The sequence below is a fragment of the Amborella trichopoda genome, chromosome 12 (assembly GCF_054954075.1).
Source record: "Amborella trichopoda isolate Santa Cruz 75 chromosome 12, AtrichopodaSantaCruz75HAP2 v2.0, whole genome shotgun sequence".
In the NCBI taxonomy this organism is placed as follows: Eukaryota; Viridiplantae; Streptophyta; class Magnoliopsida; order Amborellales; family Amborellaceae; genus Amborella; species Amborella trichopoda.
Window position 1 is genome coordinate 38009363 of NC_142347.1, and position 72089 is coordinate 38081451.

At 33.7% G+C, this 72089-nt stretch overlaps 2 protein-coding genes and 1 non-coding gene across 3 annotated transcripts; all 3 read right to left on the reverse strand.

Moving 5' to 3' along the window:
* Positions 1 to 2021: 2021 nt before the first annotated feature.
* LOC18421796 (shikimate O-hydroxycinnamoyltransferase) lies at positions 2022 to 16415 on the reverse strand. The gene is made up of 3 exons (XM_088853669.1): positions 16311 to 16415; positions 11230 to 11670; positions 2022 to 3222 (listed from the first exon to the last, which is right to left on the reverse strand). Exons 2-3 carry the CDS (start codon positions 11635 to 11637, stop codon positions 2335 to 2337), a joined length of 1296 nt encoding a protein of 431 aa, XP_088709795.1. The 5' UTR covers positions 11638 to 11670; positions 16311 to 16415; the 3' UTR covers positions 2022 to 2334.
* A 29858-nt stretch (positions 16416 to 46273) lies between these two features.
* SKIP1 (SKP1 interacting partner 1) lies at positions 46274 to 56560 on the reverse strand. The gene is made up of 3 exons (XM_020662449.2): positions 56160 to 56560; positions 46815 to 47434; positions 46274 to 46490 (listed from the first exon to the last, which is right to left on the reverse strand). The coding sequence occupies exons 1-2, from the start codon at positions 56498 to 56500 to the stop codon at positions 46861 to 46863; spliced, it is 915 nt and encodes a 304-aa protein (XP_020518108.1). The 5' UTR covers positions 56501 to 56560; the 3' UTR covers positions 46274 to 46490; positions 46815 to 46860.
* A 10308-nt stretch (positions 56561 to 66868) lies between these two features.
* TRNAQ-UUG (transfer RNA glutamine (anticodon UUG)) lies at positions 66869 to 66940 on the reverse strand. The gene has a single exon. It is a non-coding gene; the product is annotated as a tRNA-Gln (tRNA).
* Positions 66941 to 72089: the final 5149 nt, after the last annotated feature.

Sequence of the window (72089 nt, forward strand, 5' to 3'; positions counted from 1 at the left end):
GATAAGCAACACTACAAAGAATCAAAACCCTATAAATTTAATACATGATTTGTAAAATATTGACTCGATTTGATCGCATGGCGGAAAAAAAAAAAAACAGAGTTTTTACCTGTTCTTCGTGTATCTGTGCCTTCAAACTCAAAATTGATATGTATTCCTCCAAGATAATCACAAATTATGAACACAAAATTCTGACCAACACTCTTACAATCACTCAGCCTGAAATTTTACAAAAAATGAAGCTTTATTTCAATTGAAACCACTGAAATGGCGGAAACCCTAAAACTCACTCTTCGATCCAAATTTGTTGATAAAAAACGGTGGTTTTAATTCGTTTTATTTAGTAAAAATGATTCGAAATTTGAATTAAAGTCTGTAAGCGTCGTTCATAAGGCTGAAAACGTTGAAAATCGATCACAAAATGACAAAAAAAATCGAAATATCGTGAAAAATACTGTGCAACCCGTATTCTTCCTCGTGACTCGGACGGAATCGCGAGTCTACTATTGGGAATAGCCCGGTTCTCTCTAGACACCGGCGATTCTCGTTTTATGTGCAGAACCGGTACGTCTTCGAACAATTATCGAGTCGAACCGGACTAGTCCAGTTCAACTTGGCGTTTTTTAAAACCCTGATCCTAACCATATTACATGCCCATATAAAAAAAAGGGGAAGAAGAATTTCCACCGGCTTTTAAGATCTGCACGATAATCGAGAGAATTTAAAGCCTTCTCTACAACACTATTTAGTGTAGGAAATGCCAACATAATTAGCAAAAGAAAGGGAGGGTAAATCAGCTTGTTTGATTTTTTGGGACAACTTCAAGGATTGAACCTTTGACCTCCCTCATCTTCCCAATTGAATCCCCTTTTTCATCTCATAAATCCCATTGTCATCTCAAGTTGGGCAAGGGCTTGATGTGGATTTTTTACTACCCTAGGTAATTAAGACTATATTGGGCCAGGCTTTGCCTAAGCCGGGCCATTATGAAGTTTTTTTCTGTCTCTTTTTTTATATCCATCTTCAAACCTTTTTTTGGTTGTAAACAAGAAAATATATATATGCTAATATATTTTTTAGAGAGAAAAAGAGAGATTGGGTTTCTAGAGAGAGGGTTTTAGAGAGACAGATAAGGTTTTCAAAGAGAGAGAGATTGCGGTTTTAGAGAGAGAATAAGATATTGGGTTTCTAGAGAGATAGAGCACGAGTTTTTGGAGAGAGAATGTATTCTTAGAAAGAGAATGTGTTTTTAGAGATAGTAATGGAGAGCAGGTTTTTAGAGAGAGATTGAGTTTTTAAAGAGAATGAATTTTTAGAGAGAGAAAGAGAGATTGGATTCTAGAGAGAGAAAGGGAGATTGGGTTTCTAGAGAGAGAATAGGTTTTTAGAAATACAAAGAGAGATTGAGTTTTTAAAGAGAGAATAGATTTGTAGAGAGCAAAAGATATTGACTTTCTATAAGAGAATGGGTTTTTAGAAAGAGAGAGATTGGATTTCTAGAGTGAGAATAGGTTTTTAGACATAAAAAAAAATTGGGTTTTTTGAAAGAAAAAGATATTGTGCTTTTAGAGAGAGCATTAGTTTTTAGAGAGAGAGAGAGAGAGAGAGATTGGGTTTTTAAATAAAGAGAAAATGTTTTTTGAGAGAAAAAGGCAGATTGGGTTTAGAGAGAGAATAGATTTTAAATTTTCTAAAAAATATTTTAGCATCTATTTATTTTCTATATTTATTACTTACTAAAAATGAAAAAAGTGTGAAGATTTAAAAAAAAAAAAAAAAAAAGATCTTAAATATAGGCTGGGCTGGGATTTTATTTAGGCTGGGTCTTAATACGTTTTGAGCTTGCCGGGCTTGGCCTCGCAAACCCAAAGCCCGGAACAGGCCTGAAATCAGTCCTGGCCCATGCCGGACCGTTAACAGACCTAACTGTAACCAGTACTCTATTGTCTCTCTGTCACTAGTATTCTTCTTCACCCTTAGTTTGGAAAACAATAATAGTGAGCATTGGAAGAGAAAACATGGACATGCAAAAGAGTGGAGACAGTATTATTAACAAAAATTTCTTTTATGCTTGCCTTGAGCAAATGGCAACAAGATTTCTTCCTTGAGCAAATGGCAACAAGATTTCTTACAAATTCAGCAACCCAATGGCAACCCTTCAGCCTCAAAACTCTCCCAATACTCAACAATCTTAAACATTCATATGAACCAGTTTCCCTCAAACCTCTCCCAATACTCAACAATCTTAAAACATTCATATGACCCAGTTTCCATGTATATGTAGTACACAATAACCAAGTTCAAAATAATTTCATGGAAAAGGAAAAAATTTGTTCATATATCATAGAAATACTTCTTGAAAAGCACCATATGATCAGCCTGCAATGAAATTGCCAAAGATAGACTCCCATCACCACTAGGGCTGGGCAACACAAAGGCCAACCCCTCATAAGCAATTCCCCCAGGCCCCATGAACACAGGCCTCCCCCACCCAAAATCAGCATCATGTATTGGCAACCTTGCCCAACTAGTGATCCCAATGTTGGGGCACCTAAATGTGTGGGCTCCTCTTACCAGGGCCCCCAAATCAGGCTGGATTTCGAGATAATCCAATGCCGATCGGAGATAATCATCATCCATCCTCGCCAATGCCTGACGTATGCAGCCGGCAGCTACGTAAGCCGGCCTTGACATCAAGTCGCCGGCGACGGCGATCGGTGTTGCAGTGAAAATCACATTCCCAAAGTATCCTGCAGGCAGAAGCGGCCTCAATCTGGAGCGACCATCGGTGGCAATGTACATCTTTGTAAGCTGATCATCAGGGAGGTTTCGCGCCTTGCATGAGCACCGCCACACGTGGCCTGCTAACATCTCATATGAGCTGTATGTGGAAGGGCTGCCGGAGTCCCTGGCACGAGACTTCAATGTATCAAGCTGTGCACGGGTGAGGGTGAAGATGGCGACAGATGGGGAAGAAGGGGGTTCGGAGGGGGGTCTTTTCATTGGAGGTGGGGGTTGGTATTCAATGTGGGAGAAAAGGGGAGTTGGGGGGTCGCGGGCACGGAGGAGGGTGCGATCGATGAAAGGGTGAGGTTCGGAGAGGGGTAGGCCACGGGTGAGGTCTGACCACGCATTGATAAAATGGAGGCCAGAGGCTCCATCAGCCACGTGATGCTGCATGCCCACACCGAGGGAGACTCCGCCACACTTGAAGAAGGTCACCTGTGGAAGGGGACGAGCATTCGCAGGGTTAGCGAACTTGCAGCAGGTATAAGTCGGAGAGAGAGGAGAGAAACTGGCTTTTTGAGTTCAAGATTGAGATTTCGGTAGCTTGAAATAGCATCAACCATAGAGGACACCTTTGGCGAGTTATGTGTGACTCGCTATAGAAAGTGATGAAGAGAGCTCCAGTCTCTTCATGACACACAAACATGCACATACAGCGGTAATGTCTCTCTTTTTTTTCTTTTTTTTTTGTGTGCATGTCAATTACACATTTTTTATTAAATAAAAATGGAGAAAATACAAATCATATTTTAACAACATAGGACAATTGTGCCAAATCAATAAATAAAGACAAAAATAAAATCAGGAGATCTAAAATGCTAAACTGTAGCGTTAGAAAGAGACATTTCCTTCTTGGCAAGTGTACTTGCTACCATGTTAGATTTGTGATAAATGTGATCCATCTACGATCGGAAAGTCTATAAGTCTGTGTTGACAATTGGCTGCTAATGTGCGGAAAGTGGCAATGTGTCCTAATATGAGGATGGGTGTATTTGTATGGGTGTGTGCGTGCGGGCGTGCATTTGTGTTTATGTATATGAGAGAGAGAGGCTTGCCATTTTATGGTGTGTCTCGACTCTGGACAGCCTACTAATCATGAGTAAAAGCATTTTTTAAGTACACTGACGCAGCACATTTATGCTCCATTTTTTGGTGGAATCAAATAAAAAAATTTAACCAAATATCACTAAAGTCGCAAAAACAAGATTTCCCTTCATTCTTGATATGAAAAAATGTTTTACATGGTGGATCTAGGAAGTAGATTACACCTATCGATCCCGATCTGGGTTTTGCCAGCTATCCGGCAAAGAGACAAAAAGCAAAATACACAAAAAAGTTTTATGTTTAATATCATTTACGTTTTTAAATAGCGATTGGCGGGACAAGAGAGTCTTCTTGTTTCCCGAGTGGTGGAGGTTCGAATCCTCCTACAACAATTACCTTTTGTTTAACGTTAATAGAAAACCTTAATATTAATAACGTTTCATCTTATGATTTTTTTCTATGCTTTTTGCCCTTTTTATTTTTTGACCATTTTCCTTTTTTTTTTCTTTTTTTTTCTTTTCTTTTTTTGGTTTTTTGTTACCCAAGTCCAAAGTGTTGACTCGCCATGTTGGATCTTCTGACGCGGACGAGCCAGATGCTCAGTTCGGTATCCCCGGTTTTTAAACATTGGTCCATTGTGGCCCCATATTTTGTCTTGGAGTTGTATTTATTTCAAACATAAAACTCGGCCATGTCCCCTCAATTTCCGCTTCTTGCTGAGCATACTCGTTGCACCTCAAGTTAACTAAACAAATAAACACAAAATTACAAAATACATATTTAATGGTGGAATCAGTAAATACATTTTATATATGTAATTTGAATTTTTGAACTTTTCTTATTTTTTATATTGTCATTTTCTTTAGATTTTTCTAAATGTCTACCCAACTGCAAATCATTTTTTTCTAGATCCATATTTCATATTTTTTTCAGCTTATTTGGACTTTTTATGTGATTTTATTATATTTATTATATTTTTTAACTTTTTTTTTATATATTGAAAAATATGTCATAAGTTGGGTGGGCAAAGTGGAAATGTGCAACTGGAATTTTATGTGATCGCCACATACTAATGAAGTTGAAGGGCAAGTTTTATAAGATAGATGTGAGACCAACTTTACTTTATGAGACGAAATATTAGGCGGTCAAGAAATAGTAGGATGAGTGTAGATATGAAAGAGTAGCAAGTCAAAAAGGAATATAATTCAAAATGAATAAATTTGCGAGAACTTAAGTGTGTCTTCAATAGACGCTAAAATGAGAGAAACTATACTTAGGTGGGCCGGCTATTGTGAAGAGTCTCATGTTTTTCTGAAGAGACTAGGTGTCTATTAATTGATATGAATATACAGACTTATCTTTTATAAACAAATTAAACACTAATAGAAACTAAATTATAGACACTTAAACTATACTCAGACTTACCATAAAATACAAGACACAATATCCTATCCTTTCCACATTTACTGATTACAATATACACTTTCTATATTAATCGGATATACAGTATATACTTTCATTTCACATTCCTCCTCAAACTCAAGATGTTATGAAAGAGAGCAGCTGGAGTTTGAACACCAAGTCGTGGAAACAAGCAGTTGAATCTTCAGACGCATACTCAGATTGTTTGATCAACAAGCACAAAAAGCAGTGGCGAATCAACAAACCTCGAGAACATATGGCTTCAAGAACTCTCGAAAAAGATCAAACAGATCAAAGAGTCAAAACACGACTCAGCAGAGAGATAGATCAGAGAGTCAAAATACGACTCGACAGGGAAGACAGATCAAAAAGTAAAAAACGACTCATTAGAGAGTCGAAAACGACTCAACAAAAGTTGCACAGACTGGGTGAGCAAGAGACTCATCTTGAAAATCGGCTTCAATACTTCAGGGACGAGGAATGGACATGAAGAATATGAATCTGACTCTGATACCATGTGAAAAAGTCTCAGGTTTCTCAGAAGAGACTCGGTGTCCATTAATTGATATGAATAAACAGATTTGTCTTTATAGACAAATTACAAATGACACTAATAGAAACTAAATCATAAACATCTAAACTATACTCAGACTTCCCATAAAATAGAAGCCACAATATCCAACCCTTCCCATATTTACTGATTACAATATAACCTTATATTAATCGGATATACAATATAAACTTTCATTTCACAGCTATGAGGACCATAGTACGGCACCTGTTCGGAGTTGTGAGTTGATTCAAATGGAAAGCAGGATATGGTTAGAAGTAGTGAGAAAAAATATGTGAACTTATAGCCTTATTGAGAGAATGACACTTGAAAGAGCAAAATTGCATACCTGAATTTGTGTAATCGACTCTAAATAGTTATGAAAAGGCTTTGATGATGATGATGATGAAGAGGGTTTTTTGTTTTTTTACTTACACACTATTCGGCCGATTCCACTCGCCGAGTTACTCGGCCCGATCTAGGGCCGAGTCAAGACCCACGCCGGAGATGGATTTCAAATGCTACTTATTATCCCAAAAATTTTGTTGAAGATTTCAAACAAACTTGGGAGTGCTCAACCACAATTTTTTTACTCTTGCGCTATAAAAATTGTTCTTTCGCACTAAAAGATCCTTTATCTTTCCTTGTGAGTGAAAATTAAATAGTAAAGGATGGGTTATACGTGGACTTTTAAAATCCATATTAGTGAGATTTACTTAATCTTCTCAACTATTTTTTGGGTACTTATACACTCTTGTGTTGCATATAATTTTTTGAAATAAGGGTATTTTTTGTAATTAAAAGGAGTAGGATATATATTTTTATAAAAAATTAATGGCATTTATTAGTGGTTAAAAAACAATCATAACTTCATGATGTCATCATCCACTATAAATAATAAATACTCTTTGTTCTATAAAAAATTTCAATTTTATCCCTAGGAAAAAATATTATTACATAGTGGACGTATTGAGTATCCAAAAACGTTGAGTACATTAAGTATGTATAAATACTCTAACATAATCCAAATTTAAAAAGAGATCACAACCATTCCAACTCATTAGATGTCATATTGGATGTCTTAGGGTGAGTGACAAAGTCCGATAATTTTTTTTCAACTATGTGTCTATTTAGGGACACTTTTACATGCACCTATTTTGAAATTTAAGGGACAAGTGTGATCGTGACCTTTTTATACAAAAGATAAAGGGTGCAGTTTGTACAAAGGCAAGGCTCTAAATAATCAAATTAAAATGCACCTTCAAATAGTATAAAAAAATGTGGTTTCAATACTAGAAAACTTTTTGATAGCCGTAAAATATATTTTCATCTCTAATTATAAAATTTAAAGCTTCAAAAATAGTGTAGATCGAGTCGATCTATGAAAACTTGAAAATCTTGAAAATTGACGGTCCAAATATGCACTACAAGATACACTATTTTCAAAACTTGAAATCCATTTTTTTCTCAAGTCCATGCATCTTAAAGTGATCAATTTAAGCATCAAAACAACCTCTTCTAGTGGAAATTTTGAGATATGCCCTAATTTTAAACCTTTCTCAAAGATAAATGGTCTCTTTCTATATTCCAATTTGAAATCCATCTTAGCGATTAACTTTGAATCAACAACGATAAAACAAATTCTAGTGTTCAAGGGCTCCGTCAAGTCCGAGTAGAGGACTTGGTCCCTTGCTAACCCAAGTATTGAGGTAAAACTCCGGCTCTTTTAAAAAAAAAAAATGGAAAAATTTGTAAAAAAACTGGAATTAGTGTATAACAATTATTCATGCAATTTGGGGGTTTTTTTTTTTTATTTGTGAGTTTTTCTTGTGACATGTTCCAATTTAATAGTTTTCTCTTTTTTATTATTTTTTAAATATCTCAAATCACGAATTAATATTTTTTAAATCTATATTTTATTATTTTTTAAAAAAATTATTTTAAGCTAGTCTTGTTTTTTATTTTATTTCACTTTAAAAATTTTTATTTCATTATTTTAAAAAAATTAAATTTTTATCTTGACTTTTTTTTGGTCACTCTGCCAGTTTACTCAGAACCCAATGCCTGTCTAAAATCATTGATATGAACCAAAGACACTCACACTAATACCACTCCAATGATCTATTTTTGCATCTCCTATCATCTCTTTGCATCTCTTATCATGTCTTGGAAGATGGGTGGGATTGAGAACGTTGGGGGACACTTGCGCTGAACAGGTACCTTATATTTTATTATTTTTAATTATTAATATATTTTAAATCTAAATAAATTTAAAGGTCTCTTCAATTTTGATTAAACCAAACCTCGTCCGGACCAATCTTGAACACAGGTTCAATCACAAACTTTGAAAAAAAGAAGCTCTGAGGGTACCATTAACCACATTTAACGGCTGATAAAATTTATGATGCACCCCACCACATGTGGTTCTACAGTTTTTTAATATTGCACCTAAAAAGTTGATTCTAGTCAATGACACTTTTCTAATAATTTAAATTTGATGGACAAGTATGATTATAACCTATAACCACCTTGTACTAAAACTAAATGATGCTTTTTTTACACTTTTCGTTTATAAAATACTACCATGGGCTATTTGAAAATTAATAGAAAAGAGAAATTTATCATAATATACCACCTCACTTTTTAAGTATTCAAAATTGTATCCTCTGTTTACTGTTCCAACTCAAAATCTCATGTAATTTGAATTAAATCAAAAGACGTTAAATATTTAATGGGCATGGTTTGTGTAGAGCCTCGGCTCCAAAGAATCAAATTAGAGCCTACCTTCAAATAGTATCAAGAAATGTGGTTTCAATACTGGAAATCTTTGTGATAGCCTTAAAATATATTTTCATCTTTATTTATAAAGTTTAAAACTTCAAAAATAGTGTAGATCGTCAGATCTATGAAAACTTGAAAATCTTGAAAAGTGACAGCCCAAAAATGCGTTACAAAAAATACCATTTATAAAATTTGAAATCCATTTTTTTCTGATGTCCATACATTTTTAATGTCGAGATGGTCAATTTGAGCATCAAAACAACTTCTTCTAGTGAAATTTTTGATGTAGGCTCTTATTTTATTATTTAGAACCTCGGCTCTATATAAACTTTTCCCATATTTAATTTTGACAAATCCCCCCCCCCCCCCCCCCCCCCCCCCCCCCCCCACATTTAATTTTGACAAATCCCCACCCCCCCCCACAAAACAATAACTACTTGAAATAATTAGATTAGAAGATAAAAAGTTAAATAGGCTCTATATAAACTTTTCGCATATTTAATTTTGACAAATTCCCCCCCAAAACAATACCTACTTGAAATAATTAGATTAGAAGACAAAAAGTTAAATAGTACAACTCTTAAGTGTGATTGATAAGTTTCTTTTTCTTTTTTTTTTTTTTTTTTTTTTTTGTTTTTTCTTCTTTTATGGGCGACCACACCTGCACATTTTGTTAGAAAATGTAGTATTAGTGTAACTGTGTAAGAAGCTTCATGATGCCTTGAAAAATCTATGTTCAATGTTAATTATGAAACTTCAAATTTCCAAAATGGTACAAATCATGAACACTTGAGTCCAGATAACTTGTTACGAGATGCACTATTTTTATTTTTAATAATTGAATTTCTTTTATCCTTTATAGAAGTAAAATGTTTTCCGATTTGGGATATTATTTTATATTACATTTTTTATGTTCACCTAACTTTAATAGTATAAGGCTGCAACAATATATAAACTTCTTCCGTTTTTTTTTTTTTTGTTTGTTATTGGATGTGTTTGTAACCCTTTTGTGAGGGAAGGTCACAGTCTCTTTCTATATAAGCATTTTTAAAAATTTCATTTCCTTTTCGCTAATAGCAGCTCCTCCATGTCCCAAATCTTTCCCCATAACCACTATTTTTATGGGTTATTTGGGGCTCTAGGATATGCAAATACAGGTTTTGTATATCTAGATTTTGATGGACTACGGTGGTTGAGAGTAGTTCTCAAGGTTGTAGTTTTCAATATCATATCTTAGATATCCACATCCTCAAAACCACTCATTTCCAAGATTTGCTCATTCAAAAAAAAACATAGAATGAGTAAAAAAAACTTAGAATAAACAAATACAAGGTTTTAAAAAAGCTAGCTTTTGCAGTGGGGCATGTGCTTCCTCTCCTTTTTGGCTCTCTCTCCTCACAATAATGATATTATTTTATATTTATAATTTGTTATATTTAATATTTGCTATTATTGTTATTTCATTACAATTATTATTATTATTATTTCAAATATTTATCGTAAAATATCATCAATATTATTAATATTAGTATTAATATAATAATGTTATATTGTAATCATAACGTATAACATTAGTTTATATTTTTAATTAATATTATGTTATTAGCATAATATATTAATATCATATTATTTGAATATTAAAATAATGTATATTTTATTATAATATTTATTAATATCATTATATTAATATAATGTATTACAATATTATGTTATTATCATAATATATTAATCTCATATTATGTGAATATTAAAATATTGTATATTTTATTATTCTTATTAGTGTTATTATTGTTATTATTATCTTTATCATCATTATTATGGTTATTTTAAATATTTATTATTGAACTAATAATTATTTAAATATATTGAGACTATCATGATCTTTATGGCTTTGTGCAAGTCCATTTCTTTTGCTTAATATCTTTTAAGAAAAAGCAGATATGTCAAGCATTGGTTCAGAGGGCAGGAGACTATATTAGGTTGAAGGATGGGGTCGAGCCTAGAGATATTATGAAAGTGTAATAAGAGTATAATATAATTGTTATACTAATAAAATGATATTTTATTATTATACTATTATTATAATTAGGATGTTGATGATAATGATTATTGTTATTGTTGTATAATAATAGTATAATGTAATTATTATACTAATAAAAAGATATTTCGTTATTATAATTAGGATGACGATGACGATGGTTATTGTTATTATTGTTGATATTATCATTATTATTTTCTATAAAAGAATGTCAATACCATTAATATTAATATTATTATATTTTAGTATAATAATATTATATTGTCATGATTTTACAGTTAGATGAACCAAACAAAGAATTTGTTACAGGGTGTTCCAGGTTAATTCAGAAAAGTACTCAAACAACATTAATTTTTAAACCACGTTTTACAGGAAATTTATATACCCACCATTTGATGCATAACGACATTGATTCTTAAATCATGTTTTACAGGAAATTTATATACCCACAACTTGATACATAACCAGGTTTTGCAAATACCAGGCCCCAAACGGCCGATTTCAGAGAGAGACCAACCAAACATGCAAGAATAAAAAAAGACAACACATGGAGAGAAAAAAAGGATAAGCCACTAGAGAGGGAAACAAAAACCAGACAAGAAATTACCTGAAGAACAAGCAAGGGATAAGCCGAGATATCCTCTGTGTAATTAACCTTTGGTAGAAGCTGCTTAAGCTCCATAGTTGGAGCAAAATCCCCAAAATCATCAACAACTGAGTCTGTGTAGGCCTCCACAAAGAGCACTCCTTGACCATCACAGTCTATTTCGATGCGCCCATCTTCATCTCTCCTCAAACGCCCAGCCATTGGATAGAAGGGAACAAGAGCCCTGCTCAAGGCTTCTTTCAACACTTGCGTATCAAAGAAATTGGGTGCACCATTTGGTCTGTAGAAATACACACTTGGTGTATGCATTCTCGGAACCACCAAGTCCACATTGGAGTTCCACAGTGCAATCCTCGGCGTTTGCTGAGCCGGGCGCACCATTGTCGACCCCTTCACTGTGATAATCATCTTTTCCTTCACTATCTCCTTGCCTTTCCTCTACTGTTAAGTCAGAGACAATGAGAGGGGTGAGAAACAAGGAAATACTAATTATATAAAGGATGCAGTTTGTATAGAGCCTAGGCTGTAAACAATCAACTTTGAGCCTACCTTCAAATAGTATGGAGAAATATGGTTTCAATACAGAAAATCTTTGTGATAGCCTTAAAATATACTTTTATTTTTATTTATAAAGTTTAAAGCTTCAAAATAGTATAGATCGACAGATCTATGAAAACTTGAAAATCTTAAAATTTGACGATCCAAAAATACGTTACAAAATGCACTATTTTCATAACTTAAAATCCATTTTTTTCTCCTGTCCATACATCTTGATGTCGAGATGTTCAATTTGAGTATCAAAAAAACCTCTTCTAGTGCAAATTTTGAGATAGACTCAAAATTGATTGTTTAGAGCCTCGGCTCTATATAAACTTTTCCCTTATATAAAAATACACATATATTTTGTGATGCTCTTTCTTGTGGAGAAAGTTGGAGGTGGGTGTAACAAATTAACATGTCCTTTCCGTGGGGATGGTTGGCTTTTAAGGTATGAGAGGCGGGTGGTCCTGTGGGGGTTGGTGGACTGAGTGGGCATGAATGTTTTTTCTTTTTCGTTTCTCTCATTTTAGGGAAAGAAAATTAATGTTTTGGTTAAGAAGGGAGAGTGCCCTTTGTGACTCTAGGGGGACTGCACCCTGTCTTTATCTAATTTAAGGATTTTTTTCCATAGAAGCCATCACCTAACTGCTTCCTCACTATTTTTTTTATTTCCCCCTTTTTTTTCTGTTTTTTTTGGATTTTTTTTATGGCTATGAGTTCGACCTCTCACAATTTTCTTAAAGATTTCTCTTTTGCTCACATGCTTCTTGAGCATGTCAACACACTCACAAATTTCCTTACATTCTCTCCAGTATTTCCTTTTTTGATAAAAAGTTCCATATATAGAAAATTAGGGCCGGTAATGGGCTGGGCCAGCCATAACCCTAGCCCCGCCCAGTGCCCATGGGGCTGGCTTAGGCTCGGCCCTAGCTTTGTGTGGCTCGGGGTCAGCCAAATAAAAGCAAAATTAACAAGAAACGCTAAAAGAATAGGGCTGAACCAGGCCACGCCCTTAGACCCCATTATGTGGTATAGGGCTAGCCTTGGCCCTGTTACAGCCACGCTGGACCGAACCAAGCAAAAAAAATAAATGAAAAAAATAAAAAAAAATTAAAAAAACAAAAAAAAAAGTTTGGCCAAATCGGGCCAACACTAACCCTAGCCAAGCACTTGGGCTAGGGTTTGTGGCCGAAGCCCTACTTTTTCTAGGCCGGCCGGGTGGCCCGATGCCGACCCAACAATTATTTAATGTCTAATAAAAAACAAAAGACATGTGCTGCTCACCGTCCAATAAATTGAAATCCAACTTTTAATCGATAATGTAATGAGTGGCCGTATTTTTCTTTTGACAATATTAAATATTTTTATTGAATGGTTGGAGTGACCCCAAGTTACTATGCAGGTCGACCGACATAATAACCGTATCCAAAAATAAAATAAAGAGCTATCATTCAAAATGCCTGTACCTCTCACTCCCCACCATCTAAACAAATCTCTCTTAGGAGGGAAAGAGGTCCAATTGGGTTGGAGAGAGTGACCGAGAGAAAGAGATCAAAAAAGATAGAGAAAGAGGTATGAGTTTTATTCTTTTAATCCTCAAATGGGGGTATCAAACTCAAAGTACCATATACTTCACCTATTTCTAGCATATGCTATATGATGAAAGAACCATGGACTTCACCTCTTTCTAGCCTATTCTATATAGATACATATAAGCGCTTGTGAGTCCAGACTCTGAGTAATGCAGTGACGTTGCCCTAATAAATGTTAACGTATATTTGGTATTGAGCTCTCATGTGATTAGGTGTCGAAGTTTTGGACAAACTTTTTGTGTATTTTCTACAGCATAAAACTTATATGCTTTTTCTTTTCTAACCGCCCATTCTGAATGGAAAGCTAAGATTGCCCCAATCACAATGTCACGTCTTTATACTAATTTTTTTTTAAAGCTTTTTCTATAAACTATTTTAACAACAAATTTTGGACGTCCAACCCTCTATTAAACTTGCACTAACGAAAAATATAAAAAACAAATATACGCAATAAAATAAAATGACCAAAGTACCCTTAAAAGATTCAAAAAGTATTTTGGTCATTATATTTTATTGAAAAATTATTTTTAATATTTTTTATAGGCACACCTCAATAAGAAGATGACACGTACCAAATTTTATATTTATACAATTTGTATAAAAAAAACTAAAAAGAAACTATTTTGAGATGTCGGATCTAAGATCAAATAGTAGTGACTCTCTTGATCAAAATTGGACGGCTGGATGGTCGAAGAAGCATAGATCTCCTATACTGTAGGGGAAGTATAGAAACCTTTCGCAGTAGTTTTTTCACACCAATTACTAGTAGCTCATATCTTCACACCAATTGGTAACCAAATGACGTAAAAAAAAGTATCATACTTGCTCAACCAAGAGACTTATTTCACGGGAAAATATTTTCACAGAAGTATTGTCGCATGTACCAAACAAGCCCTAATTTCCGAGGCAATACATGGTTACGGTTTGTATAAGGCCGAGGCTCTAAGCAATCAAAGTAAGACACACCTTTAAATAGTATCGAGAAATGTATTTTAGATGCTACAAATCTTTGTGATAGCCTCAAAAAAAAAATTCATATCTAATTATAAAATTTAAAGCTTAAAAAATGGTGTAGATCCAGCCGATCTTTGAAAACTTGAAAGTCTTGAAAATTGACGGTCCAAAAATGCATTACAAGATGCACTATTTCCTAAACTTAAAATCTATTTTTTCTCATGTTCATGCATCTTGAGGCCGAGATGATCAATTTCAAGATTTTTGGGCATCAAAATAACCTCTTCTAGTGAAATTTTTGAGGTACACCTTAATTTGATTGTTTAGACTTTAGAGCCTCACACTTACATAAACTTTTGCTTCAAAGATATAGAAGTGGTTAGCCTATAGTTCAATGTTATGTGATATGGATTAAAATTAGGTTACATATGACTATGAGGAACATGAGATATCATAATTTTATTCTCAGTTTTCTTGACAAGCTAGGTCAAACATAATAGTAATAAAATGAGAGAAATAAAGAGAGAAACTTTAACCCAAAAAAAATATTGAAGAAAAAGGGTGGGGAGTATTAGTTCGATCAATTCATCATTATCATTCAAACTTTATCTCAATGATTTGGGATCTACTAGATGAATCATTTTCTCCTATTCTTCTCTTTCAAGATTTACGATAAGATGGGATAAAAAATTTATGCTGAGATCTACTTTACAACACCCAACTCTTTTACCCGCGCTTGGTGCGGGTCAAAGAAAGTGGGTGGCCATTTTATTCTTAAATATTGACTTTTTTTTTTTTGCCAAGTCTAGTGACAAGTCACAATCATAATTTGATACAAGTAGGGGGCATTTTATTCTTAATTTGATACAAGTAGGGGGCATTTTATTCTTAAATATTGCCCTTTTTTTTTTGCCAAGTCCAGTCACAAATCACAATCATAATTTGATACACGCAACAAGCTCCAACCATTCACAAAATCCACGTACGTACCCCAACGTTCAAAGCCACAGCTAGAAATTAATTGAAAAAAATTCCTTTTTAAAATTTAAAAATAATCTCAAGTATTTTACATTTAATATACAAGTCCCACTCTCTCTAGTAAATATCGTATTTAGTTTTATCTTTTATATATTGGATTAAACTCAAAAGGAGTCTATATTTCTTATCATCATCTCACATTAGTAAAAAAAATGCTAAAATAGTTTTTAAAATAAATAAAAATTAACCAAAATTTTCTACAATTTTAAAACTTCATGAGGGTATTTTGGTTATTTTTATGTAAATTATTTGTATTTTTACTTTTTGCTAATGAGTGAGCGACAAGCATAGATATCCCGGCAGAAATGTAAAATTAAGATTCTAAATTCACCATAGAAAGTGTAGAATATAAAAATATGAAAATATTTTTAAAACCCCAAAATAAAAGAGATTTTTCTTAATATTCCAAAAAAACTTTATTGCCTATCCAAACCTTGGTTGCCTGTCCCAAACGAGTTGGTTGAACCAACATTTAATTGGAAAAGTAAGTAAAGCCTGCTCATAACTTATTGAAAATTACGAATCAAGTACTGCAAAATCTTTACATTGATCTTCCCGGCTTGAACATTAGGATTACAAAAAAAAAAAAAGGATTTCAAACCTTAAAAAGAATATATATTGTAATAAATTATTTAGACCGTCCATTTCACACTAAAAATACATGCTCATAGATCCACAAGATCTGTACAATTTTTTTGTTTTCAAAATTTCACAGTTACAGTTCAAAATTGATTTTTGAGACATAATGGAGATTACTATTGCTTAGAGTGGTGAGGCTTTATTTTGTTTTCATAAAGCCTAAGCCTTATAGAAACTCCATCCCATTTAATTTTAAAAAAAACTTCCAAATTCAAACCTAAGGCCACCCAAATAAAAGAAAAAATCCCCAAAAGGAAGAGAAACAATTCATAATCGCCCGAACCAAAACAAAAACCAGAGTCAAATTCAAGAGATTACCTTTTGATTATATGAAGCCCGAGGATTTCGCAATCACTTCGACAGTAGTAATCCGACGAAAAAATCAGTTTTCCAGCTCTGATCCGATCGTCCGTCTTTCGATTTACGGTTTCAGAAAGTTGGGTCTCAATTTATAGCCGAGATCTATGGGTATTTGGCTGAAAAAAATGGAAGAAGATCAGTAAAAGCAGTCCGGGAAGAGGCCGTGTTTTCCAAAATAGAGGGACAACGAAAAGATGGGGTGGGTGGGAACAAAAGTTGAAATATGAGTAGAGAGAGAGAGAGAGAGAGAGAGAGAGAGTGAATGGATATGAGAAGCTTGATCGTGTTGGTGGGAGGATACAAAACTCCCAATGAATTAAAAAGCCCCCACTGCTTAAATAACACTCAAAGACACAGGAACTTTCCTCGACATTTTTGCGTCGAGAAACAGAGCTCGTGGCCTTGACCTTTATGTGACAATGTTTTTTGTGTTTCTTCTTTAGCCTTTCTTTTTCTTTTTTAACTTTTGTCCGTTCTTTTTGTAGAAGTGTTTGGTGTCTGTTATTCTCTCTGTACAAATTATATTTCAAAGATGTATTTTGGATCCAAAATTTAAGAATTCAATGATGTTATTCATGAAAATGATCTAAACTTAGAATTTTTTTTCAAAAAATATAAATATTATTTTAGGAATTCCTTTCTTCACCGAAAATTTCAACTTTTAGTGAATGCAACATTTTTTTTATACATCCTTGGCATTGGCTGACTCACCGAAACCATGTCCATTTGTTTTTCTGGGGTTATGGCCAAAAGGAGGTGGCTCATGTGGGTGGTAATAGGCATGCCATTTCATGTAATTACGAAGACATCCTATTTTGAGGGTTCCCGCTTGCTTGTATTTTTCGCTAGGGAAAGTATTAAAAAAAACCATTCATCTTATGGACGAGGAGGTTATAATTACTTTTGTCCTTTGAATTTCAAATTAAAAAATGGTAAGAGTATTATTGAATAGATAATTTTTTTTTAAAAAAAACATTTTTCAGACTTGGTGTTTCATCTCAAGCCATCCAATTTATCGGGTGGAAGATCCAATTTATCGGGTGGAACGCTTTCCACCTCTTCCTAAGACGAGAGATAAATGGTATCACAATCTCATATAAAAATAGCTAAAAGATATTGTACTCCTATAGGAGTATACTGTCTATTTACTCTCTCAAGTAACACCCTAACTAAGGTGCATTTTAGGATCTCAATTTTCTGTGATACAACCTCTTCAACCCTTAGATTAACCTCAACAAAAATAAAACAAAATTTGATTGCATCCTTGGTGGATTTGAGAAAAATAATGTAGCAAGATTGAATAGAGACCATATAATTTTTAGAAGGTGAGATCAAGGGTTAGGAAACTCAAATTTCAAAATTTTTTTCTTTTAAGAATATGATCATCTAGTAATTTTTAGGTGGTTTCCAACGTAAAATTTTTTGAGTGGTTTCTAATAATCATCTAGAAATTTTGAGAATAACCATTTATCTTTGGTGCAATGAGGCCATAACTACTCCTAGCAATAGGATGTCATATTGGATGATATGGGATATTTAATCAAATTTGAAAAAAAAAATTTGTCTACTCATTTGCACTCTTACAATCACCCAATTTAAAATCTGATAGACAAGAGTGATTGCGATTTCATTGTACCAAAAGTAAATGATTTCCTTCAATACTTTTTCAAATCCAAATGGTGAACCTTTTTAGTCTTTCACCAATTTGGATCGTGTCAACCAATTCAATTTGAGATTGCGTACAATGAGACAATTTACCTTTCATATATAGAGGTCACAATTTCTTACAACCATCCGATGTGAAATCTGATAGCTTAAATGTGTCACAAAGTTCGAAAAAATTCTTTTGAACTTTGAACTTGGTCAATAAAATAATAGCAGCCACCCAATATCACATCCAGTTATCAAGATCAATTCAACACCTTCTACCAAAGGTATATGGTCTCAATATATAACTTTCCCATTAAATTTTATTGTAATTTAGCTCAAAATTAAAAGGCATGCTATGCCCTTATGATTTTGGTGTAGAAGTCAAAATTAATAGCCTAAAGAAGAAATTAAACGCCTCAAAGTTGGGAAGATCTTTAGTGTTGATCTAAATGATGCCATTCTCTTCACATAAATGTGGTAGAGGAAAAAGAAAAAATTTGCCATGATTTCAAGTTCTATTGTTTAATTTCTAGTTAATTTGCTCACAAAAGTGTCATGCGAAGACCACTAAAATCTGTCAAATTCCTTGATGTTTATTCTACAAGCTATTTTGCTCACACAAACCGCATATAAAATATAACCAATGATGCCTTGGGGATTACTTGAATCGTGGGGGCTAACTAATCATACTGTATATTACAGGAAAATGGTTTGATAGGGCTGCAGCACTATCAAAATAAGTAAAGCTTCATTTTATAGCTCATCAAAAATTGCAATTCCAGTATTAGAAAACCTAGATCATCTTGATTTGAACATTATAGTTGTGAAAACCAAAAAATAATTCAAGCTCCAAAATATGGTTATTATAATAAATTATCAAGACTGCCCATTCCGTCCTAAAATCATTTTCTAAGTTTCGAATTCCATTATCGGTGTTGAAAATAGATTTTAGAAGCATGTTAAAGATTTCCGTTGCCAAAAGTACTCCTTAGATGAGGATTTGAGGTGAGGGTCTATTTTGTTTTATAGAAACCTCATCTTATACTATAACTGAGAGCAAATGAATAATTTATCCAAGGTTGGTGGGAGGGTGATACGTCATGCACTGTAAACAAGGTTACAATAGTAATTCTCTCCAAAAGTAAGGTTATTGTATTTTCTCCAGGTTGGTGATGAGGGGCAACACGAAGGCTAGTCCAGATATTTAGTGAAGGCACTATCTCATCCGTTGCCACGTATATATTTTACATGTGAACACGTGGACGAACGGTACCAAAGTCTCCACGTGTCAGAAGCGTGCCGCGTCAACTGCGTGAGGGTTGGTGTACTAGATCGACGACCGGCTGAGACGGTGTCCCACCTAACCTTATCCAGTGAACCGGTCAACCCCAACTTAACGGGGTGTAAGGCGCGTGGACCCACTTTGCCAACCCTTGGAGAAAAGTTAACCCATCAATGTGGTTTACCAACCATCTTCAGTGGTTTGTGGCCATTGACGTCCTCACCTTGGTGTTTCCGCAACAAGGGGGAATTTCTTTTGAAGTTTGAGTTTGATCAATGAAAAAATTGTTAGAGCTATTTGTTGTAGAGATTTTGTATAGAAAAATATATAAAAAGACCATTTAATTTTAGTACTAGGATGTCAAAGTCATTTTTGTCCATCAAGTTTCAAATCAGATACAAAAAATTATTTGAATTTCATGACATATCCTTAGCCATCTAATTGGACATCAAATGAGTATGATTAATTGCGACCTCCTTACACTAAAGATAGATGGTCTCATACTATACAATTTCATTTTATATTATGAGACATTTATCATTATTACAACGAAGTCGCATTCACTTTTAGCCCTAAGATGTCAAATTGAATGGATTGGGGTGTATTATAAAGTTTGATAATTTCTTTTTTTGGAACATTGAGTCTAGTCAATGATATACTTATAACTATTCAATTTAAAATCTGACAGATAAGAGTAATTGTAACCGCTTTGTACTAAAAGTCTCTTTTTGTCCTTTGTTTTATCTCAAATTTTAAGTATAGACTATTTTCATTCTGATGACAATTATAAAATAAATAAAATTTGAAAACACATTCTAGAAAGTATTTGTTTAGCTTAATGAATATAGGCTGTTTAGGGTTGAGAACTTACTTGATTTGGATTCGAAGCTCGAATTTCGAATCCTATATGGATTCGGGTATGGATTTAATATTTGGATTCAAATAGTAATTCGGTTTGGAACCGGGTACAGGGGGATCCGATCTGGATCCAACCCAATTATTCAAATATTATATAAAAGTTTATATATATATATATATATATATATATATATATTAGAAGTTAATATCTTAAAACTTTATTTATAGAGTGCCCTTGTCTTTTAGTTAAAATTTCAATTTTACCCTTTATAGAGATGACAAAACTACCCTTTGTCTTGTAGTATTATTTACAAATTTACCCCATAAAAGTAACTTTTTTTAAAAAAATAGACAATAAAATTAATAAATCCACCATTCACAACTTTCTCTATCTTGAACCTTTGTAATTTGAAGGGTTGTGAAGTTTAGAATATATATATAGTATTTTTTGTTATATATTGTTTTGTATATACAAAAAAATTTGAATTAGAGATATTTATTTTATTATCATATTGCATTTAAAATTTTATTGTGACTATAAAATTATTTTAATAGACAACAAAATATTCAACATAAGACAAGTTCTTAGTATTTACATATTTTTTATACAATAATGAAAATATATAATGCAATTGTCACTATTTCTTTTAGATACCTAAAAAATTAGATTTTTGAGAAATTATAGTGATTTTTTTTAAAAAAAATTATGTCAAGACCGATCGAATCGACCGATTTTTCAATCCGAATCGTTGATCCAATGATCCGACATGGTTTTTGGAGTGGCTACTCCAGGTCACCCATTGATTTTTTTAAACATCGGTTAAAACCACATCAAGGAGCATCCTTAGGACCCCAAAATTTGGGGTGTGACCTCCACTATCTCACAACGAGCTAAAATAATTGGAAACAAATAAAGAAATTCGTCATGTAGTCCTATATGTGTGTGAAATACATAACGTCCTAATTTTGAACAAACAAGGTCTAAAATCATTATATGTAAGTAGTGTTTTAAAGCCTGGGTCGGATGGGTGAACCAACCATCTAGGAAACGTGTCCAGATCAATCCGAACGATTATCCTAACCTGCTGGCTGAGAATATGTAAATAAAAATTTAAAAATAACGAAAATTTGAAATATGTGGGGAAAAGGCGGATCCAGCCGATCCAAATCATCTGGTTCCTTGATAGAACTGCCTCCTTTAGATCGGCCGGTTTTGTGGAACTAGACCAATTCTCGGTTCTAACCTAGAACTAGGTCCCTACCATGTTTTCAATGTTGATTAAGCTATTCCGATCTGGATTGGTGGTTTCTAAAACCCTGGATTTTTTGTTTCTAAACATACTCCTCGGTTCTAAAGTGAATGATGATGATGATGATGACGATGGTTCTAAAATGAATGATGATGATGATGATGATGATGATGATAATGAATGATGATGACGATGATGACGATGACAATGACGATGACGATGATGATGATGATGAAATCCTTGCAAGCTCTTCTGTTACATTCTATGACCCATATGATCATAGAAAATTCTAGTTCACGAGACAAATGGAATTTGTGAATTGTGAGTACTGAGAGTGCGAGTTTCCTACTTAGTTAGGTCATATTGTGTGCGTCTCTCACTCCACATTGATGGCATGGTGATGACATTTGTGAATCTTGTTAATATCTCAAAGAGAGTTTTAAAAGAATTATGATACTTTATATTTTGTTTTGCTTAAATGAGGGCATGATTCTTGATAGAATAGAATGGTGGACCATGACTCGAGTAGCCTATTTCAAATAGTTAGAAAAAACGGTCTGACAATAATGACAAAGAACCTATGATTAAGATTAAAAGGTAATTTTGAGTTTCGCATTGTCCTAAAGCATGACTTTTTGTGCACTCAAAAGTAGCAATCTTTACCGACCATGCTGGCTTAAAAGAGTTTGAGAAGGACTTGGGGCATTTATCCCCTACTCGTTTTATTGCTAAACAATGAAAAATATTACAAGTACAACCATCAAACATCCTTTTCTAATGGTACATTGGAAATATCTGTTTTTCTTCTACCTCATCTTGGTTCTTCTTCTTAGCCTTTTTATTTGGTTGTGAGTTTTGGGCTAGTGTGACATTGTTACACTATTTAAGAAGCGGATTGTTCTGATATTGTGACATATGTTTTCTCTACAGATAATCTATAGTCCTTTCTAATTATAAATTTTTAAGCTAAAAAAATTGTAACAATCTTAAAATTTAAAATAAATAAATAAATAAATAAATAATTCTTTATGGTGTGATGGTACATAAGTATTATGGTCCTTAGGGACCATCACCACTTTTGTTAACTTTTTCCTTTCATATACCACGTCCCTTAGTTGACATGGGTCTTAAAAGTTTCACGTATAATATTATCGTTACACCTCATGTATGCGGTGGAGCTTAACAAAATTATATAATAATGTGTCTTAAGAATTTAAATTCGAAGATGTGAGGACTCCCATCCTAAAAAACTTTTGTGTAAGCTCTCCCAACACACTGAGATCTTTCTCTCTCTAATCGAAACGTAGTGAGCTCTTTTTTTCTCTAGCCAAATTTTACCGAAAGTCCCACTCAGACACTCAAATATTATAGGTAAGTGACATCATCCTCTTGAAAAATAGTATGTTTTTAATGAATAGTGATATTTCTGTCCAGCATCTTTATTTTATAAATTTTATGCGCAAGCGACCTCATTATTTTGAAAAATAATCTTTTAAATAAAATTGTGATATTTTCTCTATGTTAGAGATTTTAAATGCTGTAAATTCTTAGAAATAAATTTATTTATTTTTCTTGTCTATTGTTAGAAAATTTTAGATACTGTAAAATTATTAGAAATAAATGTGATATTTCTGCTTTTAATAAAAAATTGAGATTTCTTTCTACTGTTTTTTAATATTTAGACATTGTAAATTTCATGTGCAAATGACTGCCTTATTATTTGAAAACGGATATTTTTGCAATTGATTATAGCATTGTCTGTGAAATGTTTATTTGTGAATTGACATCCCATAAATTGTGATAATTCCGTATTATTGAATTTTTATAAGAGTTTTTCTATACATATTAGATTGGCAATTATGCTAGAATGTCTTTACGAACTGCTACCTTTCTAAATTTGAGCGCAAAATATGACTGGTTATTTTTGAAATGTTATTGAAAGTGACTGTTATTAATGGTTTCAGTGAAATTCATATTAATAATTTCAGTGATATGTTAAGTACATGATATTGCTGCTTTTGAATGTTTAAAGAGATTTAAAATACTCTAAGTATACAAGTGGACTCATCTGGTTTGCCGGTGAGGTATAAGTGGACCTATCCGGTACGCCGGTAGGGATTAAGTGGACTCATCCGGTACGCCGATGAGGTATAAGTGGACCTACAGGGATTAAGTGGACCTATCTGAGACGCCGATAGGAATTAAGTGGACCCATCAGGATTCTGATGGGGTCTATAGGTGACCTACTTGAGACACCAATAGGGTAATTTGTGAAATCCTTTGAGTTATGCACCGCCTTTAAAATGTTATATGTATTTCAATTATTTGGAGTATACTTAATTATGCATTTTTGAAAGTGAAACTGTTAATGCATTTCTGTTAATAGATCTCCTTTTTGAAAATATTGATATCTTTCAACCATGATTATTTTTAGGATTATGAAGATCACTTACTAAGTAGCCAAACTCATCAAATTATGGTAAACATTTTTTTTCAGGATAACTGCGGTTTCATTTTAAGTGCTCGTCAAGATCAACTCTGGAAGATATTGTAGTTGTGCTTAAACTTTCTTTTGTTACTTTGTAAGAATTCACCATTGTAAATTTATCCTAAAAAGAGATGTATATATGTTTTGACTGTCACATCTCAGGAATATCAGTATTGTAAATTCTTAGGGTGTGACAATTATGGTGTCAGAGCAATAGGCTTAAGATTCTTAGGAAATTTAAAAAGAATGTACTTAAAATCACATTTATTGCATGTATAGACCGGGACGAAGTCAAGTTCCAGAATAGCTGAAGCTAATATGGAAGGAATTCACAAAGCCTTGAAAAATATGGTTGCTTTAATACAACATCAGATGGAAAACAACAATTCACCCAGGCAGTCAGTTATGGGAAATGGCGGAAGTAATATCGAACAATTTAAGAAATTGAACCCACCTTCTTTTAAGGGTGCTGTAAACCTACTGAAAGCTGAGGGATGGATTATGCAATTGAAGAAATATTCGAGGTAATGGAATGTTCTGATTATAGGAAGGTGGCCTTGGCAGTTTTTATGTTAGAAGGAGAAGTACAACATTGGTGGCGAATGGCAAAAGGAGTATTGGTCAAAGAAAATAAACCCTTGACTTGAGAAGTATTTCTAGAGGCATTTAATGAAAAGTATTTCCCAGATTTATTCGAGACCAAAAAGAAATGGAATTTCTGGAATTAATCTAAGGAAATCGGACAGTAGCACATTACGTGGCCAAGTTTACTGAATTGGCCAGGTTTGTACCATATATGATTAACAATAAGGCAAGAAAGGTGAAAAATTTGAAAGGGGTCTCAGACCAGCTATTAGAAGCAGAATATCAGTCTTGAAATTGAGAACTTCTGCTGAAATAGTGGATCGAGCCCAAATTGTTGAAAAAGATTTCGAAGATTATCAAAAGATGAAAAATCAGAAAAGATAGATTAGACTTACACCATCTAATCGACAACAGTTTGAAAGGGCAAACAAGAAGCCAAGGCCCTTGCCATTTCAAAGCCCAATAGAACCATGTAAAAAATATGGGAAAAAGCATGGATCGAGCCCTTATTATTGGCATACTGGAAAATTGGGGCTCCAGATTAGAGAATGTCCTAGCTTACAGATGCATCAGCTTCCAAAGCAGGGAGAGATAACTTAAAAGCCTCAGATAAAGGGAAGAGTATTTACGATTACCCAGCAAGATGCTTAGGCCTCAAAATCAGTGATCCAAGGTACTCTTACTATCTTCCAAAAAGTAGCTCATATTTTGATTGATCCTGGATCTACTCATTCATTTGTATCACCACACTTTGCATGCCACTTAAAGGTAGAACCAGAACAATTAGAATACACTCTAGCGGTAGCCAAACCGATGAGAAATTTAAGTGACACCAATATAGTGTACAAATCGTGTGTAATAAAGATAGAAGAAAATGAACTGTTGGTTAATACTTCTAGAAATTCAAGATTTTGATGTAATCTTAAGCACGAATTGGATTTCTGCATACCATGCAAGTATTGATTATTACAAGAAAATGGTTACCTTTAGTATTCCGGATCAACTAGTATTTTACTTCAATAGTATCAAAGAAGACTCCCCATCATATTTAATCTCCTTTATTCGAGCTAATCGTCTCTTTCGAAAACGGTGTCAAGGCTTTCTTTCCTATATCAAAGAAGATAGGAAGGAAGAGATAAATTTGGATACCACTCCGGCTATTCGAGAATTTCCTGATGTTTTCCCTAAAGAATTGCTAGGATTATCGCTTGATAGGGAAATTGAATTCTCTATTGAATTATTGTCAGGGGTAGCCCCAATTTCTAAGGCACCTTACAGAATGACACCTGCAGAACTTAAAGAACTTAAACAACAATTGGAAGAATTATTAGATAAAGGTTTTATCAGGCCCAGTGTGTCACCTTGTGGTGCTCCGGTATTGTTTGTTAAAAAGAAAGATGGGACCATGAGATTGTATATCAATTATAGACAGTTGAACCAAGTGAGTGAAAAATAAGTATCCATTACCTAGAATTGATGATTTATTTGATCAATTACAAGGATCACAAGTGTTTTAAAAAATTGATTTTAGATCTGGATACCATCAACTTAAGATTCAAAGTGAAGATGTTCCCAAGACAGCTTTCAAAATAAGGTATAACCATTATGAATTTTTAGTCATGCCTTTTGGATTAACCAATCATCGGCTGCATTTATGGATTTGATGAATCAGATCTTTAAGCCATTTTTTGATAAATTTATTGTGGTATTCATCGATGATATTTTAATTTATTCCAAGAATCAGAAAGAACATGAGCAACATGTAAGAATGGCATTGCAAATATTAAGAGAAAAGAAATTGTATGTCAAACTTAGTAAATGTGAATTTTGGCTTGAACAAGTGACATTTTTAAGACATGTCATATAAAAGGAAAGTCTATCAGTTGATCCTTCAAAGGTTGAAGCCGTTGTTAATTGGAAACGACCAAGTAATGTGACTGAAGTTCGAAGCTTTTTGGGTTTGGCAAGATATTACGGAAAATTTGTAGAAGGATTTTCTCGAATTGCAACCCCATTGACTCGATTGACACAGAAAAATGTCAAATTTGAGTGGACAAGTGAATATAAGGAGAGTTTTGAAGAACTAAAAGTTCGATTAACTTCAGCACCTATTTTAACTATTCCTGAGGGGAGCGGGGGATTTGTGATTTATAGCGATGCTTCACATAAAGGTTTGGGTTGTGTATTAATGCAATATGGGAAAGTAGTGGCATATGCATCCAAATAGTTGAAAGAATATGAGAAAAATATCCAATTCATGACTTGGAGCTGGTTGCAATAGTATTCGCTTTGAAAATGTGGAGGCATTATCTATATGGTAAGCAATTCGAAATATACACGGATCATAAGAGCTTGAAATACCTATTCTCTCAGAAGGATTTAAATATGCGATAGATAAGATGGATGGATTTCTTAAAAGATTATGATTGTACAATCTATTATCATTCAGGAAAAGCTAACGTTGTGGTTGACGCTCTAAGTAGAAAATCTACGGGAGTCTTAACTCATCTAATGATCCAAGAAATGAGATTGTTAGAGGAAACAGTAGATTGGCATCCGACTCCGTCCATGAATGGTGTGGTAAGTATGATTGCCAACATTAAGGCAGAACCCCAATTAATCCAACGGATTCGATTGGCATAAACGAAAGACCCTCAGCTTATAACAATTGTAGAAGAGGTGAAGCTGGGAAAGGGAGAAGAATTCTCTATATGTAGTGAGGATTTGCTAAGATTCAAAGGTCGGGTTTGTGTCCCGAATGATGAGAGTGTGAAGAAAGCTATCTTGGAAGAAGCACATCACTTTCGTTATACAATACATCCCGGAAGTATTAAAATATATCAGGACCTGAAGAAAACCTTTTGGTGGAATAATATGAAAAAAGATGTAGTACTATTTGTGTCCAAGTGCCTAACATGCCAGCAAGTAAAAGCTGAGCATCAAAGGCCCTCTAGGTTGTTGCAGCCTTTACCCGTGCCAGAGTGGAAGTGGGAGCACATCTCTATGGATTTTGTCTCTAGCTTGCCTAGAACAAATTCAGGACATGATAACATTTGGGTCATTGTGGACCGGCTGACCAAAGTTACCCATTTTTTGCTGATTCACACGATGTACACTTTGGATCGACTGGCCCAGTTATACATTAAGAAAATAGTGCGATTGCATGAGTTTCGATCAGTATTGTATCGGACAGGGATGCTCGGTTTACTTCTAAATTTTGGGTTAGGCTACAGTCAGCCATGGGGACGAGACTCACCTTTAGCACTGCCTTTCACCCCCAAACTGATGAACAATCGGAGATGACCATCCAAACCTTGGAAGATATGCTGAAGGCCAGCGTCATTGACTTTACAGGAAGTTGGGATGATCATTTACCCCTGATTGAGTTTGCTTATAATAATAGCTTCCAAGCCAATATTCAAATGACACCATATGAAGCCCTGTATGGAAGGAAATGCAGGTCACCCATCTGTTGGGACGAAGCTGGTGAAAGAAAGCTTTTGGAGGCAGAAATTGTCCAGGTAACCACATATCAGATAACATTAATTCGAGAAAGGCTCAGGACAGCTCAGAGTCGGCAAAAGAGTTATGCCGATAACCAACGGAGAGATCTTGAATTAGAGGAAGGTGCTCGAGTTTTTCTAAAGATCTCACAAATAAAAGGCATTATGAGATTCGGCAAGAAAGGAAAACTGAGCCCACGTTACATCGGACTATTTAAAATCCTAAAAAGAATCGGAGGTGTCGTTTATAGACTTGTCTTGCCACCCGAATTGGCACACGTCCATAATGTCTTCCATGTATCATCACTATGAAAATATCAGCCCGACCCATCCCATATCTTGAAATATGACCCTTTACCGATCAGGAATGACAAATCCTTCATTGAGCAGCCAATTTTAATATTGGATAGAAGGGTACAAGTGTTGTGCAACAAGGAGATTCCTTTGGTCCGTATATTATGGCAGTACCATTCAAGAGAGGAGTCGACTTGGGAACGAGAAGACGATATCAGAGAAAAATATCCTTATCTTTTTCAGTAATCAGGTACACAAATTTAGAGGACTAAATTTTTTTAAGGGGAGAAGAATGTAACAATCATAAACTTTAAAAAATAAAATAAAATAAATATAAATAAACAAATAATTATTTATAGTGTGATGGTCCATATAAGTATTATGGTCCTTAGGGACCATCACCACTTTTGTTAAATTTTTCCTTTCATATACCACGTCCCTTAGTTGACGTAGGCCTTAAAGGTTTCACGTATAATATTATCGTCACACCTCATGTATGAGGTGGAGCTTAACAAAATTATATAATAATGTGTCTTAAGAATTTAAATTCGGAGAGGTGATGACTCCCATCCTATAAAACTTTTGTGTAAACTCTCCCAACACATTGAGATCTTTCTCTCTCTAATCGAAACACAGTGAGCTCTTTTTCTCTCTAGCCAAATTTTACAGAAAGTCCCACTCAGACACTCAAATATTATAGGTAAGTGACATCATCCTCCTGAAAAATAGTATGGTTTTAATGAATAGTGATATTTTCGTCCAGCATCTTTATTTTATAAATTTTATGCGCAAGCGACCTCATTATTTTGGAAAATAATATTTTAATAAAATTGTGATATTTTATCTATGTTAGAAATTTTAAATGCTGTAAATTCTTATAAATAAATTTATTTATTTTTCTTGTCTATTGTTAGAAAATTTTAGATACTGTAAAATTATTAGAAATAAATGTGATATTTCTGCTTTTAGTAAAATTGTGAGATTTCTTTCTACTGTTTTTGAATATTTAGACATTGTAAATTTTATGTGCAAATGACTGCCTTATTATTTGAAAATGGATATTTTTGCAATTGATTACAGGATTGTCTGTGAAATGCTTATTTGCGAATTGGCATCCCATAAATTGTGATAATTCCGTATTCTTGAATTTTTATAAGAGTTTTTCTATACATATTAGATTGGCAATTATGCTAGAATGTCTTTATGAACTGCTACCTTTCTAAATTTGAGCCCAAAATATTTGACTGGTTATTTTTGAAGTGTTATTGAAAGTGACTGTTATTAATGGTTTCAGTGAAATTCATATTAATAATTTCAGTGATATGTTGAGTATATGGTATTGCTGCTTTCGAATGTTTAAAGAGATTTAGAAATACTTTAAGTATGCAAGTGGACTCATCCGATTCGTCGGTGAGGTATAAGTGGACCTACCCAGTACGCTGGTAGGGATTAAGTGGACTTATCCGGTATGCCGGTGAGGTATAAGTGGACCTGCAGGGATTAAGTGGACATATCTGAGACGTCGATAGGGATTAAGTGGACCCATCAGGACGCTAATGGGGTATATAGGTGACCTACTTGGGACGCTAGTAAGGTAATTTGTGAAATCCTTTGAATTATGCACTGCCGTTAAAATATTATATGCATTTCAATTATTCGGATTATACTTAATTATGCATTTTTGAAAGTGAAACTGTTAATGCATTTCTATTAATAGATCTCCTTTTTGAAAATATTGATACCTTTCAATCATGATTATTTTTAGGATTATGAAGATCACCTATTGAGTAGTCAAACTCATCAAATTATGGTAAACATTTTTTTTCAGGATAACTGCAGTTTCATTTTGAGTGCCTGTCAGGATCAACTCTGGAAGATATTGTAGTTGTGCTTTAACTTTCTTTTGTTACTTTGTAAGAATTCGCCATTGTAAATTTATCCTAAAAAGAGATGTATATATGTTTTGACTGCCACATCTCAGTAATATCAGTATTGTAAATTCTTGGGGCGTTACAAAAATAGTTCATATCAAGCAGCTCTATAAATGCATGAAAATCTTGAAAGTGATCGGTCCAAATAATGTGTTTCAAGATGTACTATTATTGGGACTTGAAATTTGTTTGTTTTTTTTTTTTTCATATATATATATATATATATATATATATATATATATATATATATATATATATATATATATATATATATATATATATATATATATATATATATATATATATACATTTTGATGTCGAGAGAATCAATTGGTAGGTTTTTAAACGTATAAATATCTTATTTTTTTGGGGTAGTTCGGTGGCAGGAATTGAACTTGAGATGTAACTTTCTTTGATGTCAAAATAGCCTTTTATGATGTATTGTTGAGGTGCATCATAATTGTTTGGTATTTTGATTATATTTCACACATAAGTAAAGAACTTCAACTAACAAAACCAGTATTTTCACGTGTAGTTTATAATGAAATTTGCTGCTACTACTAAGAAGTACATGTTTTGCACTTGATTGAAAAGCAATGACTATCAAATGAAAAAATGTAAACATTTTTAGATACAAAAATGTAATACACAAACATAAAAAACAATAATATTTATGTTAATTTAACTAATGGTAAAATTCTCTAAAGTTGTGAAGTAGTAATTCTCTCACGAAGTTAAAAATAAATAAATTAAAAGAACAAAAAATTGTAATTAATAATATTAAATTTCTTGAATATCTTTAAGAATGACCCTCAAGCATGAGAATTAGTGATTAGAAAACAATATTTATAAATAATTAAAAAATAAAATCCCAAAGAAATAAATCCATATCATATTATTAAGCTAAAGTCAAGAGGTGGAAACATATTATAAGAATGAGAAGGGGCCTTAATGCTATAGAGATTGTAAAATAGTTTATTTTATGCAAGTGGCATTCCCCCATCTTATGAGGGGGGAGATGGGGCGACAAGAGAGAGATACATGATAAGAGAGAGAGTTTGAACTCCTAAAACAAATGAATGGTTCCTCGTATTTAGAAAAAGAAATGGAAAGAGAGAGATGGAAAGAGAGAGAGACGTGGATGAGAAATGGGGGAATGTGGATAAGAGAGTGTAAACTAATAAATGCAATTTTAAGAGAACAATATATATAGAGAGAAAATTAAGTGGGAGATCTTTAGAAAAAGAAAATAAATGACTTTATATGAGAGAGATACAGTGATGCAGAAAAAAGAAAAAATTCTAGTTTCCAAATTTCTAATTTATTTTATTTATGGGTTATTTCTTTCGATAGGGGTTGGCTATTTTTTATTATCTTAGCTTGACTTTTTTTTAAAAAAGGACTACCTTTCAATTAGAGGTTGTTCTTAATACTTAAAAAGTTGAAGTTTTATCTTTTAGATAAGGGAGTAGGAAATTATTTAGATAAAGGATATAGTTTGTTTTCATTAGAATAAGGAGACCTATTACATAAGGGATATAAGATATTCCGGATGGAGAATAAAGAAAGTGTTTTGATCTTGTGAAAAGATCTTTAGAGTGGACTCTCTTGCATATCCAAGGCATAATCTCTTGCACCTTTTATTTTATTTTTTTATTTTGTCTAGTTGTTTTCTCCTTGTATCAAGAGGTATCGAAGCAAAGAAGATCCCACCATCACAATTCCACTAAAACCTACTCCTACAGTCGATGATTTAATGCCATACATTATGGAGTGTATAAACAAAGCTGTGGAGGAGAACCTGAAGGGCATAAATCGACTCATAAAAAGAACTCAAGGAGAGATCAGTAAAGTGAAATCAGCAGTTGCAATGATTGGAAAACACCACTCATTGAGAAAAGAGTGGCCGCAACCATGAAAATCCGAAACCAAATTCCATTGTAGAGACGAATTGAGTCCCACAACTTACTCGGGATGGCAATCTAGAACGTTACTAACAAATTTACAAGCAAGATCCGCATCTTATAGAGTGTCCATAAGATTTCAGTATTAAAATCGATCTCCTTGAGTTTTATGATAAGCTCCACATAGAGGCTTTTATTGATTGGTTAAATGCAATTGAATTTTTTTTTTTTAGTGGAGTGAATTACCAAAGGAGTGTAAGGTTAAACTAGTTGCAACCAAGGTCCGTGGATATGTTGCGGCCCGGTGGGAGCAAGTTCAGCAAGCCCGACTTCGTAATATAATAGCAAGAATTATTGACTCACAAAAGATGAAAAAGAAATCGAAAGAAATTTTCTTCATGTAGATCATGGGTCTCACTAAAAGGGGGAAACCATCCAAAATCTTCATGCGAACCACTTCTCTACAATAAACCAACCTCCCAATCTACATGAGGTACAACGTGGAGTTTCTCTCCATAAGAAGCTCTCTTATCTCTGAAGGGAGCCTTGCCTCTCATACACAAGAGGTCATTGCCTCTCATGCACAAGAGGCCCATGCCTCTTTTTTTAGAGGAAGTCATATTTCTCATATGGTGACCTAAATAGGGCACATAAATTCTTTACACTTTCATCCCATATATATAAGATTAGGAGTCCAAACTAAATAGGAAACTTCTTATAAGTGTTACGTATAACCAAGAGATATATCCCAAAGTCCTAATCCTTTTGGATTTTTATTTCTTTTGGGAAACTTATTAATATCAATCCAATCCCACATAATATGAGATTTCCTTATGTTGGGGATTTTGGATATCACCATATCCAATAGATTATACTGGGGAATTTTATATATTTGTAGCTCGAAAGGTTGCTTGATATATAAATGGGCTTCAACGAACCATTAGAGATAAATCTGTCTACATTGGTCATGGGTTTTAAGTGAAGCTTTTCCAATTTCCAATTTTCAATGGAGCATTGATGAGCTTTTTTCACCCATAAAGAGGTTTCACGTCAACCAAACTTCAATAAAGAAAATAAGGATACTTCAAAGGTCACTAGTTTTCAATGGTCATGGAACAAGACACCGTAGATATGAATGCTCAAAAAAGAAGACGGAGGCACACTTGGCCTAAAGAAGTGGATGAAATTAAGAAAGAAGATCTAAGTTCAGAAAATAATCATGCATGGTGATGAAAGGGACACTCTTTGAATCATCTTCGAGGTCGAGCTTCTCCAAACCCCAGGAGCATGATGCAAACGTCATTTCTAATTTTTAAATTTTATTTTATTTATGGGTATTTCCTTATATATAACATGGGCATTTTTTTTTTAGCTGACCTTTTTTTAGGAATGACTATCTTTTAATTAGAGGTTACGTTCTTAATATTTAGAAAGTTTGTTTAAGGAAATGAATTTTTATCTTTTAGATAAGGGGGTAGGAAATTATTTAGATAAAGGAAATGGTTTGTTTCATTAAAAACCCTAAAGAGTTGTGTTTTTAGAGAAGAGTTGTGTTTTTAGTTGTATTTTTTGTGTGTTGTGTTTTTTTGTGTTTTTATTATTTTATTTTAGTTGTATTTAAAAAAAGGTGCAGTTGGCATTAGATGTATCCATAGGTGTAGAGGTAAGATGCACCTTCAAATTTTATCATGGTATATAATTTTGATGTAAAATATTCTTAGGATTATCTCAAAATCTATTTTTATATCTAATTATAAAATTTTAAATTTCAAAAATGGTTAAAATTAAGTAGATCTATAAACATATGAAAATCTTGAAAATGGACAGTGTAGATAATATGTTGTAAAATGCACTATTTTTGAGACTTAAATTCTTTTTATTTTTCATAATCATACATATGAGACTTAAAATCTTTTTATTTTTCATAGTCATACATCTCGATGTCGAGATTGATCAATCAGAGGGTTTTCAACATTAAACTACCTTTTTCGATGGATTTTTGAGGGACATCAATAGTTCTACATTATAAGGTAGAATCCTTATATAAGCTTTTTTCTTAAAAAAAAGAGGTCTCTTCTGTGTAAAGAGAGATAGTGATTCAAGAATAAAAAAGTTTTTTGATCTCATGAAAATATATTTAAGATGGATTCCCTTGTAAACCCGAAGAAGTAAATTTCTCAAGTCTCTTATTTTATCTTTTATTTTATTTATTTATTTATTTTTCATTGCATCATATAGAGAGAAATTTAAGAAGTAGATCTTAGAGAGATATATAAGAATAAGAACATACCCTAATGTTATAGAAATTATAGGATAGTTTACTTTATATAAGTCACGTTCCCCCGATCTATAAATTTATATATCTTCTATGGGACAAGTTTGTATAGAGCCGAGGCTCTAAAAAATCAAATTTGAGCTGACCTCAAAAATTTAACTAGACGTGGTTGGTTTGATACCAAAATATCCTCAAATTGATCATCACGACATGAAGATGCATGGGCATGAGATTCTAGTTTTCGAAATAGTATATTTTATAAAGCATTTTTGGACCATCAATTTTCAACATTTTCAAGTTTTCATAGTTATGTCGATCTCCACTATTTTTGAAGCTTTAAACTTTATAAATAAAAATAAAAATATATTTTAAGGCTATCACAAATATTTTCAGTATTGAAACCACATTTCTCGATACTATTTGAAGGTAGGCTCTAATTTGATTTTTTAGAGCCTAGGCTCATTACAAACCGCAACTATCTTCTATATATAAAACGTGAGTAGGTTTTTCGTGACTAGGGGTCAATAAAGAAATTCACATTAGATTTGGAGTTTGGTTAGCATGGATAATAAAGGGAAGTAAATTAGGTTCCGGTGTAAAGAATTAGCATGAGGAAGGGACGTGTGCCCACGTGTCTACCAATCAATAACAAGTTCACTACATAGGTCCATATAAATCGAACTAATGCTAACAAGATAGAGCAATGATCCAATGTAACGTTGTATCATAGTTTAATGTAACGACACTTTTAGAAAATCATGTTTGGTATTTGTATGACCTCAAATTTTGCACACACACTCTCTTCATCTCAATAATCAATCTCAAAAAAAAAAAAAAATTCAATTTGAACCCTAGTAGATATGGTCAAAATGATTCCCCTCTAAAAACGAATCTAGACCATTCATTTTGTGAATTTCAAGATCTTAGCCTTTATAAACTCAAAATCATTTTTTATTTTTTTAACATTGTTCATCTAATGATAATAAAGTCATCCAAAAAATTTTTAAATGAAAAAATCCTTCTAAGGCATAGATCTAAGCATCTCACAAAAATGGACGGCCTATATTAATTGGGCTAAAAAAATACTTTCTAGATTATGTTTTTAATTTTTTCTTTTTTTGTGATTGTTCATTAGAATGAAAAGAGTGTATATTTCAAAATTTGGATCAAACCGAATTGCCATAAGATGGTTTTTTAAGTTTATTGCATCATATTACTATACTACCCCATTGCATGAAATCATTGCTCAACAAAATATCATAGAAGTTGATGTTATATGCCCAAGGTTGGATGATCTCTCACCACAAATGTTTACCAAGAACTCAAAATTTGACTTTGTTCTTTTTAAAATACACTTTTAACAATAGATCATATATTTAGCATGCATAAAATACTATTAATAAATATTTTTGTTGAAAGATCAAGCATACAATGTGTCCTTATGGGTGCACTTTAAAAAATTTACTTTTACATCACCCATCTTCGACGTGTTGGGAGAGTGGTGTAGAAGTAATAAATGCACTTAAAAAAAAATCAATTTTCGTTCTTTCAAAATAAGCAATACCTTTATTACCAAAGACAATGCTCTTTTTCTCTTTAATAGTATAATAATATACAAATATATAGTATTTTTAAAAAAATTTCATTCTATTGTTATTATCAAATATAGAAGTATATAGTACTTTCTTTAATTTTGGGTGCAATTTGTATAATGCCGAGACTCTAAACAATCCAAGTAAAGCGTACCTTCAAATAGGATCGAGAAATGTGGCTTCAATACTGGAAATCTTTGTAATATCCTTAAAATATATTTTCATATCTAATTATAAAATTTAAAGCTTTAAAAATAGTGTAGATTGAGCAACTCTATAAAAGCTTATAAACCTTAAAAATTGATAGTCTAAAAATGCATTACAAGATGTATTATTTTCAAAATTTGAAATCCATTTTTTTTCTCATATACATGCATCTTGAGGTCGAAATAATCAACTTGAAGATATTTGGGCTTCAAAACAAACTCTGCTAGTGAAATTTTTGAGGTGCCCCTTAATTTGACTGTTTACAGCCTCACACCTATATAAACTTTTCCCTTAATTTTTCATTCTATTGCAATTATCAAATTGATTCATTATTAATTTTTATACCATAATAAAAATCATGAATATAACTTACAATTATAAATTTTATGAGATAAAATTAACACATGTTGTTATAGCTATTATACTTTTAAAATTCAAATTTTTACTTAAAGCTAAAATAAATTAAAATTTATAATTTGGTATTAAAAATTATACTTTCAATTTGATAATATATTAACAAATTTAATATAAAATAACATATTTAATTTAAAAAAATTATGCACTCATGTTATAAATTTTACATTCATGTTGGTTCCCACTTTTTGATTCCAATTAATAAATAGTTCACACTTGCCTGGTCAAATTCATGGCATGCAACATAGGTTCATTATTGCATATCATGTACAAATGGCATAAGTGAGGAAATTCTAACAATATAATATAAAAATTGATCGTATGTGCTCAAGGGTGTATGATCTCTCACCCCACAAACTTTTACTAACAAACTCAAAATTTATATTTTTTTTAAAAATAAGAAAAGATCATCATATTTAACATACATAAAATACCATTAACAAATATTTTACTTGATGGATCAAGAATAAATAGTACTCTTATGGTGCAACTTAGACAATATACTTTTACATCTTCCATCAGCCATGTCTTGGGGGAGTGGTGCACATCAATAAACGAACTACAAAAGTTAATTTTCATTTTTCTAAAATAGCAAATACCTTTACTTTACCGTAAAAGACAATACTCTCATCATCTTTAATAATAGAGTGCCGCTTGTATAGAGTCTAGGCTCGAAACAATCAAATTAGAGCCTACTTTCAAATAGTATTGAGAAATGTGGTTTCAATACTGTAAATTTTTTTGATAGCTTTAAAATATATTTTTATCTTTATTTATAAAGTTTAAAGCTTAGAAATAGTGTAGATCGAGAGATCTATGAAAACTTGAAAATCTTTAAAATTGACGGTCCAAAAATGCGTTACAAGATACACTATTTCCAAAACTTGAAATCTAATATTTTCTCAAGTCCATGCATTTTGATGTCGAGATGATCAATTTGAGGATATTGGGGCATCAAAACAACCTCTTCTAGTGAAACTTTTGAGGTAGGTTCGAATTTGAATGTTTAGAGCCTTGGCTCTATATAAACTTTTCTCTTAATACTATAGAAGTACATAGTATTTTTTTAGTTTGGGATTCTATTGTTATCATCAAATTTATCTATGATTAATTTTTATATAATAATAAAAATCGTGAATACAACATGCAATTACAAATTTTACGTAATAAAGCTAAAGCATGTCGTTATATCTATTATACTTTTGAAATTCAAAAGTTTATTTAAAAACCCAAAATAAATTAAACTCTTATTTTGATAAAACATTTCAAAATTTTAAAATAAAAGAACATATTTAGTTTAAAAAATTATACACTTATGTTACAAATTTTACATTCATGTTGTTTCCCACTATTTTATTCAAAGCTATTAATTTTATATAAAAAATTATTATTTTATTTATTACTATATTATTTTAAATATTTATTTTAAAAACTATAAATTTCTTATAAAAGTAATATTAAAATATAAAAATATAAAAATTATTTAATAAATGAATTTAAATTCTCAATATAAATTAAAAATTCTAATTATAACTATAAATTAAAAATTCTAATTATAAATGTAAAATAAAATTTATTATTTTAAATATAAATAAAATTTATAATTGCGAAATATCATAATTAATAAAATTAGAGTTGAATCATAAATATTAAATCATAAATAAAAATATTCTTCTTATTCAAAAGGGGTATATGAGATTACTTATATTTCCATTTATTTACTTGAGCACATTGGTGATCAAATTGTTATGTAAGTTTTTTAATCTTAATTACTTATTTTATGACTTTATAAGTACAATATCAAAATTAAAAAAAATGAAGAAATAATATTAAGGAAAAAATAAATTTCTTGAATTACAAAATTAAAATCATGATTTTTTAATACCAGATCTAAATAAATTCTACATTCATGGCATTTTTATAAAATAAATTGCCACAATGGAATGCATAATTCATTTGTGTGTGTGTACCATCTCAATTCTTCCTCCTACACTTCCCATCACATTCCATGATCCTCATTTGGTCTGACCCTTCCTACTGAGGCCTCACCTCCCCTTTTTTCTTTCTGTTCTTACTCTTAGACACTAGCAGTGAATGTGGTACAAGCCCCCTGGAACTTTCTTGGGAAAAAAACGACTTCACAACTCTTCGGAGAGTCTAGTTCTCCTTGCCACAGTCGGCTACTCATAAAACCGTACCACTTTATATCATTCCGGTATCCCCCCTTAGGTACATATTGGGCCAAAACCCTCTCCCGCACTTGGCGGCATTGGGGCCTCTGTGCCCCTTAGGTCTTATCCTATTCCTGATTCTAAGGCCTCGAAGCTTACCTTAGTTATCCAGTGGCTACTTATCCACACTATGAGTTTCCTCAATGATCCTTCTTGAGCACGCCAGAGACAACGCGTTCATGGCAGATCAAACATTGAAATGGCACTCGTAGTACTACGCCTTTAAAATCATGGAACCAATAACGTTGTTTGGGAGGCCCTTTTTCAATATATATATATATATATATATATAGAAAAAGCTGGGGTTAACCCACTAGCACTTATGAACATTTGACCTCAATGACCCAGATTGAATCTGGGGGTATTTGACGATTACTGATGTCTGGTAGTGCTTGAATTTTATTTTATTTTTTACAAATCCAAATCACTTGGAAATTTAGGTATGTGCTTTTCTCATCAAAGCGCACCTAATAAAAATATAAAAAAAATTTATTTGCCAAAATATAATGACTAAAATACCCCCTGAAACTTTTCGGGGGTATTTTGATCACTTTATTTCTTGTAAAATATTTTTTTTGATATTTTTTCAAAGATTCACCTATATTTGATGAACACATGTCTAAAATCGTCATATCGGCTCAGATTCAATCGGAGCCGTTGGGCTCATATGTTTATATGAGCTAGTCAGCTTTTTACTATATATATATATAAACACTACAAAACGCATATAGGTGAAGTTTTACAGTACTGCACCTACGGCTTTATCATCGTTCAAAATTTATCACACGATCATCAATGTCTCATAGTGTACGAATTTTAATATTTGTTTTAAAAATCATAATGATCTGAAATTGTGTAGGTATGTGCGCCTTAGTGAGATGCACATGAATAAAATATAAAACAAACAATTTGAATTATAAAAATTATGCAAAGTACCCCTATAAAGGTTTAGGGGTATTTTTGTTATGTCATTTAATGCGTATTAGTATTTTTTAATATTTTATTTTGGTGCGACTTAGTCATATGTGCACACGTCCCAAATTTTAGATAAATTTGATTAGTACAATAATTATAAAAATTCAAATATTACAGGACAACTGTGACCGTTTGATGAACTTTGGACGGTGATAAAGTGTAGGTGAAGTACGGTAGAACTTCTATATCTACAAAACATCTATAGAAGTTATGCAATATTTCACCTACACCTCATCACCATCCAAAGTTCATCACACGGTCACAGTTGCCCGATAGTATTTAAATTTTTATAATTATTGTACTAATCAAATTTATCTAAAATTTGGGACTTATGTACATATGACCAAATTGCACCAAAATAAAATATTAAAAAAAATAATAGTCATAAAATAACAATGACAAAATTACCTTTGAAACTTTATTCGAGTATTTTACGTAATTTTTATCATTCAAATTATTTTTTTTATATTTTATTCATGTGCATCTCACTAAATCACACACACCTACAAAATTTCAGATCATTATGATTTGTAAAAAAAATATTAAAATTCAAATACTATCAAACATCTGTGACCGTGTGATAAACTTTGAACGATGATAAAGCCGTAGGTAAAGTACTATAAAACTACACCTATAGGCGTTTTGTAGTGTTTTCATATATATATATATATATATATATATATATATATATATATATATATATATATATATAGAAGACACTACAAAACGCCTATAGGTGAAGTTCTATAGTACTTCACATACACTTCATCATCGTCCAAAGTTCATCACATGGTCACAGTTGTCCGGTAGTCTTTGAATTTTTCTAATTATTGTACTAATCATATTTATCTAAAATTTGGGGCATGTGTATATATGACCAATTGCACAAAAATAAAATATTAAAAAAAAATTGTCAGTAAAATAAAATAACGAAATTACTCTTGAAACTTTATAGGGGTAGTTTGCATAATGTTTATCATTCAAATTATTTGTTTTATATTTTATTCATGTGCATCTCACTATGGCACACATACCTACAAAATTTCAGATCATTATGATTTGTAACAAAATATATTAAAATTAAAAAACTATCAGACATCGGTGACCATGTGATAAATTTTGAATGGTGTAAAGATGTAAGTAAAGCACTGTAGAACTTTGTAGTGTTTTCCTCCTCTATATATGGAAGACACTATAAAACGCCTATAGGTGAAGTTTTGCAGTACTTCACCTACACTTCATCATCGTCCAAAGTTCATCACACGGTTACAATGGTCTGGCAGTATTAAATTTTTATAATTATTGTACTAACAGATTTATCTAAAATTTAGGGGGTGTGTACATATGACCAAGTCATACCAAAATAAAATATGAAAAAATAATCATTATAAAATAAAATGATGAAATTACTTCTGAAACTTCATAGGGGTATTTTGCATATTTTTATCCTTCAAATAATTTGTTTTATGTTTTATTCATGTGCATCTCATTAAGGCAAAGACACCTACAAAATCATTAATTAAAAGATATTTATCAAACTTTGAAATAAACTTGACATAAGATAAGCAGGCAACACAACATAGTGCCAATATAAAAATTACACATTGCACTACTACAAGATTAATGAAAACAAACCTATAACATAATCTAGCAAAATCACAATAAAGAACTCCAAGTTTATAATTTTTGAGCAACATGTCCCTTTAAACTCTATAATGAAACAATATGTCTATTTTAAATAAATTCTAGATTCATATTAATTTCTTTAAAATGAATCTCATAAGTCAAGTAGGTAGCACAACATAGTGGCACCACAAAAATGACGCTTTGCACTGCTCGAAACAGTGGCATAATTAAGATCAGTAATTCTTTAAAACAATAACACAAAGTTATATGAGAAACACAATATGGTGCCACCACAAAAATGACATATTGTACAATCCTAAACAGTAGTTCATTTAATATTAATATTAATTGACATTGCTCAAAAAGTTATTAATATTAATTGAATGTAACTTTCAAATTTTTATTCTTTTATAAGTATAACATCAACTTATCGGTCAAATTACAAAATTACTAAGTTACATTTGTTCTGACAAAATATAGGCTGCATATGTTGTTCTTACATGTTCTTATAGTATAAAATTTTCACTATTACCTTTCCGTAGGTATCTCTAGAGCCACTTTTATTTGACACCTAAACTCATCACACAAATTGAGCTGGCAACACAATAAATCAGCACCGTAAGCATAGCACTCTTAAATTGTAGAATTAATGAGCACTTAAAAAATCCATTGTAAAAGGCTACTTCGAAGTTGGAAAACCCTCTAATTGATCATCTCCACATTGAGATGTATGAGTATGAAAAAGAAAAGATTTTGAGACCCAAAATACATCTTGTAACTTATTATCTAGACCGTCCATTTTCAATATTTTCATGTATTTGTAGATCTATTTGATTTGAACCATTTTTTTAGTCTAAAATTTTATAATTAGATATGAAAATAGATTCTTATGATATCCTATGAATTTTTTTATGCCAAGATTACTTCTTATGATAAAATTTGATAGTGCACCTTACTTTGATGGTTTAAGGTTGCAACCTTATTTAAACCACATTCTTATTAAAAATCTTCTAATTTATTTTAAAAGAAATCAAATCACGTGCGGAGCACATGGATTCCACTAGAGTGATACATACCCATCTTTAAGAGAGAGACGTCCCACTTTAACATTTTTTAGGCCTGTCCCTGTAGTTTATAATGAGAGGGAGAGTGATACATACCCATCTTTAAGAGAGAAACGTCCCACTTTTTAACATTTTTTAGGCCTGTCCCTGTAGACTGAAATAGTGACCCACCAGTACTACGGGTTTGTTTGAAACCTAGAAAGAGAAACACTATAACCCCACTCACTTGAAGGATATAGGACTCAGAAAGAGGTTAGGACAAGTGGCATGAACAGTGGACAGGTGGCCTGAGCTATCAGTTGGTCCTTCAGGTGGTGGAGGATAGGAAGCTAGAACTTCCAGGTTCCAAAAAATCTCTTGCTTCATGTCGTCGAACTTCCCTAGTAGTTGCGGGATTGCTTTTTTGAAGGGCACCCATATATATAACTTTAGGGTGTTTTCGGACCCCCAATTTTTTTGGCTTAATATTCGCAAAAGCCATTTCCTCTCCGTCAGGTGGTCTTCTTCGGTATGCTTAATCGATAACCCAGTAATAAGGGTGGCAATGGGCTTGGTGGGCCTGCCCTAAAAACTTAGGTCTCAGCCATAAAATGTGGCCCGAGGGCCTGGTAGGGTCTGGGCCATGACAGAGCCAGCCCGGCCCTCATTTCTCTTTACTTTAAATTTTATTTTTTTTTAAAAAAATAGCCTGACCCGGCTCTGAGAGGCCTATGGGGGAGCCAAATATTCTACTAGAGTATTCCACGACAGTGTCATTAAATAAAAAATTAAGGGGGATGACCTTCCCTCTTAAGTAGCGGTCACACTCCTACTAATGCTTATTAAAAGCCTTTTAAGCATTTAGGAAACTCGGGTCCCCATCACGGCACGGTGTTTTTTTGGAATTTTGGGTCAAAATAAATCTTGAGAAATTTTATGGCAAGACAAACATGAGAAAGTTCATAAAAAGTTGTCGACCTTATATTATAAAGTGAAGTGCATCTCAAAAACTCATTAGAAATTGTTGTTTTGATGCTGAAAAACCCTTTCAATTAATATCAACTTTATCTCAACTTTAAGACGTATGGAGATGAAAAAAAAATAAAAACAAGTCTTAAAAATAAAGCATCTTGTAACAAATTATCTAGATCGTCTTTTTTTCAAGATTTTTAAATATTTATAAATTTGTGTGATTTACAATATTTAGAGCTGAAATTTACTGATTAAGGCCGAAACAAATTTTCAAGTCATCGTAAGAGTTTCCAATACTCCCTTTACTTTTGACTAAGGTGGGATTCTAACCATTTACGCATTTGCTTACCATTCAATACCAAAAGCAAAATAAATATGAAAAGAGATCCGGGGGTAGATGTTTATCTTCCATGTTCCGGGTGATGTTTACCTTCCTTGTTCGTAATTTTGATTCCGAAAATTCTTATATGCTCTAAAAATCTATTTGTACCCCTAATATAAGATTCAAAGCTCAAGAAAATTATACAGATTAGGCAGATTTATAACCACTCAAAAATCTCAAAAAATAGATAGTTTCCAAATAATATATTACAAGATACATTATTGTTAGGACTTAAAATCTTTTTCTTTTCATATCTACAAATCTTAAAGTCAAGATGATCAAATGGATATTTTTCTAGAGTCAAAACAGACATTTTCAACAGATTTTTCAAATGTGTCATTGTTTTATAGCATAAGGTTGATACCGTATGTAAACTTCTTACTCATGTATCCACATATCGTTATATTGCACAATAGAAACAATTTAACGAAACTTACCGAAAGAAAGAGAACAAGCAGAAATAACATGAATAAAAAACAGATATAGGGTCGAGCAAAGTTAGCAGCCTCAAGCAGCCAAAAATTTATATATATATATATATATATATATAGAGTAATGATCCTATAGGACTCTCTTCCATCTATGTGTGTAGGACCCCAAATAATCACCATTAAAGTTGGTATAGATCTCTAAAAAAATTATCACATAGATGTGAGATTTAACTTTTCTAGAGATCCGTACCAACTTTAATAGTGATCTTTTGAGGGTCCTATCGGATCATTTTTCATATATATAGGAGGATGTATGGATTTAATAGTATTTCCTTCTGTAGTATTGAATACTGTGTATTGAGTTTCTAATGTATTTATTTCGAAATCAATAATAGGGATATTGGTATATATATATATATATATATATATATATATATATATATATATATATATATATATATATATATATATATATATATATATATATAGATATCCAAAAAACTGAAATATAGAGATTTTTGGGCTGGATTTGAATATAAATCCAACCTAAAAATAAGGGATTTCCAAAAATAAATTACTTTAAAAAAAAAACTAAAAGAAGGCTTTCTTTCTTAACAGCCTAGATTTGAAAGCAAATCCGTTCTTTCTGAGTTCGATTCCTTTCTGAGTTCGATTTGAAGGCAAATCGAGCTCAGAAATGGTAGATTTCAAATCCATCCTAGAAGAATTTAAAAAAAAAAAAAAAATTCTAAAAACCAAAAAAGGAACTTCTCTATCGAAATATTTACAATCACTAAAGTATTGTTTAAAATCATACAGTACATATTGTAGATAGAAGCTAATTCTCTCTCCAACAGAAGATACTAACTAAATCTAGCAAGAATAATAAAAGGCCGGGGTTTGTATAAAGTGTCAACCTTACATAATTTAAGTAGGCACACTTACAAAGCTTATCGCAGGACGAAGGATGTAATTTATGTAATTTATGTAATTTTGGTGTCAAAAATACATGAAAAATTACTTCACATCTGATTATGAAATTTCAAACTCAAAACATAGTTCAGATCAGACAAACCTACAAATACATTTACAAATACATAAAAATCTTGAAAATTGACGGTCCAAATAATAGTATCACAAGGTGTACCACTTTTTTCGATGGATTTTTGAGGAATGCATTTATTCAGAGTATACGGTTGCAACCTTATATAAATTTTTTCCATAATACAATATATATATTTTTTATAAAATCCAATGGTTTTTCTGAAAAATAAAAGCCGAAAGAACTCTTTAAATTACAATTCTCACTTGGAGAAATTTTGTTAAAGACATGTTACAGGATTCCAAAGCAGATTTTTTTACATAAATTGCGTGAATATTGGTTGGAAAAATAAGGAGAAATCAAATACATGATGGATCAGGGGATTGAGCTAAAAATGCAGAGTTTTAATCACTCATCTTGCACAAAATGGTTTTGATGCCAAAACACTTTTGTGGATCTGAAAGGAGGCTAGGAGAAGAACAATATGTGTGAAAATTCATTAAAAAAGGTTCAAATGGGGGATAATCTATCAATTGGAAAAATAGGGAGAAATCGAATAAATGATGGCTAAGGGAATTAAGATAAAAAAATGCTGAGTTTTAATCACTCATCTTGCACAAAATCGTTTTGATGCAAAACACTTTAGTGGATCTGAAAGGAGGCTAGGAGAAGAACAATATGTGATTTTTTTCATTAAAAAAGGTTCAAATGGAGGACAATCTATCAATTTTTTGACTTGGTGTCGAAAAAAATAAAAATGCAAATAAAAGAATTTATTAAGATTTGCCCGATTTCCTGGGGGACTAGGGCTAGTACCACGCCAGTCTGAGCCAACTGAGGCAGTTCTGAGTCTGACTCGATGATTTTTTAAACAATGGAAACCTCCAAAATACTTTTTTAATGTCATAGCAAGTGTAGATGAATAAGCCACCAAACAATAAGAATCAAGCAATACTGGAGTTGTGCAGCACATAATCAAAAGGAAGTTACCAAACAATAACAACCAAGCTATCATATCAACAGTTTCAACAACCAGAGTACATAATGAAAAGGAAGTTACCACACAAATCCATAACAATTAAGAACGTTTGGATTTAATTCCCCAAAAGGAAAAAAGAAAGGCAAGCTTGGGCTCAAGCCACAGCTCCATTGTGAGAAGGAACTCGAATGTCGCAACCTAGTTGTCGCTTTGAACCCAGAGAACTGACCAGCCATGAAAGAGAGAGAGAGAGTAAAAAACCACTCCAAATTACAATACTATAGTTTGATACATTCACACCTGATTAACAACCCTTGGAAAAAATCACCCAAGTTAACAGGCAACTCGATTCCAAGTAATGATAGTATTCAGCAAAACCCAAAGCTAGGTGATCAATCCCAACGAGCTCAATACAAAGTACGAAAAACTCATTCAACAGTATACGATAAACATAAGCACCTTATAAGTAACTGCTCCTTTGCATAACCATTTATATTGGGTTTTTTCATCTATTTTCAAAAACAATCAACACACTTATTACAGGTTACCTGAAATGAGTTTCAAAGGCAATCTTCAGAGCAGAGTCCCGGCTCTTCATATCTGGAAAACATTTGTTTGGAAGCGCTCATCATACAACCTCCAATGCCCGTACCTCTCTGCATGGAAGACTGATCTTGATATATAAAAGTCGGGCTTCACAATATTTTTCAAATTCTTCATGCTCGTACATGCATGCTCTACTGATCGACTTGTCAAATTTGCGCATCCGAAAAGATCAAGTTGGGCCAAATCCAAGCACCCTTGTGCAATGAGTTCAAGACCCTTGGGTGTAATCCTTGAGAATTGGATCTCCAAATACTCCAAACGAGGCATAAACTTCGCGAAAACAGCAGCCTCTTCGTCTCCGCATTGAGGGGCAGAGTTGACATATTCAGAAGGAATTAAACCTGAGAGTTGAGAGGGGTCCAACCAGTTCAGCATGTTTCTACGAAGAATGGTGAGGTTCCGACACTTGAGACCGATAAGTCGAATAGATTCGTGCGAGATGTTGTGGCAATAGCTGATGTCTAGATCTTTGAGCAAACTACAATGGTTTGCTACCTTGAAAATTGATGCATCAGTCACATTTGGTGAACTTTTGATTGAAATAACTTGCAGAGCAGGGGACCTGTGAGAGAAAGGTTAACATATCCAAAGAATATTAGTTCCCAAAAAAAGACATGCTCTCTGAAAGATATTACAATAATGGCAAATGGATGGAAACCATTGACCGTTAAATTGATATACTATTGGTTATAAATTTACAGGAAATTTTAGAGTCAATTCATTAGCAGTACCACCTTCAGAAGAAGAGATGACCGTATTGCAGGTTGTCATTAAGTATTCTAACAAGGACAATATCAAAGCATTAAAAATCCACATAAAATAAAAATAAGCAGTTGCAGATCAAGCCCCCCTAAAAAATAAAGAAATACAGATCACTAGTCATAAAATTCAGCTCCAATATACACGAGGAATGAAGTACATACATACATGTGTGTGTGTGTCCACAAAGAAACCCTCACAAACCATTTTTGAAATGGCTTAATTAATAAGCTCCATTAATTTCTCTCAAAAAAAAAAAGCTCCATTAGTGGTTGAACTATGCAACTTGATCATACCTTTACACTATATCATCCAAACTAGCTTCGTCTTATGATCAGAAGTAACCGTTCAATAGTGTTCTGATTCCACTAGATGCTTTCCTACAACTGAGACCGTAAAATATATGGATATTTGTCTGTTATAAAGTTTTTCTATTCTTCAGTTGATGCATATTGTAGAGAGAGGCCGGAATTCAGCTGACTGGCACTTCCAGATTTAGTGTAGATTCTTCGAAAATGTAAACGTTGAAGGGTTGTAGCATAGAATTAGCTAACATCTGATTAAGAGAGTGGGAGGGAAAAGGCTACACTTTCAGTAGTCCCATCCATATATGGAACCATCTCCGAGGGGCGAATCATCACTTCCATCCCACCCATAGCATGTCCCAACCTCCATCCTTGATTATCTGCAAGCCTCAGTCTCCTCTCTACCCTTCTACACATCCATCCATCCCTCCCTACCCCCTTAAAGTCTTAAGAGCGAGGGAAGACTTGCTTTGCACCCCATATATCCTGTACATTTATGCTACCATTTTGCTTAATAAAATCTGATATATGGAGGAGGGAGAGGGGGGGGCGGAGGGAGAGGCGGGGGGCGGAGAGAGAGAGCATCTTTTCTAGGCCAACATTGCAAATTTGTTAAGGACCCGGTTTCTATGTGGCCAGCCTGCATATTGTAGAAATGCGGGCTTGGCAATAAATATATTTTTAAATATAATTTTATCCTAATGTTGAGAGAATATATAATCTTTGCATGGAGATCATGAATATGAAAAAAAAAATTGAAAACGAGAAATAATAATTATATTAAGAAAACATTTGGACCATTAGTTACATTTGTTTTAGATGGACCACCTATTTGCACCCATCTTTAAGATGGATGCTTTATACCTCTGGACCGCATATTGTAGAAATGCGGTCCAGCCCGCACGAAACAATTTTCCATTTGTTAAAGAAATAGAAGCCCTAATGACTGTGTGTGCGCGCGTGTGTGTGTGTGAGAGAGAGAGAGAGAGAGAGAGAGAGAGAGAGAGATGGAGATAGTCCCCCATTCTAAAGTATCAGTTTCTTAATTACTTCTAAAAATAACTTAAGGGACAAAGGAAAAGCAGAACTTAAGTTCTTCCTCAAAAAATTAAAAAATAAAAAGAAAAAATTGAAAAATTTTCCATTGGGAAAGAGTTTCTGTAAGTTTGTGGCCTTATAATATACAAATAAGGTGCACCTAAAGAATCCACTAGAGAAGAGTATTCTAAAGTTGGAAAACCATCTAGTTAATCATCCCGACCTCGAGATGAATGGATATCAAAAATAAAATAAACAAAAGAATTTTAAGTTTCGAAAAAATAGTGAATATTGTAACTAACGACCTGTAACATTTATTTTCAAGATTTTCAAGTGTTTTTAGATCTACTTGATCCGCACCATTTTTTAAATTTTACATTTTATATTTCCGGCTGAACATGGATGTTTGAGCCATTGTAAGGTTTCTGATACCAGAACTACATATTCCGAAAAAATTAGATGTGCACCATGTAAAATTAAACTCCAGCTTTACAGATTTAAGAAACTAAAAAATATATAAATCTGTGTTGGATCGTTGTTCATGATTACCGAAAAAAAAAGAATATAAATTAATAGATCTAAACATACCTGCCATGATCTAACAAAAAGAAAAAGGCTACTTGTTCTGATCTCTGAATGGGTAGATCGGCCTTCACCTCTTTTCTCCTCCACACTTGATAAAAAACTTCCTTATGGAGAATAAGCAAGAGCCAGGACCGTCACCTTATATCTTTTTTTGTTTTTTAACCCTAACCCATCATAGGTAGTTATCTTTAAAAGAGAGTGGGGGAGATGGTTATAACTAATCCTTATCTTAATATTGGATAACCAACTCACTTAATTATGGACAATATTGCCCTTATATAATCATCGTTAGAACACAAATTAGGAATATTTCTAACATTCTCCTAATTGGGCTCACAATAATTATAACTGAAAATAAATCATCAATTCAAGCAAATACAAAATACTCCTCAAAATCAAGACTTTGACAAGTGAAACTACCAATACCAAATCATGAAGGCTAATCGTATTCCATAAATGACACAATATTGTTCCATGATTATAGTCTTAGCAATCTATAGTCTCCAACATTTAAACCTTTACGGTGGACAAAGACCTTATGATATGGTAAAATCCATATCCCACCTGAAAGCGGTCCAAAACTTTACATCATGTTATCCTTATGTATACATATATCAAAACATGAACTTTGATGCATCAAATATATATAAATCAAACTAAATGAGGGTCACATACTGTATGCTAGCAATATAACTCCCACTAACCAAATGCATCCCAAATGTTTGTTAAACCAATATATGCAACATGCTCTACAAACCATTTGGGACACAAACCCTTGGTCAAGGTAACAATGATCATCAGTTTTGTACTAATGTGCTCAATGAACACTTCCCTTACCTTCTCCCTTACAACATGATATTTAATTTTCATATGCTTGGATATGTCCAAGCTCTTGTTGTTTAAGAGAAGAAAACTGTAACGGAATCATCACAGAAAATTCTTTGTGGCTTGCAAATAGAATCTACAACCTGAAGCCCTGAGATAAAATTCTGTAACCACAAAGCTTGCTTGGTAACCTCACAGCAAGCTGCAAATTTTGCTACTGTAGTCGACGACTCTGGCATGAGACGGCTCCACCAGCCATCATGAAGATATAACCTGATGTCAACTTCTTATCATCTGGATAGACAGCAAAATGTGTAACCGAGTATCCAATCACATCAAGATGATTAGATTTACTTTACGTGAGCATAATGTTCTTTTGTCCCTTGAAGATACCTCATTATTTTCTTAGTCGCTTGCCAAAGTTTTAGCCCTAGGTTACTCTAATATCTAGCCAATATACTGACAACGGAAGCGATATTTGGACAAGTGCAATATTGGGCATCCATTAAACTTTCCACAGCTAATTCATAATGAATATTCCTCATATTCTTCTTTCTAAGTTATTTTTGGGATATTGTAATTTGTGACTTTATCACCCTTAATAATAGGTGTTATACAATGGAGAATAATTTAGCATATTATGCTTCTTGAGCACCCTCTCAATGTATGCCTTTTGTAATAATCCCAAAATGCCTCTAGATCTGTGTCAATGAATTTCTATGCTAATCACACATGAAACTTCACCCAAGTCCTTCATATCAAAGATCTTATATAAAGAATGTTTATTTCATGCAACATATGAATCACTGTTGGGTAGTAGAAGCATCTTCATATAGAACCAAAACAGTGAATTACCTCTCACTAAATTTGCGGTAAATGCATTCGTCCACAAGATTCTCCACAAACCTAAAAGACCCAAAAGTAACAACTTATAGATCATAAATCTAATATCCTTTTAAAAGGGTTACAAAATCTGGCTTCTGCAGGGCATCCCCATACATGCAAATATCTTAAACTAGGCCTCTAGATCTTTAGTATAGCTTTACTATGAACAAGATTCAACATATAAACAATAGTCTTCAGGGCTCCCCGTGGAGAAACATGCAAATTTGAGTTACAAACTATGTTCCTTACTTGACTAATCTCTGAAGCCTTTCTCTTGGGATGTGCCCTAGCCTTCTATGACACAACATAAAAATTCTCATTCATATTTTCATGTTTCACATTACACACACAAATGGATAAAAGGGATTCAACCAGTGTATCAAAAAGCACTAGGTGGGTCCTAGGCAGCCTGGGGGGTCCAGGCCACCCAGCGCCTAGAACCTGGGCGGCTCAGCAGAAATATTTTTTTTTTAGTTTTCTTTCTCTAAAATAGCCTCTAATGGGTTTTAAGTTTTAAATGAACCTAAAACCCACAATTTTGCCTCTTTAGTATTAAAAAAATGACCCAAAAATACCCTCAAGGAGCCGCAGTTCTGCCCTTGGGTGGAGCATAGGCCCTGGGCAGCCGCCTAGGCAGGTTCAGGCGGCCACCCAGGCGGTGGGCGGTCTGCTTTTTGAAACAATGTATTCAACAAAAAACAAAATCCAAATTCAATTTATAGAGGCCGTCACATAATTTTCCTGAACTCACAATACACTTATTATGAAATAAGAAGAACTTTTTATTGTCAAAATTAAATTAAAACTACAAATATCCAATTTCCATACGAGAATAATATTATGCCCGACAGTTGGTACATAAAGAGTATCTTTTAGGTCTACCACAAAACTACCATCTAGAATTAACCTAACTATTCCTATCACCTTTATTTCTTCGTCAACTCCATTTGTCCTCACTAGCCTTCATTCTCATGAATGAGTCTCTGATTGTTCATGAACACTTTTATTTTCCAACCGCTTCTTATATTTGAGGCAATCTTTCTTCAAATGCCCCTTCTTTCTACAAAAGAAGCACTTTCTTTCCTTACAGTCATTTTGTTTCTAAATATGTGTAGTAGTCCATTTTGATGGATAATTTGCATGTGTCCCAAAACCTTTATTAACCTTTATTTCTGATGCTCTAAAGGTTCCTTTTCTGCTTGAGCTAGTCTCTACTCAATGGGAAACTCATCGTTGTTGGAGATGGGAGCGGCAGCGGGATCGGGAGCAGGATCAGGAGCGGGATTTGTTCAGGATTCACCGAACTGCCTTATAGTGGAAGCTCCTTGGGGTTAGGATCGGCGTCCATACAATGAACAAGACAAGGAACGAGATCCTTAGGTTTATGGGAGCGAGATCCCATGTCAATGGGTTCGATGTTTTGACTAGCAGGAATCTAAGATCCACTATACATAAAAATGAGGTTGTCAAGTAGTGCTAGTACGAGTTCTCTTGGTTAAGGAATCGAGGTTTAAGTAATGTCATATAACAAGGTCCCTCTTGTTCTACTATCAAGATTTTTAACTATGTTTGGCATATGCTTTAAGTCCTAAGTATCACTCTCGGGAATGGTTAACTATGCCAACTCCTGGTGGGGAGAAGAGGCTAAAGCCGCACCACAATAAAGAAGTATCAGCGTCTTATCTTGATCTTTCTTCTTCTTGAAATACACATAATGTGAACTTCATTCAAATTTTACTTTTCTTTCTGAGTATTATAAGTGAGATTGAACTAATTATACTGCAGAGGTAAAGAGTTGGGAATGAATGAATTGCACCAGATAACCTTCTAAGATCTCCATGTCCATGGACTTCATGGACTTCAATTGATTTGTGATATCAATCAATTGCATAATATGGTAAGTATCTTCATCATAAGGGTGTTCGTCAGGGCTTTAGTGGGACCTACAAATTGTTGTTGCACCTTGATCATGAAACTCTTAGCATTATCCTCATCAAGAATAGCACCTCGTATAGTTGTACCTATGGGCCCCTTCATAATCATGAGGCTCACCCTGATAGATCTTTCCCGTTTCTCATATTTAGCTTTCTGTTCAGTATTGCTCTCATTGTGGGGTTCAGGAGGTTCATCTTCACGCAACGCTAAATCAAGATCCAAAATGCCTAGAGTGATTTCAATCTTTTGCTTTCAATAAGAGAAGTTAGCTCCATTTAAAGTTTCAATCCCGGCTAAGTTCCGGTAAGTGCAGAGGGATTTAGAGCTGTTATGATTTTAAAACAATTATGCTCACAAAACTATATTTACCCATAAAACTGAGTAATTAACATTTTCTTATTTTAAAATCAAGTACCTTTAGTAAACCAACGCATCATCACAACCCCTCCTTTGGCTCGAGACTATGACATGCAAATGGTCTCCTGTTAATTAACAATCAATCCTTATGCCCACCATAGGGCTAGTTGATTAAAAACATTATGGATATCGAAGATGTTACTCCTTTGGGTTTAACGCCTTCCAAGTCTATAGTACTCACACCAACCGCCCTATTTCGCCAAGTCATACACATAAAAAACCACTTTTGGGTTTGATTTTTATCTGTAAGGGCTCAATGCCAATTTGTGGGCTCCTTGATGATTCCCACTTTTTTTTTTTCTCTTAACAATAAATCGAAACAAATAACAATTATTGGGAATCATCATATATTTTAATACCATCCAAGTTCTCATGATTGAACCGCTTTGGCGGTTACACAATCATTCCTAATTGGTTGGTTTAAAAATAAGGAGCATCCACCCCTTTAAGTTATTAATTATTATCATTATTATTATTATTATTATTGAGTCACACAATGGAAAATTCACGCATGCACTAGATATCATGGGCACACTCACACACAAATCTAAAGAGAGAAACTATTTCTTTGATTTATTAATGATAAAAATAGCATTAAAAATACTCAAGACTCTTTACCATTTTTCTCTTTACCATAAAAGAAATGTATTGGGAATCATCTCCAACAATACAAACAAAGAAAAATTACAACAATACAAGATAGAATAAAATATGTGGTGAAAAGATCACCAAATATGTCATTCTCTAGATGAATTCTCCTCACATCTCTCATTCGCTCGACTCCCCAAAGCCCATCAAAGAGCACCTATGGAGTATGAGAAAACCCCACTTGCTTCCCATAAACCAAACCCAATTTGTCCTTCGCCCCCTGCCATTAATCCTAAACTCCATCAAAGAAAATGGAAACTTTATGACCTTCCATGCAATACTAGGAGAATTAGGATATGGAACAAACTCTACTTCTCCATTATTAGAAACCCTAGCTTCACCCCTGAATCCCAGCTGTTAAAATCCTAATATTGTGGGCTCGTCTCCAAACCAGAGGGAGTAACAAAGTGCTCAGAGGTAGAAATAAATGAAGAGACAGCGAGCTCAAGATCCCAACCATGGGCTTCAAGGATCTCTGTCATAGAGTGAGGTCCTCAACTCTTGTAATGGCTTGGAATAGGTTACTTTTATCACCAATTCCAGGATCCACCATTTCTAAATGGAATAAAGTACTCAAAATCTTAATCGGAAACCCTAACTTGTTAGCAATCTCAAAGACTTGGGTTTCTACTAGAGAGAGTTTGTTCCGGCAAGGGAAAGAACTGGAACAAAAATCAATACCAAGGAAATCAATCCAGATTTGTAGAGAGAGAGAGAGAGCAACAATTTGCCAATCTACACGGTGGTGCAAATCCATATGGCGCTGCATTGCAAACCCATTAAATTCAATGGAATACCACGTTATAGGAGAGAGACGATTTGATTATCCATATGGCGGTGCAATGCAAACCCATTAAATTCAATGGACCAGCAAGTCCCATACACCAGCAAGTACGACCACAAAAAAAAAATTATGTCAAGAGCAGATTTCGATCAAGCTTAAACCACATAAGTGAACACATGCTAAATTACAGGAGGAGAAACTAGAAAACGACCACGCATTCCAGGGATCGAACTTTTTCAAACTCATACATATTTCATAAACGTATTCTCTTGAATAGGCATCCCAACTGGATGCCTCTTATGAAAACTTACTGTTTTCGGTATTCATGAACAAGCCAACCATATCTCTGATACCACATGTAAAATTAAACTACAAATTTTAAAAATTAAAAAAATATATAAATTTGTGTTGGATCATTGTTCATAATTACCAAAAAAAAAAAAGAATGTAAATTAACTAATCTAAACATACCTGCCATGATCTAGAAGCTAGCAAAAATAAAACGGCTACTTGTTCTGATCTCTAAATGGGTAGATAGGCCTTCACCTCTTTTCTCCTCCAAGCTTGATAGGGAGCTTCCTTATGGAGAATGAGCAAGAGCTTGGACGTCATCTTAAATCATTTTCTTTGGTTATCACTAATCCTTATCTTAATATTGGATAGCCAACTCACTTAAACTGTGAACAATATTACCCTCATATAATTACTGTGGTTTTTTTTTTTTTTAATAATGTCCCTTATATTATTGTTAGACCACAAATTAGGAACATCTCTAACACACTTTACTTGTATAATATAAGGTGGGGCGCCTTATACAACCAGTCTACCCCCCATTCACTGACATCCAAACCCCAATAATAATAAAAGAATATAAATCTCAGTAAACAGCAGAATTTAGTGAAGCATATTCAGGTACAAATCCTAATCCTAATGCCATCAGATGAATATCATAAAAATGAAATCATGCAAAGTTTGCGCACCTTAACCATAATTCAAACACATAAATCTGAAATTAAATAAATAATTTAAAATGGAACCATGCAAGCATTTCTCACACATATTTATATCCAACCCTACCCCAAAATTCTAAGAAAACAAACCAATACCTCTCTGCCGCGAAAGCCAGAGCTTCATCTGAGCAATGCCTGATTCGAATCTCTTTGAGGCCACCGCAGCTCCACGAAGCAACCGAGCGAACCATGGAATCGATCTTCTTCTCAAACTGTGGACTCCACCATGAAATGGTATAGTTCCTGTCTTTGAAGAAGGGCTCTAGGTCTAGGGTTTCGAAGAAAGAAGGGTCCTTACAAGCTGAGAACCAAGACTTGCAAACAAGCATGGGACCCGTCCATCTCTCCTCAAAAGTAAGCTTAGAGAATATATCTATGAGGCAAACCAGTGTGAGATTGGACCAGTTAGACTTTCGATTTTCGCGCTCTGAATCCATGAAAATGGAGCTTTCTCACTCGTCTCTGTCCCACCCTTTTCTCTTTCTGTGGCTTTAGACACTGCGTCTATAAGTAAGGCAACGCCTTCTTTACCCAGAGGAGGCAGGCCACGATATAATTATGATCCATATGGACATGGTAACAGTCATGACGCATGAGCTTATCACTGTCGGACTAACTAGTCGAACGGTCAAAAAGAGAGAGAGCCTAGGGACAAGCCATTCACTCAAAACGTATGATTCGATAATTTTACGGAACATAGACACGCGTATCTAATATGTTGACATGTGTTGGCACTTATAAGACCGGTTCCTTGTTTGTGACGCTTAAAGATTCTATATTTTTATTTTTTTTAGTATGAAAATCTTTTACATAAATCCCTACCTCTCGGTGTAGATGGTCACAGGTCATGTTTGAACGGCAAAATTTAACGCTCATGTTTCTAGACACACTTAAAGCCTCGACACTTTTGTTTTTTTTAGTACTAAGATCTTTAACATAAATCGCTACCTCCCAACGCGGATGGTGTACAAATCATGTTTGAAAGGCAAAATTTGACGCTCATGTTTCTAAACTAACACTTACATATTTGCCCTTTAACATAAATCCCTACTTCTCAACGCAGATGATGTACAGGTCATGTTTGAAAGGCAAAATTTAACGTTCATATTTTTAAATTAACACTCATATTTGCCCTCGTAACATGGTAGATAAGCCCTTTCCTTTTTTGATTTACATATTATGTTGTAATTTGTGTTGCTAATAGCCCCATCACTTGATCCATTGGATATTCTCAATGGAGGGTTGGGAAAGAGCAAGGAGACTAGGGGAGAACCAATTGAGAACATATGCTATGCTTCTTATCTTGTGTAGAATCACTATTTGAAAGTATATGGAAGTTCATCTACATTATGGCGAAAGAAATGAGGTTACAATCATCCATCACCATCAAAGGTGAAATTTGATAGCTTGGAATACCACAAAATTCAAAAACTTCCTTCATCCTTTAGAGCCTTTCAAACATAGACTTTCGGTCACTCCATTTCGCATCCAAGGGCATAGTGTGATTGTCGCCTTCTTCTACCAAAGATAAATGACCTCACGACATCTAGAGTTCTACTCTTAGCAAGTCCCAAATAATCATTCAAGAAAAAATAAACAATAAAAAATAAACATAAATAATAAAAATCAACCAAGGAGAAATTGCTTATATGAATTGTTGTACATGACATGTAATAAAATGCAAGAATAGCATATTTCCTTTTATGGTTAAGTAGCTTGGTGGTGGATTCCACAATGTGCCAGAGTTCCAATATCCCAAGTTTCAAGTTAACCGTAGAAAATAATAATAACATCATCGTGGCATCCAGAGTTCCATTGTCATTGAGTCTCAAAATAATATTTAGAAAAACAAAAAAATGAAAAAAAAAAAAATATATATATATATATATATATATATCAATGAAGGAATAATTGCCTATAGAAATTGGGAAAAGTTTATATAAGGTGTCAATTTTGTACTTCCTATACTAGGAAACCCTTAAATCTGTCAACTCGACCTCGAGATTCATAAACATGGAAAAAAAAAGGGGATTTCTAATTCTAAAAATAACTTATTTTCTAACACAATATTTGGGCCGTCTATTTTCAAGATATTTTAAGTGTTTATTGAAAGAAAGACCTATGTGATCATTTACCAAGGAATACATTTTTTGTTTTTTCTTTTTCTTTTTGGCAAAAGATCACTTACAGGTGGTCTTTATTATAATAAGATAAATTTCAAAATAAAATCAACATAACAATAAAACCAAGATCTTATCAACTTGATGCCATTGAAACAACTATACAATATGCTTGAGAATAAAAGACAAGATTGCAAGAAACAAAAGGAAGAGTGTCGGAGATTACCTCAATCAGACTTATTACACCCCACACCGAGTCACCACCATCCGATGGCCCTGGATCAACGGTCTAGCTTCAATTTCGAACTGAGAAAGCAAATTTCAGCCAAGCCACACCAATAGAACATGAACCCCTTTGATCACAAATTCAAACCTTAGGTGAATTCTCTTAACAACCTTGTTTAAGAGAGATGAATTCTTTTTTTTCTAAACCCTAAAACCCGTAGCCGTAAATCCATATTTGAGAGATAAGAGAGAATAACTCCATAACCTAAACCCTTAGGTTCTTTTACAATGTGGAAAGAGAGATCAAGCATGAGAGAGTTAAACTTTCTTAAGAGAGAGAGGTAGAAAGATAAGGTGTAGAGATTTTTTTGGTAGAGACAATCCATTTTTATAGGCTTTAAATAAGATTAGGGTTTCTTAGGGTTTTTTTGGCTTGCCTTTTCTTGTGAGATTGGATATAGAACGTCGATCAAGGGTGACTTGTGGGGTGAGAGATCTGAGCCATCAATTCCATAACTATCAACATTATGGAAGGTGCATGAACCATTATCCCCCTTTCTTAAACCATTTTCTCATCAATATATTTAAATAAAATAAATATCATGCATTCTATAAAATTGCACGATCCATGTCACATATTCCACAAAGATATGTCAAATAATATCAAGTAGATAAATACTACCAAATATAAATAAGATAAGATCCATATCAATTCAAATTGACCATATCTCTTTAAAACAAACTTGTTATAAAATAGATAAAGTCACTGTCAATATATCCCTTCCAAGATTTGACCACGTGTCACAAATCAAACTAACATTATCTTAAAAGCAAACAAGAGAATCCAAAGAGGGTGGGGCATGCCACCCTTTTTTGGCAAATGTGGGCCCCTACCCACATGCCACATGGTGGGCTCATGTGCACTATGGGCCCCCATAGAATATTATAAAAAAATATTATTTTTAAAATTGAATAAAACAATTTAAAATATATATTTGAATTTTTATAACTTTGTAAGAACAATAACTGTATTTTTATAAATCCAAAAATCACAAATAAAATATTGAGAGATTTATAAAAATTCAAATAATAAAACTAAAATCGTTTCAATAATAAAATGGACACAATTAAATTAATATGATGGGAAAAGGATCCATATGGTTTTAAGAATCCAATATGTAATAACATGGTACTCCACCTTCAACTGTGGACTACATACCACAGTAGCTTTATCGAACCGACCTAGTATTTTCCATGACCCACAGTCTAAGCGGGTCACCAAAGTCAGGTTGATTAATCAAGGGGTTGCAATCCCGGTCTGTGGATTACAAGTCCTCCCCTCGAGACGAGTCAAGGTCACCACGACCTGATGCCGCCACAGCTCTATGGCGCATAGGGGTATCTCTCGCACATGCATACGCTTCACCCAAATGTGGATATCTGGTTGTTCCGAACGATCTATCAATATGCATGCCGTGTGACGGTACATGGATGAGGATTTGACCCTCGTCTCTCTAGGCTACCATCACACACGAGGGTCACACAGTCCCTTGACGCACTCATCCGGGCATGTTCTCCGACCTCATCAAGGGCTAACCCATAAACCCTCATCGGTTTGTTCTTCATGCTCAGGTAACATGGGTTTTTCTCAACCGACTGGCATAGATCGTTAAGCACAAATCGGTATCAGTAAACCATCGTTTGCTTAGTACACACTCCTACTGAGTTCATGTTCCACTATATCATTTCATTTTACAAGCACTCACAAGGCCTTTAAAGGCCACATAAACCCAACATCTCTCACTTGGCCTTTGAAGGCCTTACATTATCTCTTTCTCACTTTCACTCATTCCTATCTCTCTCTCTCCTAATTACAATATCTCTCAAGCATTTTTACTTATTCTCTCAATACACTAATCATGGCTTTCGCCATCAATCCTTTCACAAAAGGATATATAGAGGCAACACATTTTTCTCTTTGTGCTCGGATCTCATCCAAAAAATAGTTGTAGCTCATCTTTCATATCGTATCGTGAAATCATGGACATATTGTCGTAAAAGACCATCACGTACCCTCATCGTATGGGGTCTTATGTTCATGGGCTCAAAAGAGTTCTTCAAATAAGCTGCTCTCTTTTGTAGCCATACAACCAGTACCAAACATTTGGGTTCCATGGGTGAACAATATTATAGTCTGTTGTTCCATTTGGCATGTCAAATACAAGCAAGTGCTCCCACTTGAATATTTAATTTATATGGATCTCGATCATTCTCAATCTCACCTCATTCCTTAGGTGATGAAAACATGGTTTTATATGCTTGGAGTTCTTATGGAATCGTGGCTCCTTTGACAAGCATATCGTCACTGTGCTGTCGGAGAAAATTCTTAGTGCCTCACAACGTACGAGGTGAAAGTCAAGTCGATTAATAAATTTCTTTATCCATACGGCCTCCTCAATCGCCAAACAGCACGCCACGTACTCTGCCTTCATGGTGGACAATTTCGACACATCATGTTTCTTTGATTTCTAAGAAACTGTACCCCCTCCAAGCATGAACACATTTTTAAATGTAGACTTCGCATCATCTGGATATGTGGAGATAACTTGTTCCTGTATATCTGAATATCCAAGCAGCTAAAAAAATGTGGGACTGTAGCAGCTCCCACTCAAATTATTGCACATACAACGTATACATTTTCAACATTCTTATGCAAATATCATAAGGTAGCATATCAAGTCTTATGCAATATGTAATTCAATATCCGTTGGTTACACAATATGCAAAACCTTCATGAACCGCAAAGGTTCAACCACTATAGACATCTTGGTAGTAAATTCATATAAACCAAGTTATCTAATCAACACAACATGTGTTAGGGAAGCCCATCATGATGTCATTCCTCTAACATTTCATATGGTTCAAAGTCTTAGGTAATCGAAGATTCTAAATAACTAAAAGCATGGGTCAAAGCATATAGGTATTTTAAAAAAAATACATGATAATTTTTCTCCCACTTTTATAAATACCTTCAAGACACATTGTTTTTCTTTTTAATAAATATTTTTTTTTGACTTAGTATATATATATATATATATATATATATATATATATATATATATATATACATCCAATTTAATTTTAAAATACATGCTTAGCCTTCATAAATCATTTTACCGTATTCACCTTTCATTTCCTACCTAGTCAAGTTCATAGCTACAAAAACAAATCATATATACCATCTTATAATTTTATCCACAATAAATCATGACTAAATAATGTCTATTAAAGCTTTAACAAAATACTTCCTTTTTGGCAATTATAGAGAATTTATCAAGAGATCATCATCAAATGCAACACATCATATTATACACATTATTGAGGGGATGGTCACTAAGACCAAGTTCCATCAGAACACTCCCTTTGTGCTTACATATTTGAATGAGCCACACTCATCTTTCATGTTTCATCCTTAGGGCTCAAAGCCCTTGATCAAATCACATTTTCATGTGTATCACTACATTAAGTAGTTCATACACAAGCACAAGGAGGCAAAAAAACACAAAGTATTCAAATCTGACACTTTTAAATTTGTTAGCACTTATCACTTAATGTTCATACACTCTATATATATTCATAAAACAATTAGCCAAAATATAACCAAAGCACATTAAACAAAGTTATTGAATATTCTTTCCCTATATGACCTTACCATATAATGCGAGATAGATTTCATACCTCAAAACCATGTATTGTTGTACTTGGGCTTTCTTGATTCATCGCTTTTACTTGTTTGACAACCTTTTATGATATTGGAAGTGCATGCAACTGATAGAGAATATATTAGTCATTGGTTTCACATGTCACGAAGTGTCCATCTCTTCGACACTTTGATTCTCTTGTCTTACACTGTGAAGAAAATATCTTTTTCATCCCATTATTTCAAATATCATAATTTCGATTCTCCCACTGATCTTTAGCGTTTCTATGTTACCATCAAGTCTCTCTATATATCCATTTATTTCGAAGAAATCAAATATGTTTTTATAGGTATTGTATTTCTTCTTATTTATGCTATTTCCAGATCGAATACTCGTCACATAGAATCTCTTATCTTGCTAACTCTACATTACATCTCTCTGAAGTGGTACTATAATAAATCATACTCATGGTACATTATAAAGCCTTTTACAATGAGTCTTAAAGGTCTCCATAATTGGGAATTTGAGGATGTGCCTTAACATGTTACATCTTTAATTTACTGCAGCATAGAACATGAGCATCCAATAATAAAAATATGACATCTGTCAACTTATAAAAAGTTTATCTTCGAATTGAAATAGATTCAAAAATATAAAATAATGATCAGTTCCATTCTTAAATCATACCATATAGTGAGTCTTCGTTTTAGTAACATTTAAGTCACAATGCAATTTTCTCAGCAGAAAAATCAAAATGACCACCTCTCAATTAAAAAAATTGTTTATCTCAATTCTCAAAGAATTTTTTCTAAAAATATTTTGTGTTAAAAACTAGACTCAAAACCAAATCATAACATCGTAGTTTGAATCCCAAATAATATTTTTCTTTAGAGAAATAAATAAGTGACATTCACGCCATAAAATAAATCATACTGCAGAATTTCAAGATGAACACTATCTAGTAAAATTATCTTTTCTCCCTACCATCATGGAGTTTCTCTTTTAAACCAATTTTATTTGAAATTAGACACATAATAGTACCACATATATTTTCACAAGCTTTATATCACTCTGTTAAGTAGGCTTGATAAATATAGAAATTCATGTCTTCAATGAAGAACATACCAAATTGTAGAAAATTCAGGATTACCTCTCTTCAATCCAAAATTTTTATCCCTCTCTTCCATAGATATTTCTCTTTCAAATAAATTTTATTATAAAATAGACTTAGAGTGGAAGTCTAAAAATTTAGTGTGGACTATAAAACATTATGTTAAGTATAGAAATAAAATTATGACTTCCAAGTCATTGAAATAGTTTTTGTTGTAGAAAACAGCACTTGTGCACCCTTCAATAAATTGATCATATCTTTCAAACCACAAAGACTTTCTTAATTAAGCATTTTTTTCTTGAAAGTAGACTATTTTTTGTGAGTTTTGGTAAAATTTTAGCAAGAAATAAAATCATATGATTGGTGGGAAAAATCACGGAAGTCAATAGACAGTTCCTGAATTTTCCATAGTCAGAACTGACACCTTTCATTGTTGAGTCCATAACTCTCAATTCCTATACGATCTCCTACTGAAATTTTGCAGGTAGATCCTACTCTTAAATACACTAAATATCATTGAAGTATATAATAGAAAAATACCTCATTATATTATTTATATCACTACTCCAAAATAGCCCAGAATAGTCATTTTGCAGAAGGCTTTTTTGGTGTTGGAATATTTCAATAATTCTTAACCGTGGGTGTATTTCTTGACCACAAAGGTCATTAGGTTTCTTATATCTCATTCTCAAGCTTCATCTAAACTCAAAAAAAATGAAAAGATAACTAATGACATCAAGTGTCAATAATTCTGATACCAATGAAAGAGAGACTTATGTGATCTTTTACTAAGGAATACATTTTTTTTTTCCCTTTCTTTTTGACAAAAGATCACTTACAGGTGGTCTTTATTATAATAAGATAAATTTAAAAATAAAATCAACATAACAATAAAACCAAGATCTTATCAACTTTATGCCATTGAAACAACTATGCAATATGCTTGAGAATAAAAGACAAGATTGCAAGAAACAAAAGGAAGAGTACTGGAGATTACCTCAATCAGGCTTATTACACCCCACACCGAGTCACCACCATCCAATGGCCCGGGATCAACAGTCTAGCTTCAATCTCGAACTGAGAAAGCAAATTTCAGCCAAGCCACACCAATAGAACATGAACCCTTTTGATCACAAGCTCAAACCCTAGGTGAATTCTCTTAGCAACCTTGTTTGAGAGAGATGGATTCTTTTTTTTCTAAACCCTAAAACCTGTAGCCGTAAATCCATATTTGAGAGATAAGAGAGAAGAACTCCATAACCTAAACCCTTAGGTTCTTTTACAATGCGGGAAAGAGATATCAAACATGAGAGAGATAAACTTTCTTAAGAGAGAGAGGTAGAAAGATAAGGTGTAGAGATTTTTTTGGTAGAGACAATCCATTTTTATAGGCTTTAAATAAGATTAGGGTTTTTTAGGGTTTTCTTTGGCTTGCATTTTCTTGTGAGATTGAACATAGACCGTCGATCAAGGGTGACTTGTGGTGTGAGAGATCTGAGCCATCATTTCATAGATGGGCCATCAACATTATGGAAGGTGCATAACCATTATCCCATTTTCTTAAACCATTTTTCCATCAATATATTTAAATAAAATAAATATCATGCATTCTATAAAATTGCACGATCCATGTCACATAATCCATAAGGATATGTTAAATAATATTAAGTAGATAAATACTACCAAATATAAATAAGATAAGATTCATATCAATTCAAATTGACGATATCTCTTTAAAACAAACTTGCTATAAAATAGATAAGGTCACAATCAATATATCCCTTCCAAGATTTGACCACATGTCACAAATCAAACTAACATTATCTTAAAAGCAAACAAGAGAATCCAAAGAGGGTGGGGCGTGCCACCCTTTTGTGGTACATGTGGGCCCCCACCCACATGCCACATGTTGGGCCCATGTGCACTATGGGCCCCTATGGAATATTATAAAAAAATATTATTTTAAAAATTGAATAAAATAATTTAAAATATATATTTGAATTTTTATAACTTTGTAAGAACAATAACTGTATTTTTATAAATCCAAAAATCACAAATAAACTATTGAGAGATTTATAAAAATTCGAATAATAAAACTAAAATCATTTCAATAATAAAATGAACACAATTAAATTACTATGATGGGAAAATGATCCATATGGTTTTAGGAATCCAATATGTAATAATGGGTACTCCACCTTTAACTGTGGACTACATACCACACTAGCTTTATCGAACTGACCTAGTGTTTCCCATGACCCACAGTCCAAGCGGGTCACCAAAGTCAGGTTGATTAATCAAGGGGTTGCAATCCCAGTCTGTGGATTACAAGTCCTCCCCTAGAGACGAGTCAAGGCCACCACGACCTGATGCGGCCATAGCTCTATGGCACATAGGGGTATTTCTCGCACATGTGTACGCTTCACCCAAAGGTGGATATCTGGCTTTTCCGAACGATTTATCAATATGCATGCCATGTGACGGTACATGGATGAGGATTTGGCCCTTGTCTCTCTAGGCTACCATCACACACAAGGGTCACACAGTCTCGTGGCGCACTCATCCGGGCATGTTCTTCATGCTCAAGTAACATGGGTTTTTCCCAACTGACTGGCCTAGATCGTTAAGCATAGATCGGTATCAGTAAATCATCATTTGCTTAGTATGGTCCACGAGGGACTACACTCCTACTGAGTTCATGTTCCACTATATCATTTCATTTTACAAGCACTCATAAGGCCTTTAAAGGCTACATAAACCGAACATTTATATATATGCTTAACGTCAAACTATAGATTTTCATATGACTGCAACTTGTGGCACCTAAACTGCATTTAAAAGGCGTAGTTTTGAGGTACACTTATTTATATAGTACAAGGTTGGCATCTTATACAAACCTCAACCATATACTACACGTAACAACATACAGTGCAAGAATAGCTAGTGTAAAATATTTTATTTTATCACATTACCGCGACAAAAATTGGCTAAAAGTTGTCAGTAATAGATTACCTAGAGAAGTAAAAGAAATTTCCAACCAAGATTTAATAGTTGGTCCATTATCATCCTAGGTAAAGTCCATCTTGTTGTGATAGGAGCGAACACGAACAAATAAGCTTTATAGAGAGCGTATATCCTTTTATGGTTAACTTCATAAAAAAATAAGAATAATAATCCTTTTATGATTAAATGGAGTCGCATCTAGAATTTTGAATAATTTCCTTTTATGGGTACATAACTAAATCTTGGTCCATTACCATCCTAGGCAAAGTCCATCTTTTTGTGATAGGAGTGAACACAAAGAAATAAGCTTTATAGCGAGCGTATATCCTTTTATGGTTAACTTCATAAAATCATAATAATAATAATTTTTTTATGATTAAATGGAGTCGGATTTCGAATTATTACCTTTTATGGGTACATAACTCTATTAGAGTTATAAAAAAATTATTTCCTTTTATGGGTACATAACTCTATTAGAGTTATAAAAAAAAGTTTTAAATTGGCGACAAGTTTCGTTTTCCTTTTATGGTTACATAACTCTATTAGAGTTATAAAAAAAAGTTTAAAATTTGCTACAAGTTTCGTTATTTCCTTTCATGTTAAAGGGGACTCTGATGCAACTATAGATTCAAGGTGGATTAAATGAGGTCCTACTGGGAGTCAAACCCAGGTCGCTGGATTCAAAGTCCAAAGTGCTAACCACTACACCATAGAACCAATGTTATTATGCGCTTTCATCATTTTTACTCATTTTTAATGGTTTCTAAGTGGAGGTTCAATGAGGTATGCTAATAGTTTATCAATTTATGCTTTGTTTTTCTCAGAGCCAGCTGAGTAGGTTTAAAATGCAAGGTCGTGCACACCGAGGATTCAAGATGGTTGTATTTTCAAATTTGCTGTATGTTTAGTTTCATGGAGTTTACAATGCACTACTTAGTCATGGGTGGTTTATGGTACACCACGGGGGCATATAAACAGTGGAGATTAACCACAGCCTTTGGTGGTGTAAAAATTGCATGCCATACATATTTGTTTGTGGCATTAGCTGTGAGGCCAACTTTGCTTTATGGGACGGAATATTGGGTGGTCAAAAATAATATACTTAGAATGAGTGCAGCAAAGATGAGGATGTTGAGACAGATGAGTGTGGTAAAACAAGAAGGGATAAAATTCAAAATGAATACATTCGAAAAAATTTAGGTGTGCCACTAATAAGCAATAAGATGAGAGAGAGTAGACTTAGGTGGGTCTGTGATGCAAACGCAGTACAACACTTGTTAGGAGATATGAGTTAGTTGAAATGGAAGACTCAAAAAGGGCAAGGGGTAGGCTCAAAAGGACACTGTTGGAAGCAGTGAGAAAAGATATGGAGACTTGTGGCCTCACTAAGGATATGTTAATAGAGGAATGGTGGGCTAAGATTCCTGCTGCCGACTCCAATTAGTTGAGAAAGGGCTTTGACGATGATAATACACAAACATATATGATACATTAGTTGTTGATAAGATCATCGTCATTTGGGTACTTTAGCCCTAGCAGCGGGCTAGGTGCCCTGGCCTTGGCCCTGTCCCTGGCCTAGGCCCGTCTGGAAGAGGCCAAAGATGCCATGGCGTGGCCATTGTACCCATAAGGCCGGCCCTGCCCTATCCTGTTAAAGGCTGGCCCAGGTCAAATAAATGAAAAATATCAAAGGAAAAGCAATAAAAAAGAGGGCGGAGTCAAACCGGGCTGGCCTTGGTTCTAGCACAACTCAGCCTGCCCCTATGGTTGTGGTGGTCTGGCCGTGGTTGCCCCTCAAGTCACTTTTTGTGGCTCAGGCCCTATTTTTTTTGGTCCAGGACCTAGGCCAATTGCCAGCCCTAAGGTACTTTGAAGCTCAAGTACTCATGTGTGTGTATATATATGAAAATTGTGAAATGGCATAAGGCAAATGAAGAAATATGTATATAAATAGATTTGGGTTTGGTAAAAAAGGCTTTCCTTTCTAACATTAAAGAAAGAGAAAGCATAAAATATATATTTACTCTCCAAACATAAAAGGCTAAAAAACAAGAGAAAAGTGAACCAAGAGAAAATATAAGTTTTTATTTGTAACAAAGATAGAAGTTGGAAATTCAATTTACTCATGAAATGATTAAGGATGGTTACTATCTCCTAATTAGGAGTTCGTCCAAGTTTTCTCTTGGCATGAGAATGTGCTTTGCTCCGTTACATTGGATTATGTATGGCATTGTATAGTATGAGACCATTTAACGTTATTACAAGGAGGTAATAATCATTCTTAGCCATTAAATATTAAATTTAATAGCTGGGGGTGTGTCACGAGTCTAGTCAATGACACCTTTACAACCATTCAATTTAAAATCTATGGACAATAGTGATTATGACCTCATTGTACTAAAAGTAAATGGTCTCTTCGCATATTGTTCCTCCTGTTTTACATGGAATGTAAAAATCATATATATTATCATCATCCAAGCCTTACCACATGTATTTGAGGTTGGTTTATACGAATCTTGTTCTGCCATTATGCTCTATTAAGGACCATACCTCAATTAGACTATAAGTCGCTATAACTCTTTTATCTACTTCTATCTGTATCCGCATTAATTCTATTAGTTGGCTTCCCAGCTCATAGTCATCCTTATAGAAGCTTTCCTTATTATAAGATATATTATCCTTATTTTTCTCCACCAGCATACGCCAATCTTTTCAAGAACACGGAGTACTTCAATAATACAATTGTGCTGTCACTCCGCAACAAAACGGTACTGCTGAACGTAAACATCATCATATACTTGAAATGGCATGAGACCTTGTGTTTCCAAGGACATTTACCTCTTAGTTTTTGAGGTGAATGCATTCTTACTGCCACATATTTAATAAACCGAATTTCAACATCTTTATTATCTAACAAATCTCATTATGAAGTTCTTTTCAATAAACCTTTGACCTATACTCATTTACGGGTTTTTGGATGTCTCTGCTATGCCACCACTCTGGCTTCTAATTGAGACAAATTTGATGCCCGGGCCTACAAATACATGTTTGTTGAATATCCTCATGGCCAAAAAGGATATCATTTTTTTTTACTTGAAAACTCAAATTTCTTTTACTAGTCGTGATGTTGTTTTCATGATAACATTTTCCTATTTTTCTACAAGTCATCCACCCACATAACTAGCGGTTGTTCTACCTGTACCCATTATTGAGCTTCCACAAACCTCCGATTACCCCTCTCCTTCAACTAAACCACACACTACTACTCCATCTTCCTTACCCCATCTATCTAGAAATTTGGTTCCCTCACAAACTGTTCAAGAATCACCCCAAACCACTTCCCATAATTCCTTGGATCAAATTGATAACAAATGTTCGCAAATCAGAACGTCCTCATCATACACCGATTTTTATTGTTCTCATGCTCTGCTGCCAATTCCTCCAACGTCAACTTATGCGACTGGACCAATCAAAGGTAATTGATATCCAATCTCTCAATTTCTCTCTTATGACCATTTCTCTCCATCACATCAGAGCTTTGTTTTCGTTGTCTCTTCTATTCCATAACCCACTTCTTTTTCCCATGCAGTGCAAGGCCCGAAATGGCAGGAAGCAATGCAAAATGAGTTCCAAGCACTTGAGCAAAATAAAACCTGGGCAATCACCACCTTGCCTCCTGACAAAAAGCTCATTAGTTACAAATGGGTCTACAAAGTTAAATATCGGTCAGATGGCACTGTTGAGAGATATAAAGCATGTCTTGTTGCCAAGGGTTACACCCAACAAAAGGGCTTGGATTATCATGAAACATTCGCCCCAGTTGCAAAGAATGTTATTATACGCTGCTTGCTTTCCATTGGTTCAATTCGAAATTGGCCCTTACATCAACTTGATGTACATAGTGGATTTCTACATGAGGACTTACATGAAGAAGTGTATATGACTCCTTCCCCCAGGATTTTATCGACAAGGGGAGAAACAGTTGTATCGATTACACAAGTAGCTCTATGGCCTAAAACAAGCTTCTCGACAGTGGTTTGCAAAATTCTCCTTTGCTCTCCTTCTTGCTGGATTTGTTCAATCTAAAGCCAATTATTCTCTATTCACACGTCGAAAACATCATGAGTTCACTATCGTTCTTTTGTATGTGGATGACATCATTGTCATTGGCAATAATCTTGATCTCATCACCTCTCTCAAGCAATTCCTCCATTATTTCTACTTGAAAAATCTGAGGCTCCTTAAATATTTTCTTGGAATTGAGGTTGCCCGCTCCAAAAAGGGCAACTACATCACCCTACCCAAATACACTTTGGAAATTATTGACGAATCCGGGCTTCTTGGGGCTTGCCCTATTCATCTACGCATGGAACAACACCACGAACTAAATACCACTGTTGGTGACCTCATATCTGATCCTACTACGCATCATAGGCTTATTGGTCGACTCATATACTTGACTATCACCAGGTCTGATATTGTCTATCATGTCCACATCCTCAACCCATATATGAGTCAACCTGGCAAACCACATCTTGTAGCAGCCATGCGCCTAATTCGATATTTGAAGCTCTCTCCAGGTCAAGGTTTACTCATGCCTTCTGACAGTGCTTTTCAATTATTAGTTTTTTGTGACTCTCACTGGGCAAGTTGTCCTGATACGCGTCGTTCCACTATTGGCTATTTTTGCTATGTTAGAAAACTCTCCGTTATCCTAGAAGATGAAGAAACAACACATAGTCTCTCGCTCTTCTGCTGAGGCAGAATACCGTGTCATGGCATTTGAAAGTTGTGAAATTACATGGCTTCGTTTTCTTCTTCGTGACTTGGGTTCCATCATTCAAAACCCATCAGCTTGTTTTGCGATAACCAAGTTGTTCTTTACGTTGTCGCGAATCCAGTGTTCCATGAACACACGAAGCACATTGCAATAGATTGCCATTTCATCATAGACAAGATTCAATTTGCATTCTACGAACATCCTATGTTCCAACCACCCATCAAGTCACTGACAGTTTCACCAGAGCCTTGGGCAAAGAACAATTTCTATCAGTAATCGGCAAGTTGGGTGTTTTTGACATTCACTCTCCAACTTGAGGGGGAGTGTTAGCTGGCCTCTCAGCTCATAGTCATCCTTATGGAAGCTTTCCTTATTGTAAGATATGCACAACCATATCTTGGTTATCTTTATGGAAGTTTTCCTTACTGTACGATATGCACAACCATATATTGGTAAATACTTGTTGTGAAATCCCCATAATCTAAGGATTGTGATCATGTATCATGTATATATATATATATATATATATATTCACCCTCTTGGGATAATGACAAATACGATTTTCTCATCTTAACAAGTTCAGGATTTATAAAATAGAAGTGGCAAAAGTTTTAAACTAGCTGCCCACCAAACACTACCCTCCTCTTTTTTGCAGGGCCATGGAGGAGTTGTAATAATAATATATATATATATATATATATATATATATATATATATATATATATATATATATATAAGTTGGTCATCCAAGCTGTTCACTAAAAGTATCAATCTTATTAAAGTAAGTTACACCACCCAATTTGAAGTCTGACAGACAATAGTCATAGTCACCTTGTACCAAAAGTATCAAAATTAAATGGCTTCCTTTGATACTTTTCCATTGTAATAAGGTGCACCACAAAAACCCAGAAAAAAACGCTTGATCTAATACTAGAAAGTTATTAAATTTATCATTTGAACATCGAGACGTAAGGACATGAACAAAATAAAGATTCAAGTCATGAAAATAATGCATCTTGTAACACAATATCTAGACCATCCATTAACATAAGGCACACCTAAAAATTTTATCTAAAAATGGAGTTC

Bases quoted from the DNA above. Each gene is read 5' to 3' on its own strand.
- LOC18421796 (XM_088853669.1), bottom strand. From the start codon at position 11,637: ATGATTATCACAGTGAAGGGGTCGACAATGGTGCGCCCGGCTCAGCAA. The intron at 3,223-11,229 runs GTAATTTCTTGT...CCCCTTCCACAG, and splicing joins ATCCCTTGCTTGTTCTTCAG to GTGACCTTCTTCAAGTGTGG.
- SKIP1 (XM_020662449.2), bottom strand. From the start codon at position 56,500: ATGGATTCAGAGCGCGAAAATCGAAAGTCTAACTGGTCCAATCTCACA. The intron at 47,435-56,159 runs GTATTGGTTTGT...TTTCTCTCACAG, and splicing joins CTGGCTTTCGCGGCAGAGAG to GTCCCCTGCTCTGCAAGTTA.